At 43.0% G+C, this 72,089-nt stretch overlaps 1 protein-coding gene across 1 annotated transcript; it reads left to right on the top strand.

Annotated features, from left to right (window-relative positions):
- The first annotated feature begins 28,385 nt into the window (after positions 1 to 28,385).
- Positions 28,386 to 49,852, top strand: LOC310875661 (protein NLRC3-like). Its single transcript, XM_083788954.1, has 10 exons — positions 28,386 to 28,500; positions 31,304 to 31,417; positions 34,298 to 34,407; positions 34,701 to 36,534; positions 39,472 to 39,513; positions 41,085 to 41,240; positions 44,150 to 44,326; positions 45,560 to 45,688; positions 46,378 to 46,430; positions 49,063 to 49,852. The coding sequence occupies exons 4-10, from the start codon at positions 34,763 to 34,765 to the stop codon at positions 49,617 to 49,619; spliced, it is 2,886 nt and encodes a 961-aa protein (XP_083645080.1). The 5' UTR covers positions 28,386 to 28,500; positions 31,304 to 31,417; positions 34,298 to 34,407; positions 34,701 to 34,762; the 3' UTR covers positions 49,620 to 49,852.
- The last annotated feature ends 22,237 nt before the right edge of the window (positions 49,853 to 72,089 follow it).

Raw genomic sequence — 72,089 nt, 5'->3', positions numbered from 1 at the left:
CCTACTGTTCCACCACCATGCTTTACTTTCCTACTGTTCCTACACCACCATGCTTTACTCTCCTACTGTTCCTACACCATGCTTTACTCTCCTACTGTTCCTACACCATGCTTTACTCTTCTACTGTTCCTTCACCACCATGCTTTACTCTCCTACTGTTCCTTCACCACCATGCTTTACTCTCCTACTGTTCCACCACCATGCTTTACTCTCCTACTGTTCCTTCACCACCATGCTTTACTCTCCTACTGTTCCACCACCATGCTTTACTCTCCTACTGTTCCACCACCATGCTTTACTCTCCTACTGTTCCACCACCATGCTTTACTCTCCTACTGTTCCTACACCACCATGCTTTACTCTCCTACTGTTCCTACACCACCATGCTTTACTCTCCTACTGTTCCTACACCATGCTTTACTCTCCTACTGTTCCTACACCATGCTTTACTCTCCTACTGTTCCTACACCATGCTTTACTCTCCTACTGTTCCTACACCACCACGCTTTACTCTCCTACTGTTCCTACACCATGCTTTACTCTCCTACTGTTCCTACACCACCATGCTTTACTCTCCTACTGTTCCACCACCATGCTTTACTCTCCTACTGTTCCTACACCATGCTTTACTCTCCTACTGTTCCTACACCACCATGCTTTACTCTCCTACTGTTCCTACACCATGCTTTACTCTCCTACTGTACCTACACCACCATGCTTTACTCTCCTACTGTTCCACCACCATGCTTTACTCTCCTACTGTTCCTACACCACCATGCTTTACTCTCCTACTGTTCCACCACCATGCTTTACTCTCCTACTGTTCCTACACCACCATGCTTTACTCTTCTACTGTTCCTACACCACCATGCTTTACTCTCCTACTGTTCCTACACCATGCTTTACTCTCCTACTGTTCCTACACCACCATGCTTTACTCTCCTACTGTTCCACCACCATGCTTTACTCTCCTACTGTTCCTACACCACCATGCTTTACTCTCCTACTGTTCCTACACCACCATGCTTTACTCTCCTACTGTTCCTACACCACCATGCTTTACTCTCCTACTGTTCCTACACCACCATGCTTTACTCTCCTACTGTTCCTACACCACCATGCTTTACTCTCCTACTGTTCCTACACCATGCTTTACTCTCCTACTGTTCCACAACCATGCTTTAATCTCCTACTGTTCCACCACCATGCTTTACTCTCCTACTGTTCCACCACCATGATTTACTCTCCTACTGTTCCTACACCACGATGCTTTACTCTCCTACTGTTCCACCACCATGCTTTACTCTCCTACTGTTCCTACACCACCATGCTTTACTCTCCTACTGTTCCTACACCATGCTTTACTCTCCTACTGTTCCACCACCATGCTTTACTCTCCTACTGTTCCACCACCATGCTTTACTCTCCTACTGTTCCACCACCATGCTTTACTCTCCTACTGTTCCACCACCATGCTTTACTCTCCTACTGTTCCTACACCACCATGCTTTACTCTCCTACTGTTCCTACACCACCATGCTTTACTCTCCTACTGTTCCTACACCATGCTTTACTCTCCTACTGTTCCTACACCACCATGCTTTACTCTCCTACTGTTCCTACACCACCATGCTTTACTCTCCTACTGTTCCACCACCATGCTTTACTCTCCTACTGTTCCTACACCACCATGCTTTACTCTCCTACTGTTCCTACACCACCATGCTTTACTCTCCTACTGTTCCTACACCACCATGCTTTACTCTCCTACTGTTCCTACACCACCATGCTTTACTCTCCTACTGTTCCTACACCACCATGCTTTACTCTCCTACTGTTCCTACACCATGCTTTACTCTCCTACTGTTCCACAACCATGCTTTAATCTCCTACTGTTCCTACACCACCATGCTTTACTCTCCTACTGTTCCACCACCATGCTTTACTCTCCTACTGTTCCTACACCACCATGCTTTACTCTCCTACTGTTCCTACACCATGCTTTACTCTCCTACTGTTCCACCACCATGCTTTACTCTCCTACTGTTCCACCACCATGCTTTACTCTCCTACTGTTCCACCACCATGCTTTACTCTCCTACTGTTCCACCACCATGCTTTACTCTACTACTGTTCCACCACCATGCTTTACTCTCCTACTGTCCCACCACCATGCTTTACTCTCCTACTGTTCCTACACCATGCTTTACTCTCCTACTGTTCCTACACCATGCTTTACTCTCCTACTGTTCCTACACCATGCTTTACTCTCCTACTGTTCCACCACCATGCTTTACTCTCCTACTGTTCCACCACCATGCTTTACTCTCCTACTGTTCCTACACCACCCTGCTTTACTCTCCTACTGTTCCTACACCATGCTTTACCCTCCTACTGTTCCTACACCACCATGCTTTACTCTCCTACTGTTCCACCACCATGCTTTACTCTCCTACTGTTCCTACACCACCATGCTTTACTCTCCTATTGTTCCTACACCATGCTTTACTCTCCTACTGTTCCACCACCATGCTTTACTCTCCTACTGTTCCACCACCATGCTTTACTCTCCTACTGTTCCTACACCACCATGCTTTATCCTACTGTTCCTACACCACCATGCTTTACTCTCCTACTGTTCCTACACCACCATGCTTTACTCTCCCACTGTTCCTACACCATGCTTTACTCTCCTACTGTTCCTACACCATGCTTTACTCTCCTACTGTTCCTACACCATGCTTTACTCTCCTACTGTTCCACCACCATGCTTTACTCTCCTACTGTTCCACCACCATGCTTTACCCTCCTACTGTTCCTACACCACCATGCTTTATCCTACTGTTCCTACACCACCATGCTTTACTCTCCTACTGTTCCTACACCACCATGCTTTACTCTCCTACTGTTCCTACACCATGCTTTACTCTCCTACTGTTCCTACACCATGCTTTACTCTCCTACTGTTCCTACACCACCATGCTTTACTATCCTACTGTTCCTACACCACCATGCTTTACTCTCCTACTGTTCCTACACCACCATGCTTTACTCTCCTACTGTTCCTACACCATGCTTTACTCTCCTACTGTTCCACCACCATGCTTTACTCTCCTACTGTTCCTACACCACCATGCTTTACTCTCCTACTGTTCCTACACCATGCTTTACTCTCCTACTGTTCCTACACCATGCTTTACTCTCCTACTGTTCCTACACCATGCTTTACTCTCCTACTGTTCCACCACCATGCTTTACTCTCCTACTGTTCCACCACCATGCTTTACTCTCCTACTGTTCCTACACCATGCTTTACTCTCCTACTGTTCCACCACCATGCTTTACTCTCCTACTGTTCCACCACCATGCTTTACTCTCCTACTGTTCCTACACCACCATGCTTTACTCTCCTACTGTTCCTACACACCATGCTTTACTCTCCTACTGTTCCTACACCATGCTTTACTCTCCTACTGTTCCTACACCATGCTTTACTCTCCTACTGTTCCTACACCACCATGCTTTACTCTCCTACTGTTCCTACACCACCATGCTTTACTCTCCTACTGTTCCTACACCATGCTTTACTCTCCTACTGTTCCTACACCACCATGCTTTACTCTCCTACTGTTCCTACATCACCATGCTTTACTCTCCTACTGTTCCTACACCACCATGCTTTACTCTCCTACTGTTCCTACACCACCATGCTTTACTCTCCTACTGTTCCTACACCACCATGCTTTACTCTCCTACTGTTCCTACACACCATGCTTTACTCTCCTACTGTTCCTACACCATGCTTTACTCTCCTACTGTTCCTACACCATGCTTTACTCTCCTACTGTTCCTACACCACCATGCTTTACTCTCCTACTGTTCCTACACCACCATGCTTTACTCTCCTACTGTTCCTACACCATGCTTTACTCTCCTACTGTTCCTACACCACCATGCTTTACTCTCCTACTGTTCCTACATCACCATGCTTTACTCTCCTACTGTTCCTACACCACCATGCTTTACTCTCCTACTGTTCCTACACCACCATGCTTTACTCTCCTACTGTTCCTACATCACCATGCTTTACTCTCCTACTGTTCCTACACCACCATGCTTTACTCTCCTACTGTTCCTACACCATGCTTTACTCTCCTACTGTTCCTACACCATACTGTTCCTACACCATGGTTCCCATGCATGTGTGTGAGTAGTGTGCGCTGTGCTGAACGGCTGCAAGTCCCTGTTGCTCTGTACAAGCGAACTTTGTTGTATATGTCCTACCTGTGGCATTTTCTTTTTGAAGCTATGAGAAAGGTTTACACTAGGGAGGATCTCCTTTTGCTGCAGTGGAATAAATACGGAGTTATACACTGTATTCCACCTGAAGTGAAGAAGCCATATAGGGGGTGCAGAGCCGGTGGGAAGCTAAAGGCTAAACTGAAGGCTAAGAAGTGGAGATACAAACCATTTCTACCATCGATCCTAATGGGGAACGTCAACGCGATCACCAACAAAGTCACGGAGCTGCGGGCACTTGTGAGTTATGAGAAAACTTACCGTGAGTGTAGTCTCATGTTTTTCACGGAGACATGGATGAAGAGTTCCGACGCTGACTCCTGTATGGATCTACCCGGCTTCACCGCGATGTGGGCGGACAGAGACGCGGCGGCGACCAGCAAAAGAAAAGGCGGTGGTCTGCTGCTGTTCGTGAACGACAGATGGTGTTATCCCGGTCATGTTACGGTGAAGGATAAGATCTGCTGTCAGGATATTGAACTGCTGGTAGTGGGTCTACGACTGTATTATGTTCCAAGGGAATATTCACACATCGTCGCCATTGTTGTTTACATCCATCCACGTGCAGTAGCGGCTGTTGCGTGTGACGTCATACACGAGACCGTTGCTAGGATACAGACACAACACCCCGAGGCGTTGATGCTGATTTCTGGCGACTTCAACCACGTGACACTATCCTCTCATCTATCTGGCTTTACACAGTATGTGGATTGTTTCACCAGGAAGGAGAAAACTATTGATTTGATGTATGCCAATGTGAAGGGTGCATACAGTGCTGTGGCACTGGCTCCACTTGGCAAGTCAGATCATAATTTAGTTTTTCTCCAGCCCCACTACAAACCCTGTGTAGTGAGGCTGCCTGTTACCACCCGCTCATTTAGGAGATGGACACCAGAGGCCAGTGAGTCTCTGAAGGACTGTTTCGAGCGCACAGAGTGGAATGTACTGCTGGAGTCACAGGAGAGTGACATTGATGGGATGGTGGACTGTACTACTGACTACATCAACTTTTGTAGGGACAATGTGGTCCCAGCCAGGACTGTACGCTGCTTCCCTAATAATAAACCCTGGATCACCAGTGACATCAAGGCACTTCTGAACCAAAAGAAGGAGGCCTTTAGGGATGGAGACAGGGAGAAGCTCAAATGTGTACAACGTGAGCTGAAAGGGACAATAAAGCAGGCGAAGCTGGCTTACAAAAGAAAAATTGAGAGGAAGCTGCAGGACAATAACACCAGAGAGGTGTGGAAGGGGATGAGGACCATTACGGGCTATAAAGCCAAAAACAGCCAGCCCGTTGAAGGGGACGTGGACAAGGCCAATGAGTTCAACCATTTTTATACTAGGTTCAGCACAGGGGCTGATGATGGCCTGCAGGACTGCAGTGTCGCCAGTACTGCAGTTGCAGGGCCGGCTATACCTGCACCACCATCGCCACTTTTCATCACAGTGGATGAGGTGAGGGTGGAGCTAGGGAGGCTGCGCCCTGGAAAAGCAGCAGGCCCAGACGGGGTGTGTCCAAGACTCCTGAAAGTGTGTGCAGCCGAACTGGCAGAGCCCTTACAGAGGATCTACAACCTGAGTCTTCAAAAGGGGAGGGTCCCGGTTCTGTGGAAAACATCATGTCTTGTACCGGTCCCCAAGGCAGGGAGGCCGAGTGAGCCAAAGGACTACAGACCGGTGACCCTCACGTCACACATCATGAAGACCCTGGAGAGGCTGCTACTGGGTAAACTGAGACCACAGGTCAGTGACATACTTGACCCCTTGCAGTTTGCATACCAGGAACACATTGGCGTGGAGGATGCTGTCCTCTACATGATGCACCGAGTCCACTGTCATCTGGACAAGCCGAATCGCTACGCAAGGATTATGTTCTTTGACTTTTCAAGTGCTTTCAACACCATCCAACCCCCCATACTCAGAGACAAGCTGAATGGGATGGGGGTGGATCCCACCTTTGTAACCTGGATTACAGACTACCTGACAGGACGTCCACAGTATGTCAGGCTGGGAACTGTGTGTCAGGGACGCTGGTGAGCAACACGGGGGCACCCCAGGGGAGTGTCCTGGCTCCCTTCCTGTTCACACTGTACACATCAGACTTTAAATACAACACGGAGTCCTGTTTCATTCAGAAATACTCTGATGATACAGCAATCGTGGCGTGTGTCAAGGGTGGGCAGGAGGAGGAATACAGGGAGGTGACAAGGGCGTTTGGAGAGTGGAGCAAAAAGAACTGCCTCCTGCTGAACACCTCCAAGACCAAGGAGATGGTGGTGGACTACCGCAGGGAAAAGCCTGCTCCTCTTCAGCCCGTCATGGTCCAAGGGACAGCCATTGATCAGGTGCAGTCATACAAATACCTGGGAGTCCATCTGGATGAGAAACTGGACTGGGCTCTGAACACTGAGGCTGTGTATAAGAAGACACAGAGTAGGCTCTTCTTTTTGAGGAGGCTCGGGTCATTCAACGTGTGCAGCAGAATGCTGCGCATGTTCTACCAGTCGGCAGTGGCAAGCGTCCTTTTTTATGCTGCAGTGTGCTGGGGAGGCAGCGTGATGGACAAGGACGCTAGGAGGCTGAACAAGCTGGTGAAGAAAGCCGGCTCAGTACTGGGGGAGAGGCCGGACTCACTGGAGTCTGTTGTCGAGCGGTGCACCAACACCAAGATGCAGGCCATAATGGACAATGTGAGCCATCCGCTCCACAGTACCCTTGTGGGCCGGAAAAGCAACCGCAGGGATCTGTTCCGTTCAGTGCCGTGCAACACGAACCGGTTCAAGAGAACTTTTTTACCAACAGCGATTAGGCTCTTCAATTCGAAGGCCAGCCGCTAGGTTGATGAACTGGACTGAGGTTTTTTTAGATTTTAGTTATTTATGGGCCTGAGTGCAATAGCAAAGGATTTTTAATCATCCCCACTGTTACCTTTTAAATGCTTTTTAATGCCTTTTATGTTTATTCCCGCTTAGTCTTAACATGTGTCCCCTGTTTTTGTGATGTGTTTTTTAACTAACATGCCTGTACAAGCTCTGGGATAACCTGAATTTCCCCTTGGGGATCAATAAAGTATCTATCTATCTATCTATCTATCTATCTATCTATCTATCTATCTATCTATCTATCTATCTATCTATCTATCTATCTATCTATCTATCTATCTATCTATCTATCTATCTATCTATCTATCTTTACTCTCCTACTGTTCCTACACCACCATGCTTTACTCTTCTACTGTTCCTACACCATGCTTTACTCTCCTACTGTTCCTACACCATCATGCTTTACTCTCCTACTGTTCCACCACCATGCTTTACTCTCCTACTGTTCCTACACCACCATGCTTTACTCTCCTACTGTTCCTACACCACCATGCTTTACTCTCCTACTGTTCCTACACCACCATGCTTTACTCTCCTACTGTTCCTACACCATGCTTTACTCTCCTACTGTTCCTACACCATGCTTTACTCTTCTACTGTTCCTACACCACCATGCTTTACTCTACTACTGTTCCTACACCACCATGCTTTACTCTCCTACTGTTCCTACACCATGCTTTACTCTCCTACTGTTCCTACACCACCATGCTTTACTCTCCTACTGTTCCTACACCACCATGCTTTATCCTACTGTTACTACACCATGCTTTACTCTCCTACTGTTCCTACACCACGCCTACTGCTAAAATACATGATGTTCCTCGGTTTCCTGTCAATCTAAATCATGCCTAACATTAACCTCAGTAAAACAAATACAAGAACCGCTGGGAGCGAGATTTTAGAAATGTTAGCCCATCTAACATTATCTGCGTGTGTGTGTGTGTGTGTGTGTGTGTGTGTGTGTGTGTGTGTGTGTGTGTGTGTGTGTGTGTGTGTGTGTGTGTGTGTGCATTACAGTATGTATACAGCAAACATTTCCTCTCTTTTTTTAAGATTCGTTTTTGGCTTTTGTGCCTTTGTTGATAGTTACAGTGAAGACAGACAGGAAAGAGGGAGAGAGAGAAGGGGAGAGACATGCAGCTAAAGGTCGTCATGAACGGGACTCGAACAAGCGACGAGCTGACGTGACAATAAGAGCCTATTATGTGGCATTATGTGGCATGCGCCTGGACTAGGCCAGCATTGACTGTTTCCTGGTGTATTGTGACTGTAATCTTGACAGGTTTCCTGAAGACCAAAGATGAGTCGGTGTGAGGAGAGAGAGGAGGAGCCTCCATCTGTGTCTATGAAGAGTCATGAACCTCCTGACTTCAGTAATGAACCTGGACCTCCAGATACAACGTATGTGAATCCTCCTATACAATTCAAGGTTCAATGCTGTACTTTATTCTTCCATCTTGTGTACACTACAGGTACATAAGAGTAAAATTTGGCTTCCTTCAGACAATGCAGCAGCATTATATACACCAGCGGTTCCCAAACCTTTTCACGTCAAGGACCCCCAAATTGATACTAATGAGCCCGCGGACCCCCATTTGAAAAATATATGCCAGGGACCCCCCATAAGAGAAGATTTGTACGGCTCTAGTAGTGATTCTCAACCCGTTTAATTTCAAGGACCCCCAGTTTGACATGCATTAGTCTACATATCCCCATTTAATGGCATTTATATCTCTGGGACCCCCAATTTATATTGTAAAATCAATGCTAATTTAACTCTGAGAGTGTACACACACACACCCTTATTGTTTGTCCATTTTGATTTAGTTTTTTAGTTTTTAACCTTTTAACCTTTTAACTATTTTTCTAATAACATTGTTTTTACTTCTGTTCTGTAAAGCGACGTCGGGTACCTTGAAAAGCGCCATATAAATCGTATATATTATTATTATTATATTGGCCGGTGGACAACACAGACATACATACCCAGCCGATCGCAGTACTTGCACACTCTGCTTGCGCAAGTAATAAACCATTATAAACCAGTATATGTGTGTGCTGTAGTTCCGTGGGGAGCATCAGATCTCTGTGGGAGACCAGAATCAAGAAGACCACAGAAGAAATCCAGAAACAGAAACAGCAGAGAGACAAAACGTCTTTGGGGAGGTGAGTGACCAAGGCAACATTCTCATGTTTCATCTCCCTCAATTAAGTACCCCTGGGGGTCCCCGGACCCCACTTTGGGAACCACTGATATACACAACACTATAATACAACTATGTGATCTCATGCTAAGTTACATGAATGACAAAAACAAGACATAACATCTAATAATGTTGTATCAATCCTGTTCAAAGTTAATCTACAGATTGTAAGTTACTGTGTGTGTGTGCAGTTTGTGAATGAAGTGGTACAAATCAGTGTGGTGTTCAGTACAGGCTGGCTGCTTGTGTGCATGTATAGTATGTGAACAGTAATATGTACAGTATGTGTACAGTATGCAACAAGCCATGTTTAAACTATCACCCGTTATTGTATTGTATATTTAGAGGGTATTGTACAGTGACAACTAAAGTCTCTGTAATGTTTATGTTGTACTATTACTATAAAACTAAAATAAAGGGATTTAAGATAAATCTATATGGCTCTGCCTCCTACTGCAATGTTGTGAGAGGAAACTAAAAGATGTTACCCTTGTATAAATAAAATGAAATGTAACAATAATACAAATTAAAAAAATAATTGACAATGTCATTCACACAAACAATGTTATGATTCCAGAAGTCTGTACCACAGAGCAGAGTCTCCAACACCCAGCTACATGTCTATGAAGAGTGACACGTCTAAAGGACTTCCTCATGACTTCAGTAATGAACCTGGACCTCCACACACACAGTATGTGAATCCTCCTGTACAATATACACACTATGGTCCTCTCCTCATTCACAAAGGAGAAATACGCCACAGTGTAACTGATGCGTAAACAGATGTGTAATGATATCGTATTTATCCGTCCGATCAAGCTGCGATTTGCTCCCGTGTAATCACTTCATTTGTGCGGATCGCTGAGTGTATCCTTTCCGCATTTTTCCCAAGCGATTCGCCTGGTGTCGCCTGGTTAGTTGGAACATCCACGCCCATTCTACACCATATAAGGCAACAGGAAATCTCAAAATCAGTCATCATAGCCTGCACAGAGGATTCCCAAACTTTCAATTATATACAACAGCCGCGATGAGCTTGTAGAGCAGTTCATTTTGACAGGAGGGTCTCTGCACGGACAGATCTTCAAGCAAACAGCGCGAGTTGTATATAATTATAAACGAAACTTGCCAACTTGGCACGCATTGCTTCACTCCTTGTTAAATGTCAGAACGTTAATAAGTTAACTGATTTTAGTTACTTTAACATAATGAGAAAGAAGTTAATTTGTGCTGTTCAGCACACGACCAAATGCTATATTACAACTCGTCAATGATAAAAGCCCTTACTGATGAATGCACTGCAGGGTTTAAAAAAAAATAACAATTGCACACTCGCCTGCAGAAGTAAAATAGATATCCGATACTTTTTTTTATCAGAGCTGCATTGATTCGTGCGGGGAATAGATTAATATCATCTTACTGCAATTATGTGGCAGCATTCTTCTGTCGTGTCCCCCCCCCCCCCACACACACACACACACACACACACCGACAGTCAGACTGACTCAAAAGAGCTCCATAACAAAACAATTTAAATAGGCCTACTGCAGGCATTACTACACTAAACAACGTTGGATCGGTACAGTGCAGAATGCAGATAAGTGTATGTTCTTATTATAATTGTGAGTTTGTTTTTTAACATGCTGCCGAGTCAGCGAGAGCCAATCTACAAGCTCACAACGCGTTGCACTGCGAGTAGAAAGCTGTCAAGTGAGCAGCGCAATTGCGCATGCTAGAAATATCCTAATAAATAAATAAAAAGGTGTCAGGCTTGCAGGGGCAGTTTCTGTATGGGACTCTAGGCTAACCTGCCTCTAGAATGCATGCATTTAGGCATACAAGTGCATACAAGTGCACTCGGCTTTTATTTATAGGCTATAATTTTTTTGTGCTGAACAAAGTTGGGGACACATGCCTATTATTTTATCTGAGATTTGGGAACCATTTATTGATTAAGCATGAAGACTAAAGCCTTCTGAATAAATATACGCAAGCGTATGCCTTCTACGCCATAGTGAGAGGTGGGGGAGGAATTTGCGGAGTTTCCGACCAACCAACGTCACCGTCAAGTTCACGGAGATATCCATGAATCCACGTAAATGCCTGTCCGCTCACGTTAAGCTCACGTTACGTAACGTTATGAGCGTAAACGCCTTTGTGAATGAGGACGTATAACACTATACAATATACACACTGGTCCTCATTCACAACGGCGTTCATGCTAATATCGTGAGCGGAGCGTGAGCGGACATGCATTTACGTGGATTCCCACATTTCGTGGGAACTCATGGCCATCTCCGTGAACTTGACGGTGACGTTGGTTGGACGGAAACTCTGCTGATATCCACGTCAGCTCCAGTGTGGTGTAAAGGGCATACGGCCTGCGTATATTTATTCAGAAGGCTTTAGTCTTCATGCTGAATCAATAAAAAGTTCCCAAATCTCAGATAAAATATGTAGGCATGTGTCCCCAACATTGGTCAGCACATAAACGATAGCCTATATAAAAGCCAAGTATCACTTATATATCTGTCATGTATATACAGTATGCCTACTGTATATGCATGCATTCTAGAGGCATTGGTCAATGAAGTTAGCCTAGAGTCCCATACAGAAACTGCCCCCGCAAGCCTGAGCCTTTTTATTTATTTATTAGGATATATATATGCGGCTCACGATCTCAGCAGCCTTCTAGCCCAGGGGTTCCCAAACTTTTTTGGACCAGGTACCCCTTTTGGGGTAGATATTTTTCCAGGAACCCCCTCATCCTCGCAACACAGATAACAATATATTTACAACCACAAGCAGTGTTTCCTGCAGGAAAAAGCTTTGGCATGGTGCTGGGCGCAGGCCGCAGGGGGGCCTTCTTGCGTCGAACTTTTTAATTAATTAATTAATTTGATTCAATAATTAATTAATAAGATTAATAAATTAAGATTAATTTGTATTATTGCTCTTGTATTGCTTTTGGAGACACTGGGGGGACACTGGGGGACACTGGGCAGGCACTGGGGAGGCACTGGGGAGACACTGGGGAGGCACTGAGGGGACACTGGGGAGGCACTGGGAAGGCACTGAGGGGACACTGGGGAGGCACTGGGAAGGCACTGAGGGGACACTGGGGAGACACTGGGGAGGCACTCGGCTGGGCACTGGGGAGGCACTCAGGGGGACACTGGGGAGGCACTGGGAAGGCACTGAGCGGACACTGGGGAGGCACTGGGAAGGCACTGAGGGGACACTGGGGAGGCACTGGGGAGCATGGGGAGGCACTCTGGGGAGGCACTGGGGAGGCACTCGGCTGGGCACTGGGGAGGCACTGGGGAGCATGGGGAGGCACTCTGGGGAGGCACTGGGGAGGCACTCGGCTGGGCACTGGGGAGGCACTGGGGAGGCACTCAGGGGGACACTGGGGAGGCACTGGGAAGGCACTGAGCGGACACTGGGGAGGCACTGGGAAGGCACTGAGGGGACACTGGGGAGGCACTTGAAGGCACTGAGGGGACACTGGGGAGACACTGGGAAGGCACTGGGGAGACACTGGGGAGACACTGGGGAGGCACTCAGGGGAACACTGGGGAGGCACTGGGGAGGCACTCAGGGGGACACTGGGGAGGCACTGGGGAGGCACTCAGGGGGACACTGGGGAGGCACTGGGGAAGCACTGAGGGGACACTGGGAAGGCACTGGGGAGGCACTGGGGAGAAACTGCAGCCACTGGGGAGACATTGGGGAGGCACTGGGGAGACACTGGGGAGGCACTCAGGGGGACACTGGGGAGGTACTGGGGAGCCACTGGGCAGACACTGGGGAGGCACCATGGCGGACACTGGGGAGGCACTGGGCAGACACTGCAGGGCAGACACTGGGGCACTTGGGGAGGCACTGGGGAGGTACTGGACATTTCATTTCACATACACACCATGATTCACTAGCCCCCAAAAAAAAAAAGAAAAAAACCTTTTTTTTGAGGGGGCTTGGGTACCCCCTGGCTATGCGTCGCGTACCCCTAGGGGTCCGCGGACCCCACTTTGGGAACTGCTAATCTAGCCTACTCGCAGTGCAACGCGAGTAGGATCGGCTGCATGTTAAGAAACAAACTCACAATTAGGCTATAATAAGAACATGCACTTATATCTGCATTGTACAAATCTCACGTTGTTTAGTGTATAGTAATGACTGCAGTAGGCCTTTTTTTATAATAATGTATATTGGTCACATGCGGACGCCCCAGTGGCACACAGAATATATCCAACTCTTACCTTGATCAGGCTTGATGTTGGATCGGATGAAATATAGTCCAAAAACTGATTAATCCCACAATAATTTTTTTTTAGAAAAAAAGAGCCAAATCTGTGTTTCCAAATCAGACAGGGAATCAATCACCCCAGTAATCAATAAATTAAATAGGCCAAAGGAAAATGATCAGATTTTATAACCCTGCAGTGCATGGCAATTCATCAGTAAGGACTTTTATCATTGGCGAGTTTTAATATAGCATTTGGTCGTGTGGTGAACTGTACAAATTAACTTCTTTCTCATTATGTGAAACAGTAACTGTAACATCAGTTAACTTATTAACGTAATTTATTAACTTATTTAAGTATTGAAGCAATGCGTGCCAAGTTGGCAAGTTTTGTTTATAATTATATAGGCCTACATGTAACTCGCGCTGTTTGCTTGAAGATCTGTCCGTGCAGAGACCCGCCTGTCAAAATTAACTGCTCTACAAGCTCATTGCGGTTCATTGTTGTATAACTTGATCTGTGCAGGCTATGATGACGTATTTTGATATTTCCTGTTGCCTTATATGGTGTGGAATGGGCGTGGATGTTCACGTAGGATAGAAAATATCCCAAGGATCACATAGGATCATATATCCAATCGACAGTGGTAAGTTTAGTTATATATATAATAAGGACGGATCAACATAAGTCTCTGAACGGATATACAATATTATATTAATGCAAAACAAATAAAGGAACAGAAAATTAAAAAAAGGAACCTATCTTGACACCTGTCACATCATCACTTCATTTGTGCGGATCGCCGGGTGTACCCTTTACGTATTTTTCCCAAGCGATTCACCTGGTTTAATGGAACATCTATAACATACGACGAATTAGACCGTTCCTCACCCGTTCCTCAGTGTACGCCCCCCTGTACAAAACAGCTAAAATCCCTAAAACGAAAGAAAGCAGCAAATGGAAAAGAAATAACACTCATCTTTTACTTTCTCTAATAACAACCTAAAACATGAACCTTGGTTGAAAAATACTAAAGTTGTCCTTTAAGCCTCTCCAACTGATCCAAAATGCCGCAGCTCGCTTGGTCTTCAACCAGCCAAAATTCTCACATGTCTCCCGCCTGCTCCGTTCCCTCCACTGGCTCCCGGTCGCTGCCCGCACAGAATACAAAACTCTGATGCTGGCATTCAAAGCAACCAAAGGCATGGCTCCCCCATATCTTGCAAGTATGATTGAACCCTACAAACCCTCCCACGCATTCAGATCAGCCAACACAGGGAAGCTGGAAGTACCCTCACTAAAAACGCCGGGACAACGCTCCACACGTCCCAAACTCTTCTCCCTTCTGGCTCCAAAACTGTGGAATGCACTTCCCATTGCAGTCAGAACTGCAGCATCACTCCCAATCTTCCGCCGTAGTCTGAAAACCCACCTTTTCAGACTCCATCATGGCCCATAGCACTTACCCTACCCCCTTAGATAGCATTTCTGTAGACTTAGATAGCATTTGATACAGACTTATAGCATGTAGACAGCATTGCATTGTATGTAGTCATAGCACGTCATAGTACATATGTATAGCATAGTATAGTATATGTATAGTTTATATGTATATTTTCATTATATAGATATTCCACTGTTACTTTCTTAGCTTACTCATGTTTCATGATAAATGCTTTTTATGTGATGTATTCCCATGCTTTTTTGTTCTTGCCTAATGTAAATCGCTCTGGATTAAGAGCGTCTGCTAAATGCCTAAATTGTAAATTGTAAATTGAACATCCACGCCCATTCCACACCATATAAGGCAATAGGAAATATCGAAATACGTCAAGTGAACGCGATGCTCCGCGATGCATGAGCTTGTAGAACAGTTCATTTTGACAGCAATGTCAACGGACGTTATAAAGTATAGGCTACTCTCAAAACCAACTCGTTAATTTATTGATTTAAGTTCAAGCTCAAGGCTATAGCCTATAGGCCTACTTGGCAAATACCTATAAGGTATGAGGACGACCTAGAGAAAGCCATTTCTATTGAACAATTGCACACTCGCCTGCAGAGGTAAAATAGATATCCGATCAGAGCTGCATTGATTCATGCGGGGAAGTCCGTCTTTTAGATTGATATCATCTCACTGTCATCTGTCTGAATGCCATGTGGAGAATGGATGTGTTCTGATCATGGACACTAGGGTGCATCAAATTGCAATGTTAAAATTAAATCTCAACATATCATTCTGTCTGGGGTTGCATTTTGTTATGACACACATAAAAATGATTTGTGCAAAGTTTTGGGAAAATTACTTGAGATTTAGAGGTCCAACGCAGCATGTGAAAAATACCAAAATGGGCGTTTTTGGGTGTTTTCCTGAATAACATCGATGCAATCTCAAAAACGACAAGAAATAGATTTTTAGAACATTTATTTTGAATAGAACAACATAGAATCTAATACTCAAGTAAAGTACAACTCCTCCTCCTATCTGTACTTAAGTACAGTATTCAAGTAAATCAAGTTACTGTCCTCGAACATGTCTCAATATAGTGTCCTACTCCTGGTCCAGCTTGCGCTTGCTGCGGCGAAGATTTGGATTTTGTGTGCGGTCATGCTCAACTGCCTGCAGCACATTTTGCAGGTGCTCCACGAAGTCCGTATATAGGGTCTGAAGGAGGAATACAGGCGGAGGAAGGAGGAGCTCTACCAAGTCTATGCAACACTGGAACAACAGGAGCTAAACCAGAAGATCAAGGAGATCGAGGATGCTCATGTTAACCAGAAGCATGGCATGGGCTGGAAGCTCTGAGATCTCTGGCAGAAACTCCTCTCAGACTTCCAAGATCCGGGGAGAAAATGCAGAGGAACGGGTTGAAGCATGGTACCAGCACTTCAAAACACTCCTAGGTAACCCACCTGCAACCGAGGATGAGGATGTTCTGATAGCCCCTGTCTTCCATGACCTTCCCATTCCAGATGGACCATTCACCATGGATGAGTACCAGAAGGCCAAGGCTACGATCAAGTGCAGCAAGAGCTGTGGGGAGGATGGATTGACACCAGAGGTTCTGAAATACGTGCCCATAGACGAGGTGGTGCTAGATTTCATCAACAAAGCACACATGTCTGGAGAGCAGCCGGAGCTATGGCGCACAATGAACATCGTTCCAGTGCCAAAGTCAGGTGACCTCACCAAGACGGACAACTATCGTGGCATCAGCCTGAGCTCACAAGTTGCCAAGACCGCTAACAGGATGATCCTCAATCGTCTTAGACCAATCTTAGACCCTCTACTGAGAAACTCACAGAACGGCTTCCGCCCGGAACGAACAACAGTCGGGCAGATACTGGCACTGAGGAGGATATTGGAAGGGGTAAGGGAGCGCAACCTGTCGGCGGTGATCACATTCATTGACTTCCAAAAGGCTTTCGACACCATCCACCGCGGGAAACTCATGAGAATTATACGTGCCTACGGATTACCAGAAAAGTTGGTCCAGATGATAGAGTCAAGCTACAGCCAGACACGAGCCAAGGTCCAAACCTGCGACGGTGACACCAAAGAATTTGAAATTCTTGCAGGTGTCCTACAGGGTGACACTCTTGCCCCTTTCCTGTTCGTTGTAGTGATGGACTATGCACTGAGACTTGCAATCAATGGCAGAGAGGAGGCGCTGGGGTTCACTCTGGTCCCGAGGAAGTCAAGGCGAGTACACCCCATCATGGTCACTGACCTCGACTACGCAGACGACATCGCCCTAATCTCGGACACAGTCGAGAAAGGAACGGAGCTACTACTGGCAGTAGAAAAGGAGTGCAGGAAGATCGGCCTCAAGCTCAATGCCAAGAAAACAAAGGTAATGACAGTTAACACCGAGGACAAAACCATCGCCACTGCAGACGGGACGGTGCTCGAGAGAGTCGAGGACCTTGAGGCCTGGACTGCCTCAACTGAACAGGATCTGAAGGTTCGGAGAGCACTTGCCTGGAAAGCCTTGCACGGGATGAGGAGGGTGTGGAAATCAGGCATGGGAGAAGACCTTAAGAGGCGGCTGTTCATAGCTACTGTGGAGTCAGTACTGCTGTATGGGGCCGAGACATGGACCATCACAGTACAACAGGAAAAGGCCCTGGATGGAGTCTACACAAGAATGCTACGAATGGCACTAGGTGTCACATGGATGGACCGCATCAGAAATGTGGACCTCTATGGGGACCTACCACGCGTCACGGACAAAGTCAGAGAGAGAAGGATGAGGCTGGCAGGGCACTGCGTCAGGCACCCAGAACTTGAGGCAAGGAAATTGAACCTATGAGAGCCAACCCAGGGCGAAGCCAGGAGGGGAAAGAAGCGTACCACCTATGTAGACGTGCTGCGGCGCGACAGCTTGGCTGACAACACTGCAGAGCTCAAGAACCTGATGTTGGATAGGAATTTGTGGAGGGCAGCGATCCAGGAATCCCGAGTTGGTGTTGGCTAAACCTGACTCTCGCAGCATGATGATGATGATGTAACAATATTGCAACAACACACACAATGTTGTTGAATAACACACACACACACACACACAGAGGTGCGGGAATATAGGAGCAGACAGGACTCCGTGCTTGAAATATAACAATGTTGCAACCTTGTGCGTGAATAACTCACATTCTCACACACACACACACACACACACACACACACACACACACACACACATACACACACACACCAGCAGGCCATGTGCGAGCAGGGCAGAGTTAACAGTTCCTGTTACCCCCTTATGCCATAAAATCAGACGTACCGTTGCACCTCTAAATCACCTCGTATCGCTTTAATATTTTGTATCTATTGTTTTTGCATGGATGGTAACACTTTTAGCACCCAGACAAATCAATATTCCGGAAATGTGTATTTTGATGCACCCTAATGGACACCTATATATATATAGGTGTCCATGATCAGAACAAATATATATATATATAGCTATTTTAAAATTCCAACCATACGGCGGGTAGTCTATATCCTGTTTGTCAGATGTAAGTGCAGGTTCATTTCATATGACTTCGTCATATTAAAATGATTCGTGGTACATTTGGCACCAAACTTGATTGATCTCATGATGAGATCAATGTAGTAGCCTACAGCCTACACAGTTGCCCTTGCCCATATTATAATTAATTAAGGTGATCTGGCTTAAAACTATGACTGGCCCGAATTGCACCGATGCCATAATGTGGACTTCTATTTTTATAGGGATAATTAGCCCTAGTGATTGCTATCTGTCTGTCAGACCGGTATGTCTGTGAACCTAAAAAATTAGGAGCACCTACCCAAAAGGTAAGGAGCACAGACAATATATCACGCAATACATTGTATTAATATAACTAAGTAGACCAATTTACACTTGTAAACATCTCCATTTCAGTGCATTAGTCACGTGCATATACCTAACCGTGGCATTAAGACATTGCATTTCTGAGCACTGAGCACTGCAGAGTTCACATCACATGCCGGGTTAAGGTTTAACAATAAAATATGAAACTTATTTATTCAGACCATGGAGAAAGCCTCGTTTTTCTTTTTTTTAACACATTGCACTTAAAATTAACTTTGTATGCCAATTTATTCAGTCCACCATGAACATTTTCCCTTCCCTTTTTTGCTAAACAGCTTGTCCCCACAGGTCTCAATATTTGCTATTGAGAATAAAATAAATTAGATCAAATGTCCACCAAATATGACATATGATGATATATAATGATAAGAGCACCTCAGTTTACATGGGTGTGATTTTTAACTCATGCATTGTCCTGGGGCCAGGATAAAAAATGTGGTCTCCTGACTCTCAGTCCCTCCCTCTCCCATCCATCTCTTCACGGACACCGAAGCTTCAAAGCTCTCCTGAGGAGGACCCTCTACAATTGCTCAATTCAACAGACCCATTCAGGATTCTAAAAACGCCTTCTCAATCCTGACCTAAGTTTTAAGTGTTTAGAGAGGCACTTGTCTTTATCTCCTTGGGCAAATCATTCCATTGCACCGTTTGTACTACATGGAATACAAGCTACTGTTATGCTAATTACTGTCTGTTATTTACTTAGTATTATTTCTAGTAGTATTATTCACTGTCTCTGTTGTTTATGTATTGTTATTTCTGTTTGTATGATTCCAGAAGTGTCCACCACAGAGCAGAGTCTCCAACGCCCAGCCTTCTGTCTGTGAAGAGTGACAGGTCTAGAGGAAATCCTCCTGACTTCAGTAACGAACCTGGACCTCCTGATTCACAGTAAATATATACAACACTATAACACTGTAACACTATATGATATACACTATAACACTATACAATATACACTATAACATAAAGGGAGTCTACCAACGCGCCTCAAGCCTGAAACGGCTTATCCGGTGCTTCACAGGTGCAAGGACATCATGAGTTGCATAAGGAGAAGAGACTGGAGCAGCACGGACATTTAGAGCCTTTTATTTAGGTGCTGAGTATACAAACAACTAACGTTTCGACCTTGCAGTCTTTATCAGAGTCATGACTCTGATGAAGACCGCAACGTTAGTCGTTTGTATACTCAGCACCTAAATAAAAGGCTCTAAATGTCCGTGCTGCTCCAGTCTCTTCTCCTTATGCAATACACTATAACATATTTTATACTGACGGTGAGATGGCGGGCAGCTGTGTTCTTCACAAGCTGTAAACGCCTGAGTGATGCCTGGTCGATGCCAATATACAAAGAGTTGCAATAATCTATTCTTGATGAAATCAAAGCATGGATAACCATCTCCAGCTGTTTTTAGGGGAAGGTAGGATTTGACCGTGGCGATGATTGGAATTTGGAAGAAGAGAGTTTTAACGACGGAGCTGATTTGTTTATTAAGATCTTAAAATCTTAAAATCTTTATCAAAAATAAAACCAAGAGGTGGGACAGTGGCACAGTCGGTAGTGTTGTCGCCTCACAGCTAGAAGATCCTGGGTTCGATTCCCGCTGTGGGCGCTGGGGGCGTGTTCTCTCCTCTGCGTCATCAATGCCCATACCCGAGTCGGGGTTGGCGAAGGGGCCTTTCTGTGTGGAGTTTGTATGTTCTCCCCGTTTCCCCTAGGGTATAGTACCCTCACATGTTCTCCCCGTGTCCCCTAGGGTTGGTACTCTCACATGTTCTCCCCGTGTCCCCTAGGGTATAGTACCCTCACATGTTCTCCCCGTTTCCCCTATAGTACCCTTACATGTTCTCCCGGTGTCCCCTAGGGTAGGTACCCTCACATGTTCTCCCAGTGTCCCTAGGGTAGGTACCCTCACATGTTCTCCCTGTGTCCCCTAGGGTTGGTACTCTCACATGTTCTCCCCGTGTCCCCTATGGGTACACGGGGAGATGGCCCTTCGATGGCTTGCGTAGGAAGAGAGCTTTTTTGTGCCTGGCCCAAGCCCCCGCCACCCCCACCCAGAAACGTGCCTGCACAGCCGAGTATTATCATCTTACTTGAAATGTGATGTGATGACTTCTTACCCCCCTCTATGTTTTATTTTTATTTTTCTATGATGCAAGAAAGATGTATTTGGCGCTGCACTGCGGCCACATGGGCATAAGGGCTACGCTTGCATGCGGGCCCTTTGTCTAAGACAAATTTCTTCCTCGGGAGACAAATAATAAAGAACCTTGTAGCCTCACAAAAACATGCAGTAATCCTGGTCGGAATGTGTTAAGGAGATAACTGTTACAATTGCTCAATTCAACAGACCCATTGAGGATTCTAAAAACGGCTTCTCAATCCTGACCTAAGTTTTAAGTGTTTTAAGTGTGTTGTCTTTATCTCCTTGGGCAAATCATTCCATTGCACCGTTTGTACTACATGGAATACAAGCTACTGTTATGCTAATTACTGTCTGTTATTTACTTAGTATTATTTCTAGTAGTATTATTCACTGTCTCTGTTGTTTATGTATTGTTATTTCTGTTTGTATGATTCCAGAAGTGTCCACCACAAAGCAGAGTCTCCAACTCCCAGCCTTCTGTCTGTGAAGAGTGACAAGTCTAGAGGAAATCCTCCTGACTTCAGTAACGAACCTGGACCTCCTGATTCACAGTATGTCAACCCTCCTATAAATATATACAACACTATAACACTGTAACACTATATGATATACACTATAACACTATACAATATACACTATAACATAAAGGGAGTCTACCAACGCGCCTCAAGCCTGAAACGGCTGATCCGGTGCTTCACAGGTGCAAGGACATCATGAGTTGCATAAGGAGAAGAGACTGGAGCAGCACGGACATTTAGAGCCTTTTATTTAGGTGCTGAGTATACAAACGACTAACGTTTCGACCTTGCGGTCTTCATCAGAGTCATGACTCTGATGAAGACCGCAACGTTAGTCGTTTGTATACTCAGCACCTAAATAAAAGGCTCTAAATGTCCGTGCTGCTCCAGTCTCTTCTCCTTATGCAATACACTATAACATATTTTATACTGACGGTGAGATGGCGGGCAGCTGTGTTCTGCACTAGCTGTAAACGCCTGAGTAATGCCTGGTCGATGCCAATATACAAAGAGTTGCAATAATCTATTCTTGATGAAATCAAAGCATGGATAACCATCTCCAGCTGTTTTTAGGGGGAGGTAGGATTTGACCGTGGCGATGATTGGAAAAAGAGAGTTTTAATGACGGAGCTGATTTGTTTATTAAGTTTAAAATCTTTATCAAAAATAAAACCAAGAGGGGGGACAGTGGCACAGTCGGTAGTGTTGTCGGCACAGCTAGAAGATCCTGGGTTCGATTCCTGCTGTGGGCGCTGGGGGCGTGTTCTCTCCTCTGCGTCATCAATGCCCATACCTGAGGGGGGGTTGGCGAAAGGGCCTTTCTGTGTGGAGTTTGTATGTTCTCCCCGTTTCCCCTAGAGTATAGTACCCTCACATGTTCTCCCCGTGTCCCCTAGGGTATAGTACCCTCACATGTTCTCCCCGTGTCCTCTAGGGTAGGTACCCTCACATGTTCTCCCCGTGTCCCCTAGGGTAGGTACCCTCACATGTTCTCCCCGTGTCCCCTAGGGTAGGTACCCTCACATGTTCTCCCCGTGTCCCCTAGGGTAGGTACCCTCACATGTTCTCCCCATGTCCCCTAGGGTACGTACCCTCACATGTTCTCCCCGTGTCCCCTAGGGTAGGTACCCTCACGTGTTCTCCCCGTGTGCCCTAGGGTAGGTACCCTCACGTGTTCTACCCGTGTCCCCTAGGGCAGGTACCCTCACAAAAACATGCAGTAATCCTGGTCAGAATTTGTTAAGGAGATAACTGTTACAATTGTTTAATTCAACAGACCCATTCAGGATTCTAAAAACGCCTTCTCAATCCTGACCTAAATTTTAAGTGTTTAGAGAGGCACTTGTCTTTATCTCATTGGGCAAATCATTCCATTGCACCGTTTGTACTACATGGAATACAAGCTACTGTTATGCTAATTACTGTCTGTTATTTACTTAGTATGTTTTCTAGTAGTATTATTCACTGTTTCTGTTGTTTATGTATTGCTATTTCTGTTTGTATGATTCCAGAAGTGTCCACCACAGAGCAGAGTCTCCAACTCCCAGCCTTCTGTCTGTGAAGAGTGACAGGTCTAGAGGAAATCCTCCTGACTTCAGTAACGAACCTGGACCTCCTGATTCACAGTATGTCAACCCTCCTATAAATATATACAACACTATAACACTGTAACACTATATGATATACACTATAACACTATACAATATACACTATAACATAAAGGGAGTCTACCAACGCGCCTCAAGCCTGAAACGGCTGATCCGGTGCTTCACAGGTGCAAGGACATCATGAGTTGCATAAGGAGAAGAGACTGGAGCAGCACGGACATTTAGAGCCTTTTATTTAGGTGCTGAGTATACAAACGACTAACGTTTCGACCTTGCGGTCTTCATCAGAGTCATGACTCTGACGCAACTTTAGTCGTTTGTATACTCAGCACCTAAATAAAAGGCTCTAAATGTCCGTGCTCCTCCAGTCTCTTCTCCTTATGCAATACACTATAACATATTTTATACTGACGGTGAGATGGTGGGCAGCTGTGTTCTGCACTAGCTGTAAACGCCTGAGTAATGCCTGGTCGATGCCAATATACAAAGAGTTGCAATAATCTATTCTTGATGAAATCAAAGCATGGATAACCATCTCCAGCTGTTTTTAGGGGGAGGTAGGATTTGACCGTGGCGATGATTGGAAAAAGAGAGTTTTAATGACGGAGCTGATTTGTTTATTACGTTTAAAATCTTTATCAAAAATAAAACCAAGAGGGGGGACAGTGGCACAGTCGGTAGTGTTGTCGGCATAGCTAGAAGATCCTGGGTTTGATTCCTGCTGTGGGCGCTGGGGGCGTGTTCTCTCCTCTGCGTCATCAATGCCCATACCTGAGGGGGGGTTGGCGAAAGGGCCTTTCTGTGTGGAGTTTGTATGTTCTCCCCGTTTCCCCTAGAGTATAGTACCCTCACATGTTCTCCCCGTGTCCCCTAGGATAGGTACCCTCACATGTTCTCCCCGTGTCCTCTAGGTACCCTCACATGTTCTCCCCGTGTCCCCTAGGGTAGGTACCCTCACATGTTCTCCCCGTGTCCCTTAGGGTAGGTACCCTCACATGTTCTCCCCCTGTCCCCTAGGGTAGGTACCCTCACATGTTCTCCCCATGTCCCCTAGGGTACGTACCCTCACATGTTCTCCCCGTGTCCCCTAGGGTAGGTACCCTCACGTGTTCTCCCCGTGTCCCCTAGGTTAGGTACCCTCACGTGTTCTACACGTGTCCCCTAGGGCAGGTACCCTCACAAAAACATGCAGTAATCCTGGTCGGAATTTGATAAGGAGATAACTGTTACAATTGTTTAATTCAACAGACCCATTCAGGATTCTAAAAACGCCTTCTCAATCCTGACCTAAATTTTAAGTGTTTAGAGAGGCACTTGTCTTTATCTCATTGGGCAAATCATTCCATTGCACCGTTTGTACTACATGGAATACAAGCTACTGTTATGCTAATTACTGTCTGTTATTTACTTAGTATGTTTTCTAGTAGTATTATTCACTGTTTCTGTTGTTTATGTATTGTAATTTCTGTTTGTATGATTCCAGAAGTGTCCACCACAGAGCAGAGTCTCCAACTCCCAGCCTTCTGTCTGTGAAGAGTGACAGGTCTAGAGGAAATCCTCCTGACTTCAGTAACGAACCTGGACCTCATGATTCACAGTATGTCAACCCTCCTATAAATATATACAACACTATAACACTGTAACACTATACAATAAACACTATAACACTATACAATATACACTATAACATATTTTATAGTGCGGGTGAGAAGGCGGGCAGCTGTGTTCTGCACTAGCTGTAAACGCCTGAGTGATGCCTGGTCGATGCCAATATACAAAGAGTTGCAATAATCTATTCTTGATGAAATCAAAGCATGGATACAATTTACAATTTACAATTTAGGCATTTAGCAGACGCTCTTAATCCAGAGCGACTTACATTTAAGCAAGAACAAAAGCATGGGAATACATCAAATAAAAGCATTTATCAATATCATGAAACATGCGTAAGCTAAGAAAGTAACAGTGGAATATCTATATAATGAAACTATACATACACTATACATATAAACTATACATATTTACTACTATGCTATACATATGTACTATGGCGTGCTATGACTATATACAATACAATTATAGTGCTGTCTACATAACATGCTATAAGTCTGTGTCAAATGCTATCTAAGCCAACAGAAATGCTATCTAGGGGGGTAGGGTAAGTGCTATGGGCCATGATGGAGTCTGAAAAGGTGGGTTTTCAGGCTACGGCGGAAGATTGGGAGTGATGCTGCAGTTCTGACTGCAATGGGAAGTGCATTCCACAGTTTTGGAGCCAGAAGGGAGAAGAGTTTGGGACGTGTGGAGCGTTGTCCCGGCGTTTTTAGTGAGGGTACTTCCAGTTTCCCTGCGTTGGCTGATCTGAGTGCACGGGAGGGTTTGTAGGGTTCAATCATACATGGATAACCATCTCCAGCTGTTTTTAGGGGGAGGTAGAATTTGACCGTGGCGATGATTGGAAAAAGAGAGTTTTAATGACGGAGCTGATTTGTTTATTACGTTTAAAATCTTTATCAAAAATAAAACCAAGAGGGGGGACAGTGGCACAATCGGTAGTGTTGTCGGCACAGCTAGAAGATCCTGGGTTCGATTCCCGCTGTGGGCGCTGGGGGTGTGTTCTCTCCTCTGCGTCATCAATGCCCATACCCGAGGGGGGGTTGGCGAAAGGGCCTTTCTGTGTGGCGTTTGTATGTTCTCCCCGTTTCCCCTAGAGTATAGTACCCTCACATGTTCTCCTTGTGTCCCCTAGGGTAGGTACCGTCACATGTTCTCCCCGTGTCCCCTAGGATAGGTACCCTCACATGTTCTCCCCGTGTCCTCTAGGTACCCTCACATGTTCTCCCCGTGTCCCCTAGGGTAGGTACCCTCACATGTTCTCCCCGTGTCCCTTAGGGTAGGTACCCTCACATGTTCTCCCCGTGTCCCCTAGGGTAGGTACCCTCACATGTTCTCCCCATGTCCCCTAGGGTACGTACCCTCACATGTTCTCCCCGTGTCCCCTAGGGTAGGTACCCTCACGTGTTCTCCCCGTGTCCCCTAGGGTAGGTACCCTCACGTGTTCTACACGTGTCCCCTAGGGCAGGTACCCTCACAAAAACATGCAGTAATCCTGGTCGGAATTTGTTAAGGAGATAACTGTTACAATTGTTTAATTCAACAGACCCATTCAGGATTCTAAAAACGCCTTCTCAATCCTGACCTAAATTTTAAGTGTTTAGAGAGGCACTTGTCTTTATCTCATTGGGCAAATCATTCCATTGCACCGTTTGTACTACATGGAATACAAGCTACTGTTATGCTAATTACTGTCTGTTATTTACTTAGTATTATTTCTAGTAGTATTATTCACTGTCTCTGTTGTTTATGTATTGTTATTTCTGTTTGTATGATTCCAGAAGTGTCCACCACAAAGCAGAGTCTCCAACTCCCAGCCTTCTGTCTGTGAAGAGTGACAAGTCTAGAGGAAATCCTCCTGACTTCAGTAACGAACCTGGACCTCCTGATTCACGGTATGTCAACCCTCCTATAAATATATACAACACTATAACACTGTAACACTATATGATATACACTATAACACTATACAATATACACTATAACATAAAGGGAGTCTACCAACGCGCCTCAAGCCTGAAACGGCTGATCCGGTGCTTCACAGGTGCAAGGACATCATGAGTTGCATAAGGAGAAGAGACTGGAGCAGCACGGACATTTAGAGCCTTTTATTTAGGTGCTGAGTATACAAACGACTAACGTTTCGACCTTGCGGTCTTCATCAGAGTCATGACTCTGATGAAGACCGCAACGTTAGTCGTTTGTATACTCAGCACCTAAATAAAAGGCTCTAAATGTCCGTGCTCCTCCAGTCTCTTCTCCTTATGCAATACACTATAACATATTTTATACTGACGGTGAGATGGCGGGCAGCTGTGTTCTGCACTAGCTGTAAACGCCTGAGTAATGCCTGGTCGATGCCAATATACAAAGAGTTGCAATAATCTATTCTTGATGAAATCAAAGCATGGATAACCATCTCCAGCTGTTTTTAGGGGGAGGTAGGATTTGACCGTGGCGATGATTGGAAAAAGAGAGTTTTAATGACGGAGCTGATTTGTTTATTACGTTTAAAATCTTTATCAAAAGTAAAACCAAGAGGGGGGACAGTGGCACAGTCGGTAGTGTTGTCGGCACAGCTAGAAGATCCTGGGTTTGATTCCTGCTGTGGGCACTGGGGGCGTGTTCTCTCCTCTGCGTCATCAATGCCCATACCTGAGGGGGGGTTGGCGAAAGGGCCTTTCTGTGTGGAGTTTGTATGTTCTCCCCGTTTCCCCTAGAGTATAGTACCCTCACATGTTCTCCCCGTGTCCCCTAGGGTATAGTACCCTCACATGTTCTCCCCGTGTCCTCTAGGGTAGGTACCCTCACATGTTCTCCCCGTGTCCCCTAGGGTAGGTACCCTCACATGTTCTCCCCGTGTCCCCTAGGGTAGGTACCCTCACATGTTCTCCCCGTGTCCCCTAGGGTAGGTACCCTCACATGTTCTCCCCATGTCCCCTAGGGTACGTACCCTCACATGTTCTCCCCGTGTCCCCTAGGGTAGGTACCCTCACATGTTCTCCCCGTGTCCCCTAGGGTAGGTACCCTCACATGTTCTCCCCGTGTCCCCTAGGGTAGGTACCCTCACATGTTCTCCCCGTGTCCCCTAGGGTAGGTACCCTCACATGTTCTCCCCGTGTCCCCTAGGGTAGGTACCCTCACGTGTTCTACACGTGTCCCCTAGGGCAGGTACCCTCACAAAAACATGCAGTAATCCTGGTCGGAATTTGTTAAGGAGATAACTGTTACAATTGTTTAATTCAACAGACCCATTCAGGATTCTAAAAACGCCTTCTCAATCCTGACCCAAATTTTAAGTGTTTAGAGAGGCACTTGTCTTTATCTCATTGGGCAAATCATTCCATTGCACCGTTTGTACTACATGGAATACAAGCTACTGTTATGCTAATTACTGTCTGTTATTTACTTAGTATGTTTTCTAGTAGTATTATTCACTGTTTCTGTTGTTTATGTATTGTAATTTCTGTTTGTATGATTCCAGAAGTGTCCACCACAGAGCAGAGTCTCCAACTCCCAGCCTTCTGTCTGTGAAGAGTGACAGGTCTAGAGGAAATCCTCCTGACTTCAGTAACGAACCTGGACCTCCTGATTCACAGTATGTCAACCCTCCTATAAATATATACAACACTATAACACTGTAACACTATACAATAAACACTATAACACTATACAATATACACTATAACATATTTTATAGTGCGGGTGAGAAGGCGGGCAGCTGTGTTCTGCACTAGCTGTAAACGCCTGAGTGATGCCTGGTCGATGCCAATATACAAAGAGTTGCAATAATCTATTCTTGATGAAATCAAAGCATGGATACAATTTACAATTTACAATTTACAATTTACGCATTTAGCAGACGCTCTTAATCCAGAGCGACTTACATTTAAGCAAGAACAAAAGCATGGGAATACATCACATAAAAGCATTTATCAATATCATGAAACATGCGTAAGCTAAGAAAGTAACAGTGGAATATCTATATAATGAAACTATACATACACTATACATATAAACTATACATATTTACTACTATGCTATACATATGTACTATGGCGTGCTATGACTATATACAATACAATTATAGTGCTGTCTACATAACATGCTATAAGTCTGTGTCAAATGCTATCTAAGCCAACAGAAATGCTATCTAGGGGGTTAGGGTAAGTGCTATGGGCCATGATGGAGTCTGAAAAGGTGGGTTTTCAGGCTACGGCGGAAGATTGGGAGTGATGCTGCAGTTCTGACTGCAATGGGAAGTGCATTCCACAGTTTTGGAGCCAGAAGGGAGAAGAGTTTGGGACGTGTGGAGCGTTGTCCCGGCGTTTTTAGTGAGGGTACTTCCAGTTTCCCTGTGTTGGCTGATCTGAGTGCGCGGGAGGGTTTGTAGGGTTCAATCATACATGGATAACCATCTCCAGCTGTTTTTAGGGGGAGGTAGAATTTGACCGTGGCGATGATTGGAAAAAGAGAGTTTTAATGACGGAGCTGATTTGTTTATTACGTTTAAAATCTTTATCAAAAATAAAACCAAGAGGGGGGACAGTGGCACAGTCGGTAGTGTTGTCGGCACAGCTAGAAGATCCTGGGTTCGATTCCCGCTGTGGGCGCTGGGGGTGTGTTCTCTCCTCTGCGTCATCAATGCCCATACCCGAGGGGGGGTTGGCGAAAGGGCCTTTCTGTGTGGCGTTTGTATGTTCTCCCCGTTTCCCCTAGAGTATAGTACCCTCACATGTTCTCCTCGTGTCCCCTAGGGTAGGTACCGTCACATGTTCTCCCCGTGTCCCCTAGGATAGGTACCCTCACATGTTCTCCCCGTGTCCTCTAGGTACCCTCACATGTTCTCCCCCTGTCCCCTAGGGTAGGTACCCTCACATGTTCTCCCCGTGTCCCTTAGGGTAGGTACCCTCACATGTTCTCCCCGTGTCCCCTAGGGTAGGTACCCTCACATGTTCTCCCCGTGTCCCCTAGGGTAGGTACCCTCACATGTTCTCCCCATGTCCCCTAGGGCAGTGTTTCCCAACCTGTGTGTCGCGGAGCTTTGGTGCTCCGTTTGATGTGTCCAAGTGCTCCGCGTAATTTGACCGAAATTAAGTTATAGTGTTTAACACTATAACTTAATTACTTTCTGTCAAATCAGGCGGAACACTAACTCTCCCCCGAAGGCTTCTTATAGTTGCATCGTTGTTGTCACACGTCCATTAGACGTGCGATAACATCAACACGGAACAATAGACTAACGACCCTCGGCCATTGAAATGTTAATGCTTAGATGCATGCAGAAGAGGCTACATTTCGCTCCCTCCAGAAAGACTGGAGCGCGCAGAGCGCAGCCACATGCACGTAGACAGCAAACACATACAGTCCTACATGTCCCGACCTAGCCCAAACATTTAGATTCTCGTAGTCCCGACCCAAACACGTAAAGTAAACGTGACGTTGTTGTGATTAAACATAATGTGCCACGAAAAATAGCTGTCCATAGATGTCCAAACATGATCGCCTCGTTCGGCCAACAAAATATATCTCCCTCCCTCCACAGAAGCGCAGTGATTTATTCTTCGTCGTACACGTGTTATGCTTGCATGCCGAAAATGGCTGATCTACAAGCTCACAACGCGTTGCGGACGCAACGCGTTGTGAGCTTGTCGATCAGCTATTTTCAGCACGTGAAAATAAGCAGGCTGTGAGAACTGAGACCCTGCACAATAAAAGCATGCAGCTTTCACAAGTTGGCCCATAATAAAGACAAGGAAAAGGATTAGGTGGCATTTCACATTGCATATGAGCAATGTTTTGAAACTGAGGCACTGTCTCTGTCATTTTCATTCTCGTTATTTGATGAGTGCTGTCATGTGTGTTTTTATTTTATTATATTACTTATTTAATATATATGTATATTATATACACCCCCCCCCCCCCCCCCCCCCCCTAGGTGTTCCCCGATATTTCTGGGCTATGAAAAGTGTTCCCTGGGACAAAAAAGGTTGGGAAACACTGCCCTAGGGTACGTACCCTCACATGTTCTCCCCGTGTCCCCTAGGGTAGGTACCCTCACGTGTTCTCCCCGTGTCCCCTAGGGCAGGTACCCTCACAAAAACATGCAGTAATCCTGGTCGGAATGTGTTAAGGAGATAACTGTTACAATTGTTTAATTCAACAGACCCATTCAGGATTCCAAAAATGCCGTCTCAATCCTGACCTAAATTTTAAGTGTTTAGAGAGGCACTTGTCTTTATCTCCTTGGGCAAATCATTCCATTTCACCGTTTGTACTACATGGAATACAAGCTACTGTTATGCTAATTAATGTCTGTTATTTACTTAGTATTATTTCTAGTAGTATTATTCACTGTCTCTGTTGTTTATGTATTGGTATTTCTGTTTGTATGATTCCAGAAGTGTCCACCACAGAGCAGAGTCTCCAACTCCCAGCCTTCTGTCTGTGAAGAGTGACAGGTCTAGAGGAAATCCTCCTGACTTCAGTAACGAACCTGGACCTCCTGATTCACAGTATGTCAACCCTCCTATAAATATATACAACACTATAACACTGTAACACTATACGATATACACTATAACACTATACAATATACACTATAACATAAAGGGAGTCTACCAACGCTCCTCAAGCCTGAGACGGCTGATCCGGTGCTTCACAGGTGCAAGGACATCATGAGTTGCATAAGGAGAAGAGACTGGAGCAGCACGGACATTTAGAGCCTTTTATTTAGGTGCTGAGTATACAAATGACTAACGTTTCGACCTTGCGGTCTTCATCAGAGTCATGACTCTGATGAAGACCGCAACGTTAGTCGTTTGTATACTCAGCACCTAAATAAAAGGCTCTAAATGTCCGTGCTGCTCCAGTCTCTTCTCCTTATGCAATACACTATAACATATTTTATACTGACGCTGAGATGGCGAGCAGCTGTGTTCTGCACTAGCTGTAAACGCCTGAGTGATGCCTGGTCGCTGCCAATATACAAAGAGTTGCAATAATCTATTCTTGATGAAATCAAAGCATGGATAACCATCTCCAGCTGTTTTTAGGGGGAGGTAGGATTTGACCGTGGCGATGATTGGAATTTGGAAGAAGATAGTTTTAATGACGGAGCTGATTTGTTTATTAAGTTAAAAATCTTTAGCAAAAATAATACCAAGAGGGGGGACAGTGGCACAGTCGGTAGTGTTCCGTGTCCCCTAGGGTAGGTACCCTCACATGTTCTCCCCGTGTCCCCTAGGGTAGGTACCCTCACATGTTCTCCCGTGTCCCCTAGTGTAGGTACCCTCACAAAAACATGCAGTAATCCTGGTCGGAATGTGAGGGTAGGAGATAACTGTTACAATTGCTCAACTCAACAGACCCATTCAGGATTCTAAAAACGCCTTCTCAATCCTGACCTAAGTTTTAAGTGTTTAGAGAGGCATGTCTTTATCTCCTTGGGCAAATCATTCCATTGCACCGTTTGTACTACATGGAATACAAGCTACTGTTATGCTAATTACTTGCGCAAGCAGAGCGCGCAAGTACTAGTTTCGCCCGGGACTCGTATGCACCGTCCCAGCCGTCCCGCCAATTTTGATGCGTAGGCTATGCACCGTCCCAGCAAATTGTGCCTGATACGGCAGTGGTGCCAGATTACATACATGTATACACAGGAGCATTACCTTTAATCCTCCCAACACTAAAACATATCGTCATTACGTCAACATCGAAAACCAATTACACTCTGGCATTGGGTCCTTTCATCCACATCTTTATTACGTCATCATTGAGAGCTAGTTATACAGATGTATGTAATCTGGCACCACTGCCGTATCAGGCACAATTTGCTGGGAAGGTGCATACGCATAAAAATTGGCGGGACGGCTGGGACGGTGCATACGGCGCAAAGTAACCACAGTATACCACTAATCAACTTACAAACTACATATACACATACATAGTATATGTATAACTAGCTCTCAATGATGACGTAATCCCGTTTCCCCTAGGGTATAGTACCCTCACATGTTCTCCCCGTGTCCCCTAGGGTTGGTACCCTCACATGTTCTCCCAGTGTCCCCTAGGGTAGGTACCCTCACATGTTCTCCCTGTGTCCCCTGGGGTATGTACCCTCACATGTTCTCCCGGTGTCCCCTAGAGTAGGTACCCTCACATGTTCTCCCGGTGTCCCCTAGAGTAGGTACCCTCACATGTTCTCCCGGTGTCCCCTAGGGTAGGTACCCTCACATGTTCTCCCCGTGTCCCCTAGGGTAGGTACCCTCACATGTTCTCCCCGTGTCCCCTAGGGTAGGTACCCTCACATGTTCTTCCCGTGTCCCTAGGGTAGGTACCCTCACATGTTCTCCCCGTGTCCCCTAGGGTAGGTACCCTCACATGTTCTCCCCGTTTCCCCTAGGGTAGGTACCCTCACATGTTCTCCCCGGGTCCCCTAGGGTAGGTACCCTCACATGTTTTCCCCGTGTCCCTAGGGTAGGTACCCTCACATGTTCTCCCTGTGTCCCCTAGGGTAGGTACCCTCACATGTTCTTGAGGTTGAGGTTGAGGCCATGTCAGCGGGCGAGAGAGAGAGAGCTAGATGGCCGGGGCATGGGACTCGAGTGCGAAATTGCGATTATGCAACAGTTACCCTAAAACAAAAAACACGTCAACTCAATGTCATTGTAACTAACCTGGACCTATCGGCACTATGACGTCATCATCATGATAGCATTGTTTGATAGCCGTTCTTATCTCCCGAGGGGCGTGACATTGGGCCTTTAAGGAGATAACTGTTACAATCAGGGCTCCAGACTAACCTTTTCACAGGTAGCACTGCTGCCACCTACCTTTTCAGTTGGTAGCGCCACCACAACTTAGGTAGCACCAACTTTTTCTTTGTATGACCTTATCACCAAGGCTAGCAAAGGTTTTCTTGGCTGAAGCATAAATGCCTTAAATTAAGCACATAACATGGAATATTTCTCACTCACACACATTCTATAGGAAATTATTATAATTAATTAACCTATATGAAACAGAAATGAGACACACCCCTTACCTTCTGCATGGGCATGTTCAACCTAATGGCCAATAAGGATATTTAACACAGAGGTGCCCATGTGCCCACTCTTCTGCATGGGCAATGGGCATGTTCAACTTAATGGCCAATAAGGATATTTAACACTGAGCCCACGTGCCCACTCTTCCTGCACCCTTTTGCAATGTGAAATGCCACCGAATTCATAATCCTTGCCCACTTTGCTCGTCTTTTTTTTATATGGAATGAACATGGACATTTATATGGAATGGAATGTGTGTGTGTGTGTGTGTGTGTGTGTGTGTGTGTGTGTGTGTGTGTGTGTGTGCATGCGTGCGTGTGTGCGTGCGTGTCTCTGACACTGCAGTCAAACCACACCTGGACTCACCACACCCAGTCAAACAACACGTGGACTGAAGACACCCAGTCAAACAACACCTGGACTGAAGACACCCAGTCAAAACACAGGTGGACAAAGTAAGAATGTGCACTCATTGAAAATGCATGCTAATAAATTGAAATCATAGACTAAATGTTCAAATAATTATTGTCTGTAACAATTATATCCAAGTGCATATAATGAAGCTAAACAACTATCAACTCAACAGCTTGACAAAAACAACTGATCTTGTGTTGTTACTTTTGCCTGTTTTTCTGAATAAATTGCATAGTTTCTGAAGGTATTTAATATATAATGAATGTGTGCTGTATACATGTAAAGTTATACATTAACCTCAATGTTTAAAACATAAATGTTCTTCTCATTTCAGATGTCAGTATTTTGAACGATTATAAGGACAGTCTAAACAGTTTTGATGAAGCGAAAGACGACATGACGGAAGAGTCTGGAACCTCCGTCACCGGCACCTACTCAGAGCTCTACATCTCAGTGGGAGAGAGTGAAGGGGTTAATCGCCAACATGAGGTGATACAGCTTGAAACAGCTTCCAACATGAAGACCTTCCATGAACCAATCAACTGCTGTAAAATCTTTAAGATCCTCCTCCCTGGCAGAAAGACACCCAGCACAAGTGTTCTGACCGAAGGCATCGCTGGCATTGGAAAAACATTCTCTGTGCGCAAGTTTCTTCTGGACTGGGCAAGAGGTTTGGAGAATCAAGATATAGATCTTGTGGTTCCCTTTTCATTCCGGGAGCTGAACTTGGTCAGAGATGAGCAGTACAGCCTTCTCAACCTGATCCATGATTTTCACCCAAAATTAAAGAAGGTCACAGCAGAGCAGCTCGCTGCCTGGAAAGTTTGCTTCATCTTCGATGGCCTCGATGAAAGCAGGTCTCCGTTGCACTTCGACAAAAATGAAATCATCTCTGATGTCACAGTGACATCATCGGTGGATGCTCTGGTGACAAACCTCATCAAGAGGAATCTGCTCCCCTCGGCCCTCCTCTGGATAACCACCAGACCTGCAGCAGCCAATCGGATCCCTCCTGCATGTGTTGACATGGTGACAGAAGTGCGAGGGTTCACAGACCCCCAGAAGGAGAAGTACTTCAGGAAGAGATTCAGTGAAGAGAAGCTGGCCGACAGAGTTCTCTCACACTTGAAGACATCGAGGAGCCTCTACATCATGTGTTACATCCCACTCTTCTGTTGGATCATTGCTACCGTTCTGCTGGACATGTTGAGGACACACACCACCATTGGACAGCTGCCCAAGACCCTGACTGAGATGTGCTGCCACTTCCTGTTGGTTCTGACAAACAGGAAGAAGCAGAAGTATGATGAGACTCATGATGTCAAAAAGAAAGCAAAAAAAAAGGGGACTCAACAGCAGCTCACTAAGACTGACAGGAAAGTTATTCTGAACCTGGCCATGCTGGCATTTGGACATCTGGAGAAAAGTAGCATCATGTTCTACCAAGAAGACCTGGAAGAGTGTGGTCTTGATGTGAAAGACGCCTCGCTGTACTCAGGAGTGTGCACGCAGATCTTCAAGAGAGAGGATGTGCTGTTTCAGAAAACTGTCTACAGCTTTGTTCATCTGAGCATCCAGGAGTTTATGGCTGCAGTCTACCTGTTCCACTGTTTCACACAGAAGAACATGAAGGTACTGAAGACATTCCTGGAAGATGAAAAATACAGAGGTAAGAGCTCCCTCTCCGACTTCCTGAAAGCTGCTATGGAAAAGTCACTGAAGAGTAAAAATGGCCACCTGGACCTACTTGTTCGGTTCCTTCATGGCCTCTCACTGGAGTCCAACCAAAGACTGTTAGGAGGCCTGCTGGGTCAGACAAAGAAAAGTCTGTTAGGAGGTCTGCTTGGTCAGAAAAAGAAGGAGATCCAGAAAGCCATCCAGAACCTGAAGGAGATGTTAACTCGTGGTGATGCCTCTCCTGACAGATGTATCAACATGTTCCACTGTCTGATGGAGATGAACGACCAATCATTACATCAGGAGATCCAACAGTTCCTGAAGTCAGAGAACAGAACAGAGAAACTTTCTGAGACCCAGTGTTCAGCTCTGGCCGTCATGCTGCAGATGTCAGAGGAGGTTCTGGAAGAGTTGGACCTGGACAAATACAACACATCAGAGGAGGGGCAAAGGAGACTGATCCCAGCTGTGAGGAACTGCAGAATTGCTCGGTTAGTAGTCAAGTGAATAGAAACATCCTAGAGTCAATCTGCCATTACAGTTAACACTACAATTATAAATGAAGGTTGGCATAAGAGGTGTCTGCATTTCAAATAGTGATTAGTGGTATTGTCTGTATTGTCTGCATTGTTCTGCATTGTTCCACGCCCCTTTTAACACCATAAAAGACAGCCAAAATACCCAACGTTAAATCCGCTTCACTGTGGTGAAAGCACTCAGTAGAACAAGTTGAAAGGTGTCACTCACAGATCTATAAGCATACAATGCTTTGCATCGCAACACATTGACAGCTTGTAGGTTTGGTGAATTATCAAAGCGAGTCCCTCGATGCGATGTAATATAAAAAGCAGACAAAGCTTTTGAAAGTGGTACAAAGTTGACCTAGAGGGAAAGGCCATGGAGTCACTTAATCTGTAGGGTCCATCCTCCAGGGACCATGTGTGTGATATGATCTGTAGGGTCCATCCTCCAGGGACCATGTGTGTGATATGATCTGTAGGGTCCATCCTCCAGGGACCATGTGTGTGTCATCATCTGTCTAGCATGAAGGTGCACAACACAATAATTTAAAGATAATGTTGTCCTAAGTGTAGTAGCTGGCAAATTAAATTATCAATGCTGTATAATGGCTGAACATCCATGGACAACTTAAGTTAAGCAACATAGTTTGTCTAAGCTCCAGATTCAATAATGATATTTTAACTGCCACGGTTCTTTTAATTACTCCGTTAAAGGAGCATAAGTTAACAGTTGTTGCTTGTGAAAAGGATCAATATTAATAATATAAGACACTTCTTATATCTGTGCATATGTTTGATGCAACATTTGGAGCTGCTCATGTCCTTTTCTTGGGTTAGCAAAAAATAAAAGAAAAATGTACCACATTGGATAATTCTTTCATAATTCTTATACAAGCTATACAATGCTGCGATTGGCTATTTTCAGCAAATATCTGCCATTATGACGGCATCAAAGCCCGCCACAATACATTGTAGTCGACTAAATCAACTGTAGATTTAGTCGACTAAAACTTATGACATTTAGTCGACTGAAACTAGACTAATCACTAAAACATTCCAGGTGACTAAAATGTGACTAAAACTAAATGAAAGCTATTCAAGAGACTATGACTAAAACTAAAATCAAAATGTGCTGCCAAAAACAACACTGTGTTGTTATGAAATGTTATAATATTGTAGGTTATTAAATGTTATAATATTGTAGGTTATTAAATGTTATAATATTGTAGGTTATGAAATGGTATAATATTGTAGGTTATGAAATGTTATAATATTGTAGGTTATGAAATGTTATAATATTGTAGGTTATGAAATGTTATAATATTGTAGGTTATGCAATAATATTGGGGTTAATTCAAACTAACAGTAAAGCCTACAGCTGTGGCCCAGCTTGAGGAAACAGGGAACAGAAATAGAGACTGAATGCTGGTCTCCAGCAGCTTGTTTGTAAAGCTTTTACACCGTTTAGGCAGTAAATATCCAATGTTGTTGTTCAGTCTTCATTTCACTTCTTCAACTGCTGGTTGAAGTCTTTGATATAAAAATGTGTTGTCAAGTGGTGTCTATATCTCTGGATAACTAGATTGGAGATGTTTTAGTTAACTTCAATGACAGTGAACTAGATATCATTTGTTTTTATAATCTCTTATTTAATCTGCATTTACAGACTTGTTGGCTGTAAACTCAGAAAGACAGACGTTGAAGTTGTGTCTTCAGCTCTCAGCTCTAATCCTTCCCATTTGAGAGAATTGGACCTCAGTGAAAACGACCTGCAGGACTCAGGACTCTGTGCTTCACTGAAGAGCCCACACTGTAGACTGGAAGTTCTAAAGTAAGATACATTTACCACATTAATTTTAATCACTTCTGTTTATTATGCACTGTATTATTTTAATATAATATGATTGCTGTGGTGAGAATGAATAAGAATGAATAAGCTTGATATTGAACGCGTAATATCCCTTTAAGGCAAATGTATAGGCTACTTCGACATACAACGTGGTTGCGCACCGAAAATAGCTGATCTACAAGCTCACTGTCTCCAAATGTCTTAATGCTCAGGGTGGGATCTATGTTGGTTCTCTGCTCTACATGTAAAGTGTCTTGAGACAACTTGTTGTGAGTCGACACTTTAATAAAATTGAACTGAATTGAATCACAGCGCGTCGAGGACACAACACTTGTGAGCTTGCAGATCGGCTATTTTCAACATTCAACCCCTTGTAGCTATTGCCAGTTATCGAGCTTTACCGTGGTACGCATTAATACATAATCAATAGTCTGCATCTACCTACTGTACTAATCAATTATCATTCTATTAGTCTAGGTCTGTGGTTCCCAAACTGAGGGTCTGGACCCCCAAGGGGGTCCCCAGAGGATTAGCTTAATGTGCAGCATTGCTTTCTCACTGAACAGTAGACAAACCAACAGTATAAGTGTACAGTATACAGAGTATCTGTACATTTCTAAAGCCCAAACCACACCAAAGGGTTGGGTCGTGACAAAGTGTTTTTTTTAAAGATAAACCACACCAATGAAACTCATTGAGTTGCATTGGTGTGGTTGATGTAAAAACAAAAAGAAAGAAAAGGTTTTGTCCCGACCCGACCCTTTGGTGTGGTTTAGGATTTAAGGTACAATTAAATTACTTTTAAAACATTTTTAAAACCAAATTGTCAAATATTACGGAAGAAAGTCACAAACATTGTGAAAATAGCTGATCTACAAGCTCACTGTGAGGCATTGTGAGCTTGTAGTTTGGCTATTTTCATAATATGTATCATTGAAACTGAAAGTAATGCCTATAATTCCAAGTACTTGTCAGGTAGGGGTCTCCCAAGTTCAGATACTGTATGATTATTTAGGTTTAATTTGTTTTGATTTCTCTTATTTAATCTGCATTCACAGACTTGCTGGCTGTAAACTCAGAAAGACAGACGTTGAAGATGTGTCTTCAGCTCTCAGCTCTAATCCTTCCCATTTGAGAGAATTGGACCTCAGTGAAAACGACCTGCAGGACTCAGGACTCTGCGCTTCACTGAAGAGCCCACACTGTAGACTGGAAGTTATAAAGTAAGATACATTTACCACATTTATTTTGATCACTTCTGTTTTATTATGTACTGTATTATGTGAATATAATATGATTGCTGTGGTGAGAATATTAATAAGCTTGATATCATGCAGGTAACCCAAGCTTATGGGCCTGAGTAGATACAATTACCCAAATATGTTCGAAAGTGTAATAATCCTTTACGGCAAATGTATAAGCTTCTGAGCTACTTCGTCATACAACTGGATTACACACCATAAACAGCTGATGTACAAACTCACAACGCGTCGAGGACGCAACGCTTGTGAGCTTGTAGATTGTCTATTTTATACGTGCGACCCGTTGTAGCTACGCCACAGTTATCAAGCTTTACCGAGGTACGCAACAGATCAACACATAATCAATATCCTGCATCTACCTGTTGTACTAATCAAATATCATTATATTAGTCTACGCCTGTGGTTCCCAAACTGAGGGTCTGGACCCCCAAGGGGGTCCACAGATGATTAGCTTAATGTGCAACTAGTGTGGTTTCTCACTCAACAGTAAACACACCAACATACAGTTTAAGTGTATACAGACTAGTATCTGCACATTTCTAAAGGTACAATTTAATGACTTTTTTTTTTTTAACCAATTTGGTAAATTGGCGAATATTACGGAAGACGCTAACACAACATGTATCTGTGCAGCCGTGTCAAACTAAATGAAATGCCTACAATTCTTGCTTGTCAGGGTATTGGGTCCTCAGTTCAAATAATTGTTTAGGTATAATATGTTTTGATAATCTCTTATTTAATCTGCATTCACAGACTTGCTGGCTGTAAACTCAGAAAGACAGACGTTGAAGATGTGTCTTCAGCTCTCAGCTCTAATCCTTCCCATTTGAGAGCATTGGACATCAGTGAAAACGACCTGCAAGACTCAGGACTAGTGGAGCTGATCTGTGCTTCACTGAAGAGCCCACACTGTAGACTGGAAGTTCTAAAGTAAGATACATTTACCACATTTATTTTGATCACTTCTGTTTTATTATGTACTGTATTATGTGAATATAATATGAATGCTGTGGTGAGAATGTATTAATAAGCTTGATATTGAACGTGTAATATCCCTTTAAGGCAAATGTATAGGCTACTTTGACATACAACGTGATTGCGCACCGAAAATAGCTGATCTACAAGCTCACTGTCTCCAAATGTCTTAATGCTCAGAGGGATGTATGTTGGTTCTCTGCTCTACATGTAAAGTGTCTTGAGACAACTTGTTGTGAGTCGACACTTTAATCAAATTTTACTGAATTGAATCACAGCGCGGCGAGGACACAACACTTGCAGATTGGCTATTTTCGACGTTCAACCCCTTGTAGCTACGCCACAGTTATCGAGCTTTACCGTGGTACGCATTAATACATAATCAATAGTCTGCATCTAACTACTGTACTAATCTATTATCATTCTATTAACAGAACAGAGAAACTGTCTGAGACCCAGTGTTCAGCTCTGGCCGTCATGCTGCAGATGTCAGAGGAGGTTCTGGAAGAGTTGGACCTGGACAAATACAACACATCAGAGGAGGGGCGAAGGAGACTGATCCCAGCTGTGAGGAACTGCAGAAAGGCTCGGTTAGTAGTCAAGTGAAACATCCTAGAGTCAATCTGCCATTACAGTTAACACTATAATTATAAATGAAGGTTGGCATAAAAGTTGCCTGAATTTCAAATTGTGATTAGTGGTATTGTGTGGTATTGTGGGTATTGTGTGTATTGTCTGCATTGTTCCACGCCCCTTTTAACACCATAAAAGACAGCCAAAATACCCAACGTTAAATCCGCTTCACTGTGGTGAAAGCACTCAGTAGAACAAGTTGAAAGGTGTCACTCACAGATCTATAAGCATACAATGCTTTGCATCGCAACACATTGACAGCTTGTAGGTCTGGTTAATTATCAAAGAGAGTCCCTCGATGCGATGTAATATAAAAAACAGCCAAAGCTTTTGAAAGTGGTACAAAGTTGACCTAGAGGGAAAGGCCATGGAGTAACTTAATCTGTAGGGTCCATCCTCCAGGGACCATGTGTGTGATATGATCTGTAGGGTCCATCCTCCAGGGACCATGTGTGTGATATGATCTGTAGGGTCCATCCTCCAGGGACCATGTGTGTGATATGATCTGTAGGGTCCATCCTCAAGGGACCATGTGTGTGATAATAATGTTGTCCTAAGTGTAGTAGCTGGCGAATGAAATTATCAATGCTGTATAATGTATAATGGCTGAATATCCATGGACAACTTAAGTTATAAGCAACATAGTTTGTCTAAGCTCCAGATTCAATAATGATATTTTAACTGCCACGGTTCTTTTAATTACTCCGTTAAAGGAGCATAAGTTAACAGTTGTTGCTTGTGAAAAGGATCAATATTAATAATATAAGACACTTCTTATATCTGTGCAACGTTTGGAGCTGCTCATTTCCTTTTCTTGGGTTAGCAAAAAAGAAAAGAATAAAGTACCACATTGGATAATTCTTTCATAATTCTTATACAAGCTCACAATGCTGCGACTTGTTGTGAGCTTGTAGATCGACTATTTTCAGCCAAAATCAGTCATTATGACGACATCAAGGCCCGCCACAATACATTTTAGTCGACTAAATCAACTGTAGATTTAGTCGACTAAAATCTTATGACATTTAGTCGACTAAAACTAGACTAAACACTAAAACATTCCAGGTGACTAAAATGTGACTAAAACTAAATGAAAGCTATTCAAGAGACTATGACTAAAACTAAAATCAAAATGTGCTGCCAAAAACAACACTGGACTTATAACATTGTGTATGTTATGAAATATTATAATATTGTAGGTTATTAAATGTTATAATATTGTAGGTTATTGAATGTTATAATATTGTAGGTTATGAAATGTTATAATATTGTAGGTTATGAAATGTTATAATATTGTAGGTTATTAAATGTTATAATATTGTAGGTTATGAAATGTTATAATATTGTACGTTATGCAATATTATAATATTGGGGTCAATTCAAACTAACAGTAAAGCCTACAGCTGTGGCCCAGCCTGAGGAGACAGGGAACAGAAATAGAGACTGAATGCTGGTCTCCAGCAGCTTGTTTGTAAAGCTTTTACAACGTTTAGGCAGTAAATATCCAATGTTGTTGTTCAGTCTTAATTTCACTCCTTCAACTGCTGGTTGAAGTCTTTGATATCAAAATGTGTTGTTAAGTGGTGTCTATATCGTATAGGTATCATTTGTTTTTATAATCTCTTATTTAATCTTCATTTACAGACTTGTAATGAATACATAATCAATAGTCAATAGTCTGCATCTACCTACTGTACCAAAAAAATATCATTATATTAGTCTAGGTCTGTGGTTCCCAAACTGAGGGTCTGGACCCCCAAGGCGCTCCCCAGAGGATTAGCTTAATGTGCAGCATTGTTTTCTCACTGAACAGTAGACAAACCAACAGTATAAGTTTACAGTATACAGAGTATCTGTACATTTCTAAAGCCCAAACCACACCGAAGTGTTGGGTCGGGACAAGATATATATTTTAAGATAAACCACACCAAAGAGTTGGGTCGGGACAACATTATTTTTAAGATAAACCACACCAATGCAACTCATTGAGGTACATTGGTGTGGTTGATTTTTTTTTTTTTTAAGGGAAAGAAAAAAGTGTTGTCCCAACCTGTCCCTTTGGTCTGGTTTACTCCTTTAGCGCCATCTAGTGGTAGCATACACACACCTAAGGAATGCCACCCGTCCGCTCTCACTCGGTGCTTGTTTCCTTTCCGGGTTATTCAGGAAGGTGGGGGCTTATGTTATGAGTACATCACCACCCGCCTTAGCTCACAGCCTTTAACTAGCATTACAACCAGTTACATTAGCTCACAGCCTTTAACTAGCATTACAACCAGTTACATTAGCTCACAGCCTTTAACTAGCATTACAACCAGTTACATTAGCTCACAGCCTTTAACTAGCATTACAACCAGTTACATTAGCTCACAGCCTTTAACTAGCATTACAACCAGTTACATTAGCTCACAGCCTTTAACTAGCATTACAACCAGTTACATTAGCTCACAGCCTTTAACTAGCATTACAACCAGTTACATTAGCTCACAGCCTAACTAGCATTACAACCAGTTACATTTGCTCAGCGATGCAGTACAAACTCACAAATGATTTACGATCGTCGGGCGCGCGGCGGCGCACCATGGACTGCTCTCGAACCTTTAGAGATACAGCGCTTTGAAAATCCTGTTATAATGGCGCAAACATTGTGAAACTAGCCGATTTACAAGCTCACTGTCAGGCATTGTGACCATGTAGTTTGGCTATTTTCACAATATGTATCTGTGGAGCTGAGTGAAACTAAATCTAAATTATGTAATAATATATATAATTCCAATTGTTTGTCAGGGTAGGGGGTCCCCAGTTCAAATCTGATTATTTAGGTATTATTTGTTTTTATAATCTCTTATTTAATCTGCATTCACAGACTTGCTGGCTGTAAACTCAGAAAGACAGACGTTGAAGTTGTGGCTTCAGCTCTCAGCTCTAATCCTTCCCATTTGAGAGAATTGGACCTCAGTGAAAACGACCTGCAGGACTCAGGACTAGTGGAGCTGCTCTGTGCTTCACTGAAGAGCCCACACTGTAGACTGGAAGTTCTAAAGTAAGATACATTTACCATATTTTGATCACTTCTGTTTTATTATGTACTGTATTATGTGAATATAATATGAATGCTGTGGTGAGAATGTATTAATAAGCTTGATATCATGTTAACCCAAGCCTATGTCCCTGAGTAGATGTTAAAATTACCCCAAACATGTTTAAAAGTGTAATATCCCTTTAAGGCGAATATCGGCTACTTCATCATATAACAGAGTTTCTCACAACGCGTAGAGGAGTTGTAGATCGGCTATTTTTGACTTGCGACCTGTTGTAGCTACGCCACAGTTATCGACCTTCTAAATTATATTATAATAATACTAATATTACGGAAGAAAGAGCCAAACATCGTGAAAATAGCCGACCTGCAAGCTCACTGTGAGGTGAGCTTGTAGTTTGGTAATATTTTCACATTAAAGGTGTAGTGAAACACTTTTAGAGCATATCCGTGGTCATCATATTGGCATACCTAACAATGGATGCATGCCGAAATTCTCATTTGTGTGTGTTTTCATATCAAGTCCATAAAAATAAAAATGTAATTACTTCCTTAAAACTAAAACGTGCTGCGTGATGACTGATGACGTGTAGAGATACACATCAATAAAAGCCAATGAAAATTAAGCTCACCCATTTGAGTCCCATTCCTGCGCATCCGTCCAAACACAGCTGCTACTGATTACAGAAATCATCCGTTTTTAATCTCATTCAAGATGACATCCAGACTCGTTTTAAACTTAATCATCACGCTAACATAATTATGTATATGGTCATGTGTACAGGTTAGAGATAACCCCCATAGCTTTGCTGCAGGTTTAATGTAATGGTTAATGTAATGTAAGTGCTTCTAAGGGTGGGGGGGTCCCAGTTCTATATATAAGTCTTTTGGGGGTCCCAGTTCAATATATAAGTATTTTGGGGGGTCCCAGTTAATACATAAGTCTTTTTGGGGCTCCCAGTTCAATATATAAGTATTTTGGGGGCTCCCAGTTAAATATATAAGTCTTTTGGGGGTCCCAGTTCAAATATGATTATGTTGGGGGTTCAGGGTTTGTTTTAATGGAACTAAAACATCCAGGTGTGAAGGCACCCTAAGTGGGACAAGAGAGTCCTTGAAGCAGGTTTTAAATCCAGGAATAATGCATATTATAAATGTGTCATTCATTCATTCATTCATTCATTCATTCATTCATTCATTCATTCATTCATTCATGTATTCCATCTGGTGTTTCAGACTGGCTCACTGCGGCTTGTCAGAGAGATGCTGTGAAGCTCTGGCCTCAGCTGTAAGCTCTAATCCCTCCCTAAGAGAGTTGGACCTGAGCCTCAACGTGGTGAATGATTCAGTCCTGAAGAACTGCAAGTGAGTAGACTTGGGCTGTGTCCATGTTGGACAGTGCAGTGTTTCCCTTTACAGTGTATTCACTCTGACACAACGTCATGCATGCAGAGAGAACAATGCAGTGCCTCAAAGAAACTCTAAAAATGTGTACTCTAAACAACAAAAATAATCTAAATTAAGAACAAGACATATCCAAGATATATGTGCATAGTAAAGTTGCATCAAGAAGGTATAAAAGGAGAATGGAGTGCTATAGGGGTTAAGGTGGAGTCTGAGGAGGTGATGAGATCCAAACTGGGCAGCAGTGAGTATGTCTGGATGAGCTGCAGGGCCAAGATAATGATAGGAGAAACACTGTAGTGTCAACTAGTGCAGACGTTGTGTTAGACAGTCAGACATTGATGCATTGTTGTTCTACTTCCTACACAGTGAAACACTGGAGTGTCAGCTAGTGGAGACGACAGAGTGAAACACTGTAGTGTCAGCTAGTGGAGACGTTGTGTTAGACAGTCAGACATTGATGCATTGTTGTTCTACTTCCTACAGAGTGAAACACTGTAGTGTCAGCTAGTGGAGACGTTGTGTTAGATAGTCAGACATTGATGCATTGTTGTTCTACTTCCTACAGAGTGAAACACTGTAGTGTCAGCTAGTGGAGACGTTGTGTTAGACAGTCAGACATTGATGCATTGTTGTTCTACTTCCTACAGAGTGAAACATGGAGGAGAAGATTGGCTTACTAACCCTCAAATCATTTCAAAACGTGAGTATCTCTGTCTGTCTGTGTCAACATCACACGTTAACATTTTATACACTGTTGTATACTTGGTTGATGTTGTCCTGGAAACTCTTGTGCTCTCTACTCTGTGCTCTTGGCCACCATCAAGATGAGGTCATGTGGTTTGACAGAAACAATGGGCCTCATTCACTAACCTGGTCGTAAATAACATGTATTTCGTCTATATTTGGCATGAGTTCAATTCTGACGTGCGATGCATGAAAGGTGGTGCAGAGCCGTGATGTGTGCGGATCACAGGTGTGTCTCGTTTTTGTTAGAAAGTCACAAGTGATCTCCGTGTTGATCATGTGCATTGTTCCACGCTCCATTTGACACCATACGAGGCAACTGGAAATAAAAATCACACTTGTGTGAACTGAGTGGTGCAACTATACATTTATTGGTATAGTTACTGCTCTGTACTGTATTGTAGTGGGCTGTGCTCTATGCTGTACTTTGATTATTTTTGGAAAATGACAGAGTTACCGTGTGGGGGTCCCCGGAACATCCAGACCCCCAGGAACGTACCCAGGGGGCCGGGACGGTTCTGGCAAGCCTTTGCGCGTCCGAAATGGTTGAGAAATGACAGAGTTACCGAGTTGCAGCTTTCCGTGCTCGGACAGAGAGACAGACACCTACACATAGAGACAGACACGTACACATAGAGACAGACACGTTCACATAGAGACAGACACGTACACATAGAGCCAGACACGTTCACATAGAGACAGACACGTACACAGAGAGACAGACACGTACACATAGAGACAGACACGTAGACATAGAGACAGACACGTAGACATAGAGAGAGACACGTACACATAGAGACAGACACGTACACATAGAGACAGACACGTACACATAGAAGACAGACACGTACAAATAGAGACAGACACGTACACAGAGAGACAGACACGTACACAGAGAGACAGACACGTACACATAGAGACAGACACTTACACACAGAGACAGACACTTACACAGAGAGACAGACACTTACCCATAGAGACAGACACGTACACATAGAGACAGACACGTACACATAGAGACAGACACGTACACAGAGAGACAGACACGTACACACAGAGACAGACACTTACACATAGAGACAGACACTTACACATAGAGACAGACACTTACACATAGAGACAGACACTTACCCATAGAGACAGACACGTACACATAGAGACAGACACGTACACATAGAGACAGACACGTACACAGAGAGACAGACACGTACACATAGAGACAGACACGTACACAGAGAGAAAGACACATACACAGAGAGACAGACTAGTACACATAGAGACAGACACGTACACATAGAGACAGAGACAGACACGTACACAGAGAGACAGACACGTACACATAGAGACAGACACGTACACAGAGAGACAGACACATACACATAGAGACAGACACGTACACAGAGAGACAGACACGTACACATAGAAGACAGACACGTACACATAGAGACAGACGCGTACACATAGAGACAGACACTTACACATAGAGACAGACACGTACACAGAGAGACAGACACTTACACAGAGACAGACACTTACACATAGAGACAGACACGTACACATAGAGACAGACACGTACACAGAGAGACAGACACTTACACACAGAGACAGACACTTACACATAGAGACAGACACTTACACATAGAGACAGACACTTACCCATAGAGACAGACACGTACACATAGAGACAGACACGTACACATAGAGACAGACACGTACACATAGAGACAGACACGTACACATAGAGACAGACACGTACACAGAGAGACAGACACGTACACATAGAGACAGACACGTACACAGAGAGACAGACACATACACTGAGAGACAGGCACGTACACATAGAGACAGACACGTTCACATAGAGACAGACACGTACACAGAGAGACAGACACATACACTGAGAGACAGACACGTACACATAGAGACAGACACGTACACAGAGAGACAGACACGTACACAGAGAGACAGACACCAACACATAGAGACATTCCGCGCATGTGCGTGTGTGTGTGTGTGTGTGTGACCGTGCGTGTGTGGGTTTGTGACCGCGCATGTGTGTGTGACCGCGACTGCGCGCGCGTGTGTGACCGTGCATGTGTGTGTGTGACTGTGAGTGTGTGTGACCGTGCATGTGTGTGTGTGACTGCGACTGTGTGTGTGTGTGTGTGTGTGTGTGTGTGTGTGACTGTGAGTGTGTGTATGACCGTGCGTGTGTGTGACCGCGCATGTGTGTGTGTGACTGTGAGTGTGTGTGTGTGTGTGTGACCGCGCATGTGTGTGTGACTGTGAGTGTGTGTGTGACCGCGCATGTGTTTGTGTGACCACGCATGTGTGTGACCGTGCATGTGTGTGACTGTGTGCGTGTGTGTGACTGTGCGTGTGTGTGTGTGTGTGTGCGACCGTGCATGTGTGTGTGTGTGTGTGTGTGTGTGCAACCGTGCATGTGTGTGTGTGTGTGTGTGTGTGTGCATGTGTGTGTGTGTGTGTGTGTGTCTGTGCGCAAGGGTCCGACCGTGCATGTGCATTTGTGCGTGTGTGTCAGTCAGTGAATGATGTATTCAATGTCTCCTGTGTTGTTTTCTCATCAGATTTCCAGCGTCTCACACTGGACACAAACACAGCACACAGAGACCTCTCTCTGTCTGAGGACAACAGGAAGGTCACATGGAGGCCACGGGGTCAGTGGCCTCCTGATCACCCCGACAGGTTTGATTACTGGGAACAGGTTCTGAGTACACAGAGTGTGACTGGACGCTGTTCCTGGGAGGTAGAGTGCAGTGGATGGGTTGGTATAGGAGTAGCTGACGGAACAATCAGCAGGAAAGGAGGTGGTGATGACTGTCTGCTTGGAGGGAATGACAAGTCCTGGAGTCTGTCCTGTAATGGTCGTGATGGTTCCAGTTACTCTGTCATACACAACGGACAGGAGACTGTCCTCCCTGTCTCTGCCTCTAGAGGCTCCAACAGAGTATCAGTGTATGTGGACCGTCCCGCTGGGATTCTGTCCTTCTACACAGTGTGCTCTGACTCACTGAGACACCTGTACACCTTCCAGACCACGCCCACTCAACGTCTCTATGCTGGGTTCAGGTTATGCTACTCCTCCCCCTCCTCCCCCTCAGTGCGTCTGTGTGAGCAGAGATAGAGGCTCTATGTGAGGGTGACATCATCAGGTGGCCATGGTTACTCAACATGTTTGAGTGAGTGCAGGTTGTCATGGTTACCACCGTCACCACGGGGTACTTTGACACTATAGCCGAGTCTGACATCATGGACTCCATATTTGGGCATGAGTAACTCATGACATAACGGTGACATCATCGTGGTGATGTATATAAGCTTCACAGTGGCATCACACATTACAGCTCCTGGACGTTGTCATGTCAACACTTGACCTTTGACCCAATGCATTGTGAGCTTGTAGATCTGATATTTTCAAATACTGTAGTAAAGTAAGATATGGCTAATATTTGATCATTTAGCTTCTAGGACCCCCTGGAACCCCCTCAAGGACCCCCGGGGGACCCTGGACCACACTTTGAGAACCAGTTAGTGTTGATTTTGTCGACTAAAACTATGACGGAAAATGTTCGCCGACCACCTTTTTTCACTAAGGAAGACTAACATGATGACTAAAACTATAAGACAATACTGACAATTTCCTCATCAAATGAAAACTAGACTAAAATCTTAGGGTGGAGAAGAGATCCAGTAGAACTAAAAGACAAGTCATTTTATGCTTGGTTACATGCTGAAAATAGCAGATCTACAAGCTCACAACGCGTCGCACTGCAAGCTTGTAGATCAGCTATTTTCAGCATGCACAGAGTGTAAAATCACCCATTACGACGCCACCAAGGCCCACCGAAATACATTTTAGTCGACTAAATTACCTGTATAAATTTAGTCGACTAACATCTTATATTTAGTCGACTAAAACTAGACTAACACTAAAACATTTCAGATGACTAAAATATGACTAAAACTAAATGAAGCTTCTTTCAAAAGACTGACTAAAATAAAATCTAAATTTGATTTCAAAATAAAACAAAAGAAACAGTGGTCTCAAAATCAGTTCAAAAATGTTAACCCTATATGTACACACTGGCTATTTGAAAAAAGCAGATCTCACAATATTTCGCGATGCATATTTAAAATAAGAAAGTATTTTTGTAAATATATATAGGCTATTTGAAAATTGTAACACAAATCTTGTGTTGGGGTCCCTGGTACAAATATGTTCAAATGGGGGTCCCTGGTACAAATATGTTCACATGGGGGTCCCCATGGTACAAATATGTTCACACGGGGGTCCGTGGTCAGATCCATATTAATGTCAAACTCTATGGTATAAATGAGTCATCACCACAGGGAGCTTTAGATCTTACATTAGACTAGATGTCTGCATGTGTTGGTAGACGGGAGAGTCTTTGACCTTTGACCTGGTAGATGGGGAGAGTCTTTGACCTTTGACCTGGTAAATGGGGAGAGTCTTTGACCTTTGACCTGGTAAATGGGGAGTCTTTGACCTTTGACCTGATAGATGGGGAGAGTCTTTGACCTTTGACCTGGTAGACAGGGAGAGTTTCTTTTACCTTTGGAAGCATCCTTTGAGTAACTGCTGGTGCTCAGTGTGGAGGCTGCAGCAGAGCTCAGCGTGGAGGCTGCAGCAGAGCTCAGTGTGGAGCCTGCAGCAGAGCTCAGTGTGGAGGCTGCAGCAGAGCTCAGTGTGGAGGCTGCAGCAGAGCTCAGTGTGGAGGCTGCAGCAGAGCTCAGTGTGGAGGCTGCAGCAGAGCTCAGTGTGGAGCCTGCAGCAGAGCTCAGTGTGGAGGCTGCAGCAGAGCTCAGTGTGGAGGCTGCAGCAGAGCTCAGTGTGGAGGCTGCAGCAGAGCTCAGTGTGGAGCCTGCAGCAGAGCTCAGTGTGGAGGCTGCAGCAGAGCAGGTTGTTTCTGGACTTCATCTTCACTGCCGTTCCCTTTTAGGTGTTCCTTGAAGGACAGGATTCTGTCGAGGGTCACACCGAGGTGGGTTGGATTAGAGGCAGCTTTATCTTGAGTCCACTCAGATGGATGTTCAGTTCTCTGACAGCTTTATCTTGAGTCCACTCAGATGGATGTTCAGTTCTCTGGCAGCTTTATCTTGAGTCCACTCAGATGGATGATCAGTTCTCTGACAGCTTTATCTTGAGTCCACTCAGATGGATGTTCATTTCTCTGGCAGCTTTATCTTGAGTCCACTCAGATGGATGTTCAGTTCTCTGGCAGCTTTATCTTGAGTCCACTCAGATGGATGATCAGTTCTCTGACAGCTTTATCTTGAGTCCACTCAGATGGATGTTCAGTTCTCTGGCAGCTTTAGCATTGCGGAGATGGAATACACTGGAAGCTGGGCTTTTTTGCAGAACTGGTCCAGTTTGTAAAGGTCTTCAGTGAGCACCTGTTCCAGTGGGTCAAGTTCTGGTGGTTTGGAATGCCAAACAGAAGTCGTCTGTACAGATGAATAGGTCGTTTTGCGTAGAGGTTGAATAGGGTTGGACCCTGCGGGACTCCATTTGTCTGTGTTCTCTGTGTGCCTGTGTTCTGTCCGAGGTGAACTCTGAACCTCCGGTTGGTCAGCAGATTTGTGAGTTTCACTGTGAGGTCTTTGTGAGTTTCACTGTGAGCTGTTTGTGCCAGACGGTATCAAAGGCAGCTGTGAGGTGGAGGAACACAGTCCCTGTCTTCAGTCATCTACCATGCAGACATCTACACCCCCCACTGCTCCACTTCCATCTAGACCAACCCTCCACCAGCTGACTTCACCGTCCAATCAGCTTGGACAAAGGAATGGGAGTCCAAGGAGGTCCCAAACAAACAGTCATCGTTTTCCTCTAATGACTGTAACCGGCAGTAATGCCCGATGTCCTCAGCCACTTTCATTAGTGTTCAATCTTTGTATAATATTTGTATATTTGATATTTCTATATATTGGGCAAATGTATTGACATTGTTAATAGATACTGATATCTTGTATCTATCCCGTCTGTAATCACACCTTGGGTGTGACTGTGAGGTGATTAGTGATGGTGTGCACCTGCACAACGTCACCACTCCTTCAAAAGGGACTTGACTCCCACAACTCCTCACACTGAAGAAGGCTGTTAGCCCAAACGTTTGTCCTGATGAAATAGAGAAATAAACCAGCTAAATTTTCTTGGTGTGTGCGACCTCTCTACTTTTTATGATGTCGATTTAAGCCGGTAACGCACCATAAGTCAAAGTGCGGCGTTCACAAGAAAGTTTTCTAAAACAAATGCTTGTAATGATTTCAATGTGTTTGTAAATGTGTCGTAACAAACTAACGTGTAAAACAAATTCTTGCAATGATTTCAGAATCATGAGAAATGGTTGACTAGACTTAATGTCTGCTCTCCTACTGCTGTGAACATGTTGTTGACTAGTCTTCATGTCAATCACTCTGGATTCACACATCTACTAAATGTGTTGTTAATTAACTCAAATCAATGAGTGTATTCATTGATTCATTATTAGATCATACTTTCCTCACTCGTTCCATTATTGTGTTTCATTGAATATTCATTTGATATTATTCTCATTCTTCACATGAAGAAATGATCATGTGTAGAAGTCATAATTGTTTAATAAATTGATTGTTGATAGGGATGTACGATTAATCGGTAGCATGAATCGGAATCGGCCACTAGTCTAGAACAAAAGCCACATGAAATATGATGTAAAATCTTAAGTAAAAATAAACTTTACATTTTTCTACATTTCATTTGTGTACTCATCTCATTCAGTCATTCAGTTGTGAAAACAGACACTTGGAAAAGAGTATAGGCTATTTATTGATTGCTTTAATACTTTATTAACAGGCTTTGGGCCAAGCACCTATAGGGCCTAGGCTTGTTTCCATTGTGGTCCTCTGTATGATATCGGAATCGGTCACAATCGGTCTCGGCAGATATGACCCTGCAAATGTATATCGGGCATGATTTCATAATCGTGCACCGCTATTTGTTGACAGTCTGTCGTTGTTCCTGTGTATTAATATTCATAGTGTGACAACATCCTTACAAACTTACATCCGAATGAAAACGCTCGATGCGATCTAAAAACCATTCCGATGTCACTGGCCGGATTACTCCGATGTTCAATGCGATTGAAAGAAAATTGGACTCATGTATACACTAATTCGGATGTAAGTTCATTCTGGTCTTTCTGAGCATGCTCCAAGGCGCTCATATCCAAGGCGCGCCGAGGAGTTTGCACATAGAGCGCGTTATTTCGTTCCTTTTTTCAGATCTGAAATCCACAAAAAAACGTGGAGCAGCAGCAGATTACGATAACCCTGATCTGTGTGTATGTGTGTGTGTGTGTGTGTGTGTGTTCAACGGTCTCTCTCTCTCTCTCAAAAATAACGAGCGACCCGATACAATAATAATCAGTGTTGCGTGCCCTGGCCGTGCTGTAGATAATAAAGTACAAATAAAAACGAGATGATCACCTTCCCAGCGGAGAAGTGGAGCCGCAGCGGGTGGGGAAAAAAAGACGGTAAACATATTTGCCCGCCCCTATCCAACCAGCAGCCTCAAAGCTACTGCGTAATGAAATGATGGGATTTCAAAGTATCGTCTATTCGTCTTTCGTCTGTAATATGTTTGTATTGTTGAGACAGTCACAATGAATGAACTGTCTATATTTTATGTGTCCAACAGATGGCGTAGTTTCACGTGAATTAACATGTATCATGTCTTCTATCACTTCTCCATATAAACACTCATTCGGAATGACCATTTCCCATGTAAACTCGCGGCAAAAAACATTACATCGGATGTATTTTATTCGGAAGTATTTATTCGGAATGATCACCCTTCATGTAAACGTAGCCAATGTCATTTACAGCTAAACATTTCTCTTGAGAATGTTTCTGAATACATTTGAAGCGAGAAACAGACACTGAACGCACTGACCGGATATTGATTCTATTTCTCCAACACTTCCCGTTGATTTCTGAGGCGCGTTGCACTGGACTCACCTGGCATAAACTAATGGAATTCTTTCATTCCTGTAAGCAATGAAATCCACCTTTGTTTTGTTTTTTACTCATGGGTCAGTTCCCATTAATTGTCCTAACATCTAACATCAGTTATTATGGTGGTACTTGGAGAGCCAAACATTTTCTGAGGTGGTACTTCACTATAAAAAGGTTGGGAACCAATGGCCTAATGGACTACTTTCAATACCGTAAGCAATGAAATCCTTTGTTTCATTTGTACTTTTGGGTCAATTTGGTAATTTATTGTATACGTAATTAGCCATATATTGGGTCGCCAACTGAATAAGGAATAAGGAACCGTCCCTTGTTTGGAAACAACAATAAGACACACTTTGTTATTTGTAAACTAAAAGACATGTCCGTTATTGAACTGATAGGAGACACACTTTGTTCCTTATTCGTAAAGTAAAGACATGTCCGTTATTGAACTGATAGGAGACACACTTTGTTCCTAATATTCGTAAAGTAAAGACATGTCCGTTATTGAACTGATAGGAGACACACTTTGTTCCTTATTCATAAAGTAAAGACATGTCCGTTATTGAACTGATAGGAGACACACTTTGTTCCTTATTCGTAAAGTAAAGACATGTCCGTTATTGAACTGATAGGAGACACACTTTGTTCCTTATTCATAAAGTAAAGACATGTCCGTTATTGAACTGATAGGAGACACACTTTGTTCCTTATTCGTAAAGTAAAGACATGTCCGTTATTGAACTGATAGGAGACACACTTTGTTCCTTATTCATAAAGTAAAGACATGTCCGTTATTGAACTGATAGGAGACACACTTTGTTCCTTATTCATAAAGTAAAGACATGTCCGTTATTGAACTGATAGGAGACACACTTTGTTCCTTATTCGTAAAGTAAAAGACATGTCCATTATTGAACTGATAGGAGACACACTTTGTTCCTTATTCGTAAAGTAAAGACATGTCCATTATTGAACTGATAGGAGACACACTTTGTTCCTTATTCATAAAGTAAAGACATGTCCGTTATTGAACTGATAGGAGACACACTTTGTTCCTTATTCGTAAAGTAAAAGACATGTCCATTATTGAACCAATTGATGGAATCAATCAATGACACATCCTTCAAAATCAGTTCAAACAGCTCATATATAAACATAGAATACAGGTTGTTAAAATACATTCATATACATATAAACATATAGTAGAATACAGGTTGTTAAAATACATTCATATACATATAAACATATAGTAGAATACAGGTTGTTAAAATACATTCATATACATATAAACATATAGTAGAATACAGGTTGTTAAAATACATTAATATACATATACATATATAGTAGATGGAATACAGGTTGTTGTCTCCACCAGCCGAAGGCATGGGGGAGAGTATGTTTTGCACTCCGTCCGTCCGTGTGTCCGTCCGTCCGTGTGTCCGTCCGTCCGTGTGTCCGTCCGTCCGTGTGTCCGTCCGTCCATCCGTGAGCAGCTAATCTCGGCCACCGTTAACCCGGTCGATGCCAAATTTTGCACACACACTCCCTGGATGCCAACCATGAACCTCTGCCCCATACTTTCCAGAACGGCCTGTTATAGCGCCACCAGGAGGCCGCTTTGTGCAAAACAAGTTTTTGCACAGTACACCTACAGATTTTGTCCAAACATCACACAAATTGGTACACAGTCTCTCTAGAGCCATTCAACCAAACAGGTCTTTCACATTTCTCAGACTCCATCCTGATTGGTTAAGATTGGCTTCCAAAATTCACAGGAGTGCTCAGTTTCAAACAAAATGCTGCAAATCATGAACACATCGCGTGATTTCCGTGAAATTGTGCACCCACATTCCCACTAGGCCGAGGACGAAATGCCACATGAACAATTTCAACTCAGCCTCAAGGTGGCGCTATAACTGGCCCAAAAGTGTTTTTACCTCTAACTGCACGGATCTGTGGATAACTTCGTATGCCAACTCCCTAGAGGCCAAGGAAAAACCTTTGTCTGGAATTCACATCTGCTCTTTATAGCGCCACCAGGAGGCCGACATATGTAAAACACATTTTCTATTATTACTCCTTCACATTTTATCCAAATTTCACGGAAATCGGTACACATGATCTCCATAGTCATGTGATCAAGACAGGTTTGTTTGATTTCTCATATTCCATCCTGATTGGCCACGATTGGCTCCTACAGTTTTCAGGAGTAGCAAATGGCCAACTCCTCAACGCAGCATCCGATTGCGATGAAACTGTGCACGCATATTCCCACTAGGCTGAGGAAGAATCCTGGTGGAGACCTGTGCCGATTGGCACTTTATCTAATTAAAATTAATTCATAATTGGTTGTGAACCGAAAATATTTTATCTACAAGCTCACAGCCCACCTACCAAGTTTAAATCAGACCTCAGAGGGCATAGCAAGGTTTATGTATGGCAGCTTTGAGAACAGTGTGATCGCTTTTCACTTGTGGTTCAATCAGGATAATAAGGAACAGCTGAGATGAATGAGGACACCTCCATCCACCCAGATAGAAATGAACAGTATAGAGGCCAGTCAACACTCTGAGTGCAGACTTGGGATCAGTTTAGTTTACCCATCTCTAATCTGTGAGAAGTGGATGAGAAGAACAAACTGTCCTCAGGCCACACAAGTCTGTTTCCAATTTTGGTCGCCCCCCAAAACAGCCAATGCTGTGAGCTTGTATATATCTGCTATTTTTGAATAGCCAATGCGCTAAAATCTAAAATGGCAGATGCTTTCTCGATTTGTAATGGGTTACCAACTTACCAAATGTACCTCCATCAGCTCACCAAAGGAACGCAGTTAGGTTGACGACAAAAAATCTTGCATCTATCACTGAAGGATCTGGTACCATTAACCATGTTATAGTCTCCGTAATAAAATGTTAATCGCTGGAAGACAATTGGCTAAAAATACATTTAATTGACAACACTAACAAGAACTTTCTTTTTGTCCCAACAGTAGTGGTCTTTTTGAAGTAAAGGCCCGTACTCTGGAGAAATGGGGGTCTCACCCAGTGTTGATTTCATCGACTAATACTATGATGAAAAATGTTCGTCAACTACCTTTTTTCACTGACCAAAACTAAATGGAAACTAAATGAAAAGTAAGCTATGATGACTAAAACTAAGACTAAATATGTTAGGGGCACGGTGGCACAGTCGGTAGTGCTGTCGCCTCACAGCTAGAAGGTCCTGGGTTCGATTCCCGCTTGGGGGCATGTTCCCTCCTCTGCATCATCATACCAGACCAGAGGTGGGGTTGGCAAAAGGGCCCTTCTGTGTGGAGTTTGCATGTTCTCCCCGTGTCCCCGGGCCAAGGGTATAGGTACCCTCACAAAAACATGTAACAGTAATCCTGGTCTCTAAAACTACCTCCCCCTGGCCAGCCGGGGCACCTGATGGAGGGCAAAGGAACTGGTCAGAATAACGTGTTGCTTCCACGCGCTACGTTCGGCCAGGGAAATTCCCCCCTGTCAGGTGAAAAGAAGCAGCTTGGACTCCTCATGCATAGAAGGAGGCATGAGGTCAGTCCGCTGCCCCCCCCCAGGTTGGCAGAGGAAGTGTAGCAAGTGTTGCAAAAATGTGGGATAAAAATTATAGTTAAAAAAAAAGACTAAATATGTTGACAATTTTGTCAACAAATAAAAACTAGACTAAACTGTTAGAAAGGGATTATACACAAGAGATGCAGTAAAAGTAATAGACACAAGTCATTTTACACTTTTTCACTGAAAATAGCGATCTACAAGCTCACAACGCATCTTGCTGCAATACTAAAATCAAATTTTTCAAAATCACCACTGGTCTCACCGGCTTGTCCATCATCTTCTTGGTCTGTCTGTAGCGAATGCGGAGGCGTCTGGCCTGATAGTCGAGGCAGTTGGAACAAGACACTAGCTCCCTGAAAGCACCGGAGGCAGGAAACCAGGCCTCGAGGTCCATCTTCTTACTGGCCGCGTGATTTAGGGCCCCTAAAAGGAAATACGTGAGGATGGTCTTAGCTTAATCTCCCTTTAACAATTACATTACAATTTAGAAATTTAGCAGGCACTCTTAATACAATGATGTCAGTGTCTTGATGGAGATGGTCATATATGGTGGTTTGACGTGTCACGAGGCACCATATACGGAGATCTAAGGCTCATCATGATGTCACATGGCGTAACCATATACAGTATGGAGACGTGATGTCACGAGGCATGACCATATATGGAGACAAGATGTCACGAGGCATGACCATATATGGAGACAAGATGTCACGAGGCATGACCATATATGGAGGCATGGGTGACGGACGGACGGGAGATACAGGTTTTCATAGTAAATGAGATCTACGGTCGCAAAAACAATGAACATTATCATAGTCAGTGTCATGTTATGGTCAGTAACATGATATTAACATGGTCAGAATCAGTTGAACAAAGTAAAATGTTAATTGTTTCATTAATCAAATCAAATCCTACACTGTATGTGTTACTTGTTATTAAAATATTTTAATTGAAATGATTGAATTTGAAGGACAGACAACAGATACAAAACAAAACAACAAACACCAGTACTCAACATTCATGTATAGAGTGTATAAAGTGTATGAAATGCAATGTAGAAAAATAAAAACCAAGAACTGTATGCTGAATGAAATAACTGGAACAAAGAAGGGAGGGGGGGGGGGGGGGGGGGGCAATGGCTAAGTAGAAAATACTACCTCAAAGTAGATTGGAAACAGCCAAACTCTAATATATTTCTGGGTAGAGCCCCTGATTGTATATTTAAACTCTTCGAGTTTGAGATGTCTGTGACATAAACATCCTCCATCCAGCGTTTGTGAGATGGCTGTGCTGCCCTTTTCCAATTAAAGGCTGTGCTGCCCTTTTCCAATTAAACAATACCAGGATTCTGGCAAGTAAAGAGGAGAACGCTATAGCTTCAGCCTGCTTATTATTATCTGTATTTGTATTTGTATTTCCTCTGGAGGAGCACCAAAACAACGCCGTTATTGGACTGGGGTGCATCATTAAGTAGTCTGTCCAAAATGCAGTCAGTCTGGGACACGACCAAAACATGTGGCTAAGCGTAGCTGCTTCCTGACCACACCTGGCACAGGCTGGATCTGAGTCTGGATATATTGTGGCTATAATCTGCTCGGGGATAAATGTGTATACAGTCTATGTAAAACTTTGAATTGTAACAACCCATGTCTGTGAGACTGCCAACTGCTACAGTAGGTTAACTTAAATCTGGTAAGTCCATACTGTACCTAGCTCCTCCTCCCATGCCCTTTTCACACGCTCAAGTGATGGAGAAGCCACCCTCTGAATGCTGTCATATAGCCTAGAAACTATGCCCCTGTCAACCGGATCCCAACTTTTTATTTTATTTTTTTTACAAAATTGTATACATATGTTTTTTCAACATATAATTAAAACAATTCTATTACTACAATCCCTATTTTAGCGTTTTTACAATGCCTTAACCCCTAAAAAATAGTGTAATGTGGGAACATTTGCAACCTATGCCCTGCTACTACAGTGTATTGTCCACAGCCTATCGTGTGTGTAGTTATTCAGCCTATGTGTTCTGATTGGGTCTCAGCCTCAGGGGGTTCTGGGTAGGTTATGTTCAGCCCGCCAGTTTAGTGTGTTATGTTCCGGTTTTCAATGTGTAAAGACGTCTGAGTGAGTCCTCCTCCGTCCCTGCCTGAGAACTACGGACCGACACCATACAAAGTGAAAGACTATATGCACAGTGTGAGTTTACCTACCCGACATTATTCGTGCCAAGTTCTGTCTGTCAATTCATATGCCGAACGTAAAGTAAACATCTGTAAATCCATCCGGGAAACCTTGTTGTGGCATCATTCACTCGCCTCCAATCCACCACATCTTAAGTCCGCAACAATAGTTATTTAGGTAGTACAGCAGCTCACACACATACACACATGCACTACAGCCGTACAGCGAGTCATCATATCATGATAAGAGAGATGATTGCAAACTACAGTAATAGAGTCGAACCCGCGGCACACTGCCAGACCGGATTACCAGCCAAGGTGCCTGGACCACTGAGCCACGGCCCAGGCCTTTGAAGTGAGTTTTGAACTGAGATCAAATCCTCAGGGAACCTTGAATAACTGGGTTATTTGTCCTTTGACGTTTACTTAGCGGTAATTGGGCACATATCAAAGAGCCAAGTGATACCGGGCTACTAGCTTGCATGTTGTTCCATGTTCAACGAGGTTGGGGATTCATTCTCAGGTATAGATCAAAGACATGAATTAACATATGGATATGAGCTGCCCAGTAATAATATATAAACTTTATTACAGGCTCATGGCCCACAGACAGTACATCACATAAAAAAGAGAATAAATTCAAATAAAAAAGGATACATTTACATGGCACCCAGAGGTTACTAATCAAGGCACTCATGTGTGTCCTCTGATCGTAGATGTGTACCTGAAAGAACTACAGCCAGGGTCTGTCATTTGTCCAATTAATCCATTCAATGAGCGATCCAGTATGCACATGAATTTGTAGGTCAGGTTCCTCAACAGAGCCATGAAGGTGGTGAGACCCAAAGTACAAAAGAGCTCGCTGGCTCTATTGCTCCTGGGTTACTTTAACATCAGTAGTACAGTGGTGAAATCTCCGAACCGACATGTTCGCTTGTACATAAAGCATTCTCCTCTGTCTAGACATATCATTGTCATCCTCTAGTGTGTCTGTAATAATGTGGCCAAGATATTTTGTATTTTTAGACACACACATGGTTTGACCAGACAGGTAAAAGGCAGGAAACTTGAGTTCCATGCAGGTCATGCTTCGTTCTACAGATCAGGTAGAAAATGAATAAAATCCACACTCTCAGTCGAGTTAAGAGTCTTTGTTTAATAAAGATAGTGCTCCGCAGCAGCAGTCATACCAGACAGTCGTCAGTGTCAAAATTGGCAGTAGCAACGGAAATGACATGGTTATATAGAATTCTTTGTTTTCTTTGTTTTACCCCCTCAGGCCGGGAACCCATTTTTTGGGTTCTTTACAGTATGTACAGTATTCAAAGAATACAAAAAAATGATGCTGCTATATAAATATTTGAAGTTTTTCAGAAAACTTAGGTCAGGCTTTAGAAGGCGTTTTTAGTATCGGCCTTAGGCCTAAATGGGTTAAAAAAAAAAGGCATACATATTATTATAAGAAATAATTTCAACTCACAGAATCCACATTACAAAAAAAGTTAATCATAGAAAACAGTTTAACACCAATTCTTAATTTAGACCTTTAGGAAATACAGTGTTTAAGAAATGGATCCAAAATGCTTCATGTTGCAAAAATAACCGATCTCTTTAAAGGGTTGATATAGCCTATTCTATGCCTTGAAACCTCAGGGTAGGCCTACACAGCCTACTGTTGAAGTGTAGCTATGGGGGATCTTTCTTCTTTTGTTCTGATATTACTTTTTAGTTTTTCCTACATAGCAAAAGCCACAGGGACATTTTAGGAGATAGACATTCTTTTTTGTTCTACAAGGGATTCTCCTTTTTACTTTTTTTTTTTTACCAGCTGCAAGCTGGTCAATAAGAGCTTGCTATATATCCGACCGGGTAGTAGACACTGGAGATCATTTTCTGCTGCCTGCATAATGCAGGCGAATAATGCAGCTGGTAATTAATTGATTTAATCAATTTGGGCTTGTTTTTACCTGTGTGAGGATGTAAACAATCCTCTCCTTTGATCATGGCGTTGCAACTAAGACAGCTATTACAGGGGAGGAAGTTACCTGAGGGTAGTGAGGACATGAATATAGAATATACTGTATACTGTATCAACCCTTAAAACCCTTTAAAGAGAAGTGGGGACAGAGATGGGTTATTATTGCAACGTGAAGATCCATTTCTTAAACACTGTATTTCCTAAAGGTCTAAATGAAGAATTGGCGTTATTGGATTATGTGAGTTGAAATGAGACAATAATGTTTTTTTTTATAATAATAAGTTCACTATACTATGTATGCCTTTTTTACTGATGAGACACTTTTAATTGAAGCAACATTTCCGTTGCTATACTGCCAATTGTGACACTGACGAAGGCCTGCGCGCCGAAACGCGTTTGTCTGTCTGGTATGACTGCTGCTGCAGAGCACTATCTTTATTAAACAAAGACTCGACTTAGAGTGCAGATTTTATTCATTTTCTATATGTTCTCTTTGAATCTGCACCCAGCACACGCCTGAACCGTTATAAGACTGTCTGAGTTGAGCGGGCCTTTTCCCTTGAAGTGAACTTCTAGATCAGGACCATACTCATCTTAGCATTATACTTAATATCAAAGTCAATACCATAATTTGAACAGATATTGAGCAGCTGTTGGAACCCACTGCTACTAGACCTTACCATACTAGTATGGTAAGGTCATCTGCATAAATAAAATCATTAATTAGCTGTACGTGTTACTTGTTATTCATTGTTTTATTAATAAAATGTAGGCCTAATGACATTATTTGATCAGAAATGACTTGCTTTGCAGCTTCAGTGGCCCATTTAAGCAGAGCCAGACAAAAGAAATGAAGGGCAACCATAACATGTATTTAAAAAGGTATTTTTCTAAAAGTATTTCCTACTTAAAGTATTATTTATATATTGACCATTCTCCTAAAAGTATTCCTGTTAAAGCTAATTCTTAAACTTAATAATTTAAAAGGTTCATAACCATTTTTATTACAGGCTCTCTGCCTATAGGTTTTTGGTTTTTTGTACTTTTTGTACTTGTGATTACTTTCAAAAGTATTTACATTTCCGGAGTTTCTTGCTCTGCTATCGAAGTTAAAATATACAGTCCTTTCTTATTAACGTTATTAATTAGGATAATTAGTTATTTATCCATTAATTTGGTTCCTTCTTGCCGGTTCTCTTTTTTCTCCTCTCCCATTTTTATTCTGCCGGCGAACGGAGTCCAGTCACTTTTTTTTATGGAGCAAATGTTTTCACCGGTACACTTTTCGTTCTGGAATGGATCCTCCATTCCTCCCGTCTTGGAACATATCAGCCCCGGGTCCGTGAACGGCAAACAGCAGCGAACCTCACGGTTCACGGCGTAGTGAGAACTTCATGGACCCTCCTCCCTCCTCCACCTCTCCGCTGCCTCATTGGGTCGTCTCTGGACCGTCTGTGATTCTCCCTGCTCGCTATTCTAATCTGAGCTAAGTAATTTATGACTTTCTTAAGCCTACATAGATTATTTACGTTATAATTAAAAACTCATCCCCTGCTGCCATTTAGCTTTCCAGTAGTGTCTGTTTTAAATTACATCCATTATTTTAGGGTGTTTGCCTGCTTTTCCCTTATCTCTTGTGAGAGAGCGGCCTTGAATGAACGCCTGGTTTTGCCACTCTCTTCTCTCTGTCTATGTGCGCGAGCCAGAGTGCGTGTGTACTGTGTGTGTGTGTGTGTGAAGAACACTCGTTTTGGGAAAAAATTGTATCATCATTTAATTTCTTATATTAATTTTTCCTCCATGCAGACCTGGTCTCTCGGTTCATGCGTGCGTACAGTATGTGTGTACATGTGTGGGCATCCCTCCCTTCCCCCCCTATTTGGGATATCTGTATGTATGACTCAGTAAATAGTGTTTTATTATTTTATGAATCTTGGAGCGTATGTAGGGATATTTGTATGTATGACTCAGCAATATTCACATGTCCCTGATTGGATTTATCTAATAATAATCCCCAAGTACTACCCCATGTATGTGTGTGTGTGTGTGTGTGTGTGTGTGTGTGTGTGTGTGTGTGCGTGTGCGTGCGCGTGTTTGGTATGTGTGCGCGTGACTGCGGGAACACAAAGGTCTTCGTCCTATCTCTCTCTTATCCTCCCCCCTCATAGGTCCTTATTATTTTATTTTTTCCCCCCTTGTACCTTGTCAAATTCTCACCTAATACTTCGGTAGACTCAATGCGAATGGGCGGAGAATTTGGGATTCTTGCATATTTAATTTGCTGCGGTTTGCCTTCACACGGTCATCCGCAGCAATTGGAAACGCAGCAGGGGGACCTTTATCAGTGTGTTCCATTCATAAACTAGCCTACACAGTGAAATATATGGTGATAAAATTATACTCATAATGTGCATGTGTCGTGCCGTCTGGGACTGGACCCCCCCCCCCCCTCTCTCTCTCTCTCGCTCTCTCACTATACGCAATTACGCATGCAGCCACGCACTGTTCTTTTGGGGCATGGAGGCACAGCGCTGAGCGCACTGATATAACAGACAACAGCGCAAAATGTTTACAAGTTTATCGAGAATCTGAAAGTCCCTACTCCCCAGTCCCCACACAGTGACAGCACTCCATGTTTACGGCACGCACCGACAGACAGACAGACAGAATATTCTGTAGGCTATAATACACTGCAGTGTTTTTATGCGTTTTCTTAAGCAATGTATTAATGTACTCGTCCTCATTTCGATCAGGGCTTCAGTCTCCTCATTTGACCACGTCTATCCACGGTAATGGGGCATCTTTGCGCTGCGTAAAATATGCCTTCTCCGTCTCCAACTGTGTTCAGCTCCTCACCCGCCACATTGTTTGCTTCATTTCCTTTATTTACTGCGGATTGCATTCACACCTGCACCGAATCGTAATCAAGTGCGATTGGAAGTGAAGCGAAACCCCCGTTTTTGCTCGGGGTAGAATGCGGTTCTTTGATACACATTAGGATTCGAAAGAGCCTTCACACCTGCCAAACGAAGTGCACTTTCTGAAAATGCGCAGCAGGATTCGTTTTAATCGCAGCAAAGCTCTCTGGTGTGAATGTGACCTCAATCTCCCTCTTTCTCTCACTGTCCTTCATTCTGGGGCCGTGCGAGTATACTAACACGGTCTTTTTCCGGTCACCCTTACTGACCAAAAGGCGTCCATTACATTGACATTAGCGCCTACGTCATGAATGATGTGTGAGAAAAGTACACCTGTACCCGTTTATGTGGTCTGATGCCTGCAATGGTGTGCGAGGGGCATGCCAAAAAAAATAAAAAATACTAAAAATACTTTGAGATCTCTCTCTCTCTCTTAGGTACCATTTTTTTATTTGTTGTTTATAACCCACCTTGTTTCATTTCATTCACCGGTTGTTTTTGTTTTTCTGTTTCAGATACCTCTGTGTGGTGTTCGTGGTCAAGGACAAATCCTCAGGACAGAGGTTACATCTCACTTCTGTCCCAACGTGATAAAGAATATCAAGGTCCAAAGGGACGAATGGACATGTTATGGACCTCGAGATTCCTTCTCTTTGTTTATAAGGTTTGACCCTTGACCCCGACCCACTCAAAACAATCAGAATCAGTATCATTAGGCCTTCCTTTCAACCAAGACTTCCCATCTGAACAAATTATAATTACATTCATGTTTCACCAGCATACACAGACTCCATGTTTTTCTTTTCTTTTTGCTAAAACGCTGTACTTTCATTTCAATCACCCGGCTTCTCCCTTATACCCAGGCCATGTTCACCTGAAATTCCCTTTTTCATACAAAGGTCTCCATAGGCCTCATTATATATAGACTATTTTTTTTTTCAATTGACTTTTTATTGAATTTTAGTCAGACAATTGACAATACAAAACAAGACAAGACAATATACATACAATACACACAAGGGGGAAAAACTGCTTCTCTTCTCTATTGATGATCTAAAATACTAGTACCTCAAACAGGTGTATCTGTTTCTACAGGTTAAACAGATGAGTTTAAACAAAATCAGGTCTCATTGTCGAGATATGAGCAATCCATCTAAACCAGTTATCTGTGAAGACTTCAACCTGGCCTCTAAAGCTGAATGTAATTCTTTCCATAATAAATATACCATAGATTAAATCAATCCATTTATTTATAGTTGGTATAACATTTGTAAGCCACTTTTTTGTTAATGCTTTTTTGGATGCCACCAGCAATACCCTCATTAGATATTGATCCTGCTTTGCGAAGTGAAGTCTTCCCAGATCTGCAAGATACATGGTTTTAAAATCAAAAGGAATGTCAACACCAAAGACTGCTTCCAGGACACTGTGGACACTTCTCCAAAATGGAACCACAGAAGGGCAACTCCAGAAAACATGAAAATGATTCGCCAATGTTTCCCCACAGAGTCTCCAACAGTCCGACTGATGAGTATAGTGTCTTTTCTGAGCTGGAGTGCAAAAGAAACGACTCACATTTTTCCAGCTGAATTCTCTCCATGTGGGGGAACTACTCATTTTCCACTGATGTTCACATATTCTTTCCCATTCTTCTGTTGATATAGTAAGGTTGCCCTCCGTTTCCCATCTTGCTTTAATATTCAGAGTATTATCTCCTTTCATGTTTTGCAGAACTTCATATAAATTTGAGACTATCTTTAGATAAGTAGAGTCTGCATATGCATTTTGGAAAATCTTAATGATCTCTACTCCTGTTGTATCTTCTCCTCTTAATAGTTTTCTATTTATAAAGTCTCTGATTTGTAGGTACCTAAAAAGGTCCCAGTTCTGCAAATTAAATTTGTCTTTCAGGTCCTGGAAGCTCATCACATTACCCTGTTTTAAAAGAGTACAGTATGCAGAGAGGCCATTCCCAATCCAACCTCTAAACCTCATGTCATGTGTACTAGGTCTGAAGTCTGGATCATATGCAAACCATTTGAGAATTCCAGTTTTGTCCTTCAGTTTATATCTCCTAATGATTTCACTCCACACCTTCAATGAACCTGTTATCATCACATTCTGAGGATCTGACAAGTGTTTGACCAAGGATGGGTCTCCCACCAACATATTAATAGGTAGCCCCCTTCCCATTGAACCCTCTATATCTTTCCATCTTGATTTATAACTTGGCTTACACCATCCAATCAATGGTCGGATTTGAGCTGCTCTATAATAATCTCTCAAACATGGAAGGGCCAATCCCCCTCTTTCCTTTGGTAGTTGTAATGTCTTGAGCCTCACTCTAGGTTTTTTCCCTGCCCAAATAAATCTGGATATAGCTTTATCCCACTCAGAGAAGAACTGTTCTGGTTTTGAGATAGGGACTGATAAAAACAAATATAGGAGTCTTGGCAGTACATTCATTTTTACAGATTATATGCGTGAACTCAGATTTAAATATGGAATTAAATTCCATCTATCAATATCACCCCTCATATCCCTCCTGAGAGGGTCATAATTTAACTCCTCTAGTTTGGACAAATCTGTCGGTAGTGTAATACCTAGATATTTCACAGATTGTTTGTCCCACCGAATTTTGTACCTAGAGCGAAGACCATGAGGGGGATTGTAATACATGTTGAGAGCTTGTGTTTTTTGTTCGTTTATTTTATAGCCTGAGTATGATCCATATTCTTTCAACACAGACATCAGCGCGGGCAAGGACTCTGTTGGGCTCGACAGATACACAAGAATATCATCCGCGAAAAGGGCCAATTTTTGTTCACCTGCTGGCATTAGTATACCCTTAATTGAATCATTCTGTCTGATCCATTGCGCCAGAGGTTCAATAAAAATCGCGAACAGTATTGGAGAAATTGGGCACCCCTGTCTAGACGACCGTTCCAACAGAAATGAGTCAGAAAGCTCGCCGTTGATCTTCAGTCTAGCTGATGGTCTACTGTAAAGGGCTTCCACTGTCTTAATAAATACCTGATCAAATCCAAATTTTTCCATAACTCTAAATAAAAACTTATGTCGCACAGAATCAAATGCTTTAAAAGCGTCAACACTTATCAGCATAGCTGGCATCTTATTCTGATTTATATGGTCAATAACATGAATAGATCTTCTAATATTGTCATGTGTTGTACGGGAGGAGACAAAACCTGTCTGGTCAAGATGGCAGACATCTGGTATAATATTTTCAAGTCTCTTAGACAAAATTGATGTGAACAGTTTGTAATCCAGATTCAGTACACTAATTGGTCTATAATTTCCACAATCCAGTCTGTCTTTATCACCTTTAGGTATGACCGAAATAATCGCTTCATTCCAAGATATTGGAATCTCATTTTTTGTCAAAACCCAGTTGAAAGTTTTTTGTAAAATAGGTGTCAAAACCTCCTTTAGGGCCTTATACCATTCAGATGTGAATCCATCCGTTCCCGGAGATTTATTAGCTTTCAACCTGGCTATAGCCGAGATAATCTCATCTTGCGATATCAATGCCTTTAAACCTTTATTTTGATCAGCTGTGAGAGTTGGTAAATTTATGGAGTTGAGTAGTGCATGCATCTGCTCATCATTTGCCACGGGTGGCTGAGAGTAAAGGTTTTTATAATAATCTGTAAAACAATTTTTAATTTCCTCTAGTCCATGATGTATAACTTTGGTGTTGGGATCTGTTATTTTATATATTGTATTATCTGCTTGTTGTTTCCTGAGTTTATATGCCAATAGTTTTGTGTATTTGCTACCTCCCTCATAATATTTTTGTTTAGTATACATCATTTTCTTCTGGATTTCTTGGTTAAATAATTGGTCAATCTGATTCCTTTTGGTCGCTAATTTCACTTTAATTCTAGGGTCAATTGAGTCTTAATGTCTAGTTTCAAGGTTTTTCAGTTCTATTTGTAGTATATTAAGTCTTTCTGTTCTGCATTTTTTGAGTAGAGACGCTATTGCTATCACCTTACCCCTCATCACTGCTTTACAGGCATCCCAGACCATTGGCGGAGACACCTCACCATTATCATTAAGCTCCATATAATCAGTTATGTCCTTTGAGAATTGTTCTATTCTCTGTTCATTCAATATACTAGGGTTAAATCTCCAGAGTGTGTTCCTTTTTCTATTTGATGTAGATAGAGAGAGGTGCACTGGGCTATGATCAGAAAGATCCATTGTTCCAATATGACATTTTTGCACCTTATTTATATCCGTTCCAAATAATAAATAGTAATCTAATCTACTGTAACTCGAATGTGGGGCTGAAAAGTGGGTATAGTCTCTAAGCGATGGATTCACATGTCTCCAGACATCAACCAGTCCTAATTCTGAGATTATTGAATTTATCTTCTTTGTTATTCTATTAGATTGAGCTGGTCTCCGTCCTGAGGAGTCGTGGGGTCCCAGCGTTGTATTCAGATCTCCCGCACATACAAGGACCCCCTGCGCCTCTGTTGCTATCTTGTCAAATATTTGCATATAGAAAGCTAAATCTGAATTTGGGGGGATATATAGACTCTTTAAACGAATTCATCCCATCATTGGACAATCTAAATTCCATTCCCTTATGATACATTATCCCACCTCATCATATTTGTATTATTTTAGATTTAATATTTGATTCATATTTTACCCCTGATTGTGGTATATCCCTTCATTTAAACATGTAACCTTTATTTTCCCCATAATTTATAATCCCTAGTATAGTATAGGGACACCTTCCACTACATTTTGTTATTTTGTTTTCATCACCATGAGTTTGACTAGGCATAATCCTCCCCTGAATAGACTTGATTCTCTATTTGGCCTCTATGGTACTAATGGACTCACCAGGAAGCTGCTATACGACGGGCGCAGCAGCCCTACAAGATAACACCATTGAAATACCCCGTCCCCCCCTCACCAAGCTCTGCTTTAGTTTTTTGTTTAGTTTATTTGATCATCCTTCAGTTTCAAATACAATATTTAAAGACAATGAATGTAAGCTGTTATGAAAACAAAACAAAACCGAAACATGAAGATGATCAAAAGGAGTAGGCAGAAGCTAAAAGCTTATAAATGCCTATCCTACTTACAGAACATGAAACGTAATACTCATTACATTAACGAGAATTCCACCCTACACCAACCCCCCCCCCCCCCCCCCAGTGTCACCATAGAGATAGCATTACATAACCGTTAGATTACACATTATAATTGTTGTTATTATCCCTATTCACATTACCCTCATTGCCAATGATCATTATCATTTATGTTGTTGCTGAGTTCACATTTGGTTCACATTTTTTTATGTTACCATAAATACAATAATATTAGTTAATTAATTATTAATAATGACAGCACTAATGACTATAAAAACCTGTACATCAGTTGATCATACAATAACGTCAACATCCAATACATTACATTACATTACATACATTAATTTCCCTATAGTATGCTGTATTTGGCCAAAAGGATTCGCTTGAGCAATTCTTTTAATTTTGAAAAGTTACTACTGTGTTTGACTTCCTCTGGTAGGGCATTCCAGATCTTAACCCCTCGGACAGAGATACACATACTCTTCCGAGTGGTCTTGGCACTGGGTTGTTGGAAATTTAAGTCTCCTCTTAACTCATACCCCCCCTTCCATATCCTTGAAGTATGACAAGATAGTTTTAGGAATTAGTCAATTTCTTACTTTATAAATGAGCTGTATATATAAAAGAGCTGTTTTATGTTCAACTAAATCAATAAACTTCAATGTATTTGACCTTAAAAACAGTTCATTAGTATGATCGTAATACCCTACCTTATGCACTAATCTCTCTTTTGTATTATGACAAGTGGCTGGAGGTTTCCTTTGTAATTATTTCCCCAGACCTCCACACAATAGGATAGATATGGTAATATTAGCGTATTGTATAATGTGAGTAGTGACTTATAGTTTAATAAATACCTTGCTTTGCCTAGAACACCAACACTTCTTGCTATTTTGGACCGGATATACTTTATATGGGGTTTCCAAGTGAATTTGTGGTCAATTCTTACTCCTAAAAAGGTGTTCTCATAAACTCTTTCCAATTTTACATTATTAATCTTTAATTCAACTAATGTGTTAGAATGTATTTTTTTTATTTCCAAAGATCATGAATTTAGTTTTTTTCAGATTCAGTGATAATTTATTAGTGTCAAACCACATTTTCAGTTGTTCTAGTTCTGCAGAGACAACCTCCAATAGTTGTTGGAGGTTCTCCCCAGCACAAAAGATGTTGGTGTCGTCGGCAAAAACAACATACTTCAGAATGCTTGAAACTTTGCATATGTCATTAATATATAATATAAATAGTTTAGGACCTAAAATAGAGCCCTGCGGTACCCCACAGGTGATGGGTGAGCTGTTTGACTTATATTCGCCCATCTGAACATAGTGTTGTCTGTTTGTGATGTAGCTTTTAATTAGGGATGCACCGAAAATTCGGCCACCGAAAATATTCGGCCGAAAATGGCTAAAAATGTATTTTCGGCCTATTCGGTTTCGGCTCAAATAGGCCGAAAATATATCACCGAATAGTCAAAACACCGGGTCGGTATAAACACAACACGCGATTGTCTTGAACGTAACCAGAGCGCTCCGCATCTACCTCTCAGTCTCCCATATCGTTCCAGTTTATGTAATAATATTTCATGATTTATTGTGTCGAATGCCTTTTTTAAGTCTATAAAAATACCTAGTGCATATTTATTATTGTCAATTGATGAAGTCAATTCTTCGGTTAACTCCATCAATGCCATTGTTGTTGACCGTCCAGATCTAAATCCATATTGGCTATCCATTAATAAATTATGTTTATCTCTAAAACTGTCCAACCTTATAGAGAATATTTTTTC

This window comes from Protomyctophum parallelum, assembly GCF_964188405.1.
Source record: "Protomyctophum parallelum genome assembly, chromosome: 18".
Classification (NCBI taxonomy): Eukaryota; Metazoa; Chordata; class Actinopteri; order Myctophiformes; family Myctophidae; genus Protomyctophum; species Protomyctophum parallelum.
This window is presented reverse-complemented; position numbering and strand designations above follow the sequence as displayed.

Excerpts from the sequence above, each read along its gene's own strand:
- LOC310875661 (XM_083788954.1), top strand. The coding sequence starts at position 34,763 with ATGACGGAAGAGTCTGGAACCTCCGTCACCGGCACCTACTCAGAGCTC. Across the intron at positions 41,241-44,149 it reads AGGAACTGCAGAAAGGCTCG|ACTTGCTGGCTGTAAACTCA; the intron begins GTTAGTAGTCAA and ends CTGCATTCACAG. Across the intron at positions 44,327-45,559 it reads TGTAGACTGGAAGTTCTAAA|ACTGGCTCACTGCGGCTTGT; the intron begins GTAAGATACATT and ends CTGGTGTTTCAG.